Raw genomic sequence first — 72,089 nt, forward strand, 5'->3', positions numbered from 1 at the left:
TGATTAAAAACATCATTTTTCTTCTGCAGAGCTGTATTAAGTCAATGTTCAGTTGTAAACTTTTGAACGAATGTCCATAATGCTTTGTTCAGAGTTACGAACATTTCAGCGTTACGAACAACCTCCATTCCCGAGGTGTTCATAACTCTGAGGCTCTACTGTAAATAATGTTCAGGTGTCAAGTATCTTGGATATCATGTATTTAGCATTCCTACTATGGCTCCTCACAGCCATGCTGGAATATCACACTTCCAACAGGGCAGCAGGTATTCCAGTTTCTCTTCCTTGCTGCTAGGAGATGTGGTGGCAGAAGCAAGCTTCTGCTCTTTACTCTCAAAGCTGAATCCAAGCCAGCATGGCACAATGAAGAGGAGGAGGTAGATGGCTGCTGCAAGCTGCTGCCAGTGCTCTGCTGGTAAGGCAAGTAAGGGGACAGAAGGTGGACCCTACCAAATTTTCCAATATAGTGCTTGGATATTTTCCACAACTATTGTGTGGAAGATGCATAGGGTGACACTATTTTAAAATTCTTTACACCAGTTACTGATCCTTCTGTTAGTCTCCTCCTCTGAGCCACTAGCTTGGCCAGAACCACTACATCATATCCATCACTCCAAGGAAAGGTAGCCTCTAGAGAGCCTGGTGGGATTGAGTTACGGACCCAGGGACTAGCAGTAAATGCACTAAGAACACTTTATAATCACTGAAAACGTATAAAGTTTGGACCAGGAGGCCAGGTGGAGGAGACATGATGTGAGGGGAGATGTGGGTTAGGAAGGCAAAGGGAGAGAATAGAAAGACAAAAAGTGAAAAGACAGATGGAAATAGAAAAAGCCTTGTTTGGATTTCCAGCTTGCTGTGGTAGCTTGTACCTCTGCAGTTAGCTAGGAGGATAAGGCCTTTCTCTGCTGCTGCAGAGCTTGAAATCTTTCATAACAACAATAATATCTAGCCCTCCTACAGTGCTTTTCATCAGTAGCTCTCAAACCACTTTACAAAGGAAGTAAGCATCACTGTCTCCATTTTACGGGTGGGGAAGCTGAGGCATATAGGTGAAGTGACTTGTCCTAGGTTACCTAGCAGGTCAGTGGTCAAGTCTGGAACAGAACCAAGATTTCAAGCCCCATTCCAGTTTACCCACTAGACTGTGGTGATCTGCTGGTTTAGTGACTCATATCACTCCTCTGCCCTGAACTGCATTGGCCTCACATCTACATCAAGGTTATGGTTGAAAACTATTCATAGCAAATGACTTATCTGATGAATTTGGCCTTTATTTCCATTTGTGAATTATCTGCAGACAGATTCATTTTTATTGATGAGTTTGTCATTCAAAAACCTTATGCCAATATACTTGTGAGTTGCTCAGGAACTGTTTGCTTCATTGCCTTTGGCTATTCACTATTCGTGGTGTGTGATTGGCTACGCAAGTCACATGGTGATGGTTCCCCGCAATGACTGGATGACTGAAACTTGGGAAAGGGTCAGAGAGATTTCAAGATGGTGGCATGAACATTTTCAGCATGTTTATATTTGTGCCAGACTTCTCCTTTCCACAGAGATAAAAATCATGCATTATGAATGTTCACGGAAAAGAAATCTGAAAGGCATTTTCGGTGGAGGAGCTTTAGTTGTGGAAACTCACGGTCTTTGGCAGTCTGCCAGAGCCTATGTTTACTTGTGGTAAAAGGGATGTCTTTTTGGTCAAGCATTTATTTGGTTATGGATAGTGACTGAGGAGATGGGGGTTTCTTATGATGGATTGGACGGATAAAAAGAGGGAGCTGCTTATTCTAATATGGACAATCCCATTCAATGGCCGGACAGTTCAAATCAATGTTCTGCTTGTTTTTAATGTAAGTGGTGTACCCAGTCAGGCCAGCCCATAGGCATTCTGCTGCTACAGATGACTGGAATATCTGTGCCCTACTCTGCTCCATCTTCATTATCCAATCAGTTGGTGAATAAATATGTTGCCAAATATTGGATGGGTTGTTGGACATAAAACTAAAGGTTGCATGTCTCAACCAGTTCAAAAGGGCTGCTATCCAAGCTTCATGGACTGTCCTGTCCTGCTGTGATTATAAAATGGCACAGAGGAAAAAATAATTAAACACAATAATTATTTCTGATTTAAAAATAGTGTATTTCTACCTAAGTTAAAATTGTTCTATATCAAAAGCTTAAAAAATTTAAAACATGAAAAATGAAGTTTTATCTGTTGAAAATACACAACAGATATAGTGTGTTGCTTATCCTCCCCCTCCAGTCCCAATGTAGGAGTATTGTCCAGTAAGAAAGTGACATTCTCCCTTCCTCTGGTGCATTAAGGCCACTCTTGCATCTTTTGCTTAAGCCCTAGCCATCACCAATCATCTCTCTTTCCCATCTCCAGTTATAGGATTCAATTCCTTAATATAGTGCAGAAAAATTTAATCGGAATGATTTTGTTCCCCAGTCTCTATTATTCAGCTCTGCTACTGCTGGAACCATGAGGAACCAATACTGTTGGACCCCATAACTGGTCTAAGCCACCCAGAGACCCTATCAGCCATGGCTCATGCATCCAGAAGTACCCCACCTTAATCTGAGAATGGGAGGCAAAAACCTCCTGAATCATTTTGCTACAATTATAAAGGAAATTACCCCCTGATGTGAGAGGAAAGGGATGGAGATGGTAACAGGGCTGCCTATAATGGGGAGAAAAGACTTGGTGGATTACATTTTTGCCATCCTAGCCAGAGGCCTGCACTGTCTGTTTGGTGTGGCTGGCTCTGTGTCAAGATTCTAAAGCAATGGGTGCAGTCGCGCCCTCTCAGAAGTCCAGAGAGGCCCGCGCCACTTCCAGCTTTTGAGGCCCTAGCCATAATAAAAATAAAAAATGATGACACATGAAAACAAAATAAGGCACCAAAAAAGAGTGAGTTATAATTTGAATATTTTTTTATTTAACAAATGCTTTTCTAACCTTTTTCTGTGCAAATGCACTAATTATTGAGGAAAAATCTAGCTTTCGTGCAATGTCACAGTTGATATTAAGCATGGCGAGCCCATTCAAACACTCTTGTCCCATAGTTGAATGGTGATAGTTCTTTGCCTGCTTCAACACATTGAAGGTGCATTCACCTGAAGCCACTGATGCAGGCAAACTGACAAAAATACACAATGCAATTTTGATATGAGGAAACATACCATGGAGTCCAAGTTTGAGTATTTCTTGAATTCCTTTGGCTTGCAATCCAATTTAAAGTTCATGGAATATATACATTTGAGGAAGATGACCTCGTCACTGAGATCTTTTGAGATTTCTTTGTTGTACTGTTGCTGAAATTGTTCAGCTGCAGAAAGTAGATCTTCATTCCTCAATCTGTTGAATTGCCAAAGAAACCCAAAAAGGATACAAATTAGTTTCAGTGACTCAAATCAATGTGTAAGACCTAATTGAATAGAGTCAATGATGACAAGGAAGGCACTGTACCCTGAAATGCTGCTTGCATCGGATTCAGTAGATGAAATGCCAATATTCTGTGCTACTAATTTGGACTCAGTCAGGATCGCATCCCATTGTTCATGAATCTGTTGAATGTCATTGATAAGACTTTCAGTGTTATCCCTCTCAACATCAAGTGTAGCATTGCATGCTTCAATTACCAGATTAGTTTGGTGGATCATTGTAAGTAGCTTCATCCACAAAGATGACATCAGAATGCATTCAAATTTGGACATGTGCTTCTGAATAGACTGAAGTTCAGTTTGAGCCTGTGCAGTGAGATTGAGAGATTCAAGCTCGTTTAAAGCCTTTCTCGCTGAATTCAGATGCTGCGCAACTGGTTGAACACCATCAATCCATACAGACCATCTAGTTTTGGACATCTCATGCAGGGAAACAGGAAGATATTGCTTCAGAATTTCCCACCTTTGTGAACTGCAACTGAAGAGATTGTACATTTGCTGAACAGTTCCAAAGTAAGTAATTGCCTCCTTGCATGATTCAGCACAGTCAACACCTACAAGGTTTAGTGTGTGATTTCCACATCTGGAAAAAATACAGTTTGAATTATGCTCAAGCAGAACTGCTCGTACACCTTTGTATTTCCCAGCCATATTAGATCCACTGTCATAGGCTTGACCAATCGAGACCTGAAAATCTAACTTAAAACCTAGAATTGCTAGTACTCAAGCAGCAATTTCTTTCCCAGTTTTTCTCGTGAAATTATCAAACAAAATAAAACTTTCTTCAATTGAAAATTTTGAGCTGTCTACAATCTTAACATATTGAATAACCATAGCAGTCTGTTCCTGGTGAGAACAATCTGGACTGGCATCAACAATGATTGAAAAATAATTGGCATTCTGAATCTCATCAAGAATTGTTGTTTGTATGAATGACCCACATAGCTCAATAAACTCATTTTGTATGCATGTGGAGAGATAATGGACTTGCATGCACTTTTGACTCTCTTGCAATTCTCAAACATGTTTAACATGCTCTGATAAAAGTGGGTCATATTTGCTGAGGAGCTCTACTATGCCTAGAAACTTTTCATTTGCACGATCACCAATACGTTGACTGGAACCAAAGAAAGCCAATCCCCGCTCAGAAAGAAAAAGAATGACATTCAGGATGCGCTCAAGAAGTTTTTTCCAGTTATTAGTTTCTGTAGAGAGTTCAGTCGAGAGTAAATTCTCAACTGAACTTTCAGTTGATTCTGTCCTACTGGCTGATGCATGCATGCATGAAACCATGCAACACGGTTTTCTCTGTGTGATGTTGAACTCTCATGTGCTTCTCAGTCTTTCAATTTCCTCCAACCTCTGTTGATGCTCAATTGATGCTGATTGATCAGAGAGAACTGATGCATTTGCAGCACTTTTGATCAAAATGAAGCATGGTGCACAGTACGAAGATTGTTTCTCTGTACTCCAGCATAACCAGTCTCTTGTACAGGTCTCACCATTTGGAAGAGTTTTTATCAGCAGACGAGTAGGGAACGCATGATTATCAGCATCTCATGGAATGTTACTTGGAATCTCAAATCAACTAATTTGAAGAAAAGATTGCATTTAGGCAGAATTGCTCTTGTCAATGATTCCAATGTCAGTTGTAGTCAAACCTGTAGTACTCATGAATTGCTCTTGCTGTGTAAGATCTACATCTTCCTGTTGCTGTTGAGTTTCTTGATCACACACAGGATCTTCTGCTGCATCTGTTCTGTTGGCACATCTCCTTCTTGACTACTGTCCTCATGTTCAGGTATTGGCATTGAAATATCACCCTTTGCAGTTGCAGAGTTTTCATTATGTGTAGCATTGTTTTGTTGGGTAAGGTGTGTTTAAGAAATGAAGTTATTCATTTTGAGCTCTTAGCTGCTGCTTCGCTAACTTATTTTTGCTATCTCTTGCTTACACCACTTTCAAATCTCCTCTTCATAGTGATCATCTGATCTATTTACACCTGAAATGTTCTAACGTAAATATGTAGCCTATGCACACTTGAAATATTCTACTTTAAACATGTACACAAATGCTGAATGGTACAGAAATGCTGAAAAGACTTAAAACTTAGGAACACTAATTAAGGGACACAAAATGAAACAGTCAGACATGTTATTATCCTTACCATTGAATCAAAACTCAAGCACGCAAGGTATAATATAACAGACTGAGCTGAAGACAAAGGGATGACATATATATTGTAAACACAGACATGGATACAGACAGAGGGATAATGTCCAAACATTTCAAATGTGTGTCCTCACAAAACTCACTGTACAAGATTGTCCTCACAAATTTTCACCTTGAATCTGGGCCTATAGACTATGAAAGCCGATGGTGATGGCCAAGCTACCAAGCTAGGGCTCAACCAACCAACCAGTCACCCTTTTTAGCTACCATATGAAGATAATAATGAGGAATTCACATACATAAATAATTCCTTAGTCAACTAGATATAAAACTATAAAGACACTAAAATGTAACTATTCCCAATCTTTCAATACGCACTTGATCCAGCACCAGCCACTAGTAGTGGTTTGTTTATATAATCAGCTGATCTGAGAGGACACGTTCATCATGGTCTAAACTTGTACCATCAGAACTGATATATTTTTATTAATATTTATGAACATTTTAACTCTTTAATATGACAAAATCTTTATCAGTCAACAGAAAAGTTATGTCTTTTACCAAATCATATCTCTTATTTGCTTAAATTTGCAGCTCTAAGCTGAGAGAGTGTGTCACATTTTGGTCCGATAGGGATGCGCATAAAAACAAGTTGTGAAACTTATCAAATGCCAACAAGTGTCTAAATTTGAGGCTCCCTTTGAGCTTGAGGCCCAGGCCAAATGGCCCTCCTGCCCCCCCCCCCCCTTCTGATTGGCCCTGGGTGCAGTTAAAAGACCCAATCCTCAGAAGTAAATAAATAACCTTCTCCTTGGAAAAAAGAATCTAAGCAGGGGGCTTTCTGCAGCATGTGGCCAGCAGGTAACTCTCCTTCCCTCCCTCTGCACAAAAAGAAGCCAGAATGTTAAGTATATATGCCAAGTGTGCATGAAGAAACAAGCCACCATCATGCAAAGAAGTCTAAATCAAGCTTGTTCAGATTTTGAGTCGATATTGAGCCACATAACATTTTATATTAAAGCCCTATATATTCACCACCACAGCGGTCAAAATACAAGTGTATGTGTTATTGAACGCTGAGTTTTCCCAGTGTATCAGATACAAAAATACCTATTCTAAGTAGGATTATAGAGTTTTATTGCAAAAATCTGCAAATTTTTAATAATCCCCAAATATCTCTCTAGAACTAAGATTGCTGTATACAGAGTAGGTAGGTACAGTGGCACTAAAACAGTTTATGCTGTCTATCACATATTGCACTGAGGAGTACTTGCTTCTATGTTTAGAAAATAAAGGAAACAGGTTCTAAAGATACTCTTTCCTATAAACTTGTCTTAGTTCTTGTTTTCCATTCCTGTTAGCTATCTTTCAGAAACTGACTTCATGTGTCCTCATGCCTAGTTTTGCTTCCGAAAAATTAAATTTCATCTTCTAAAAACAGGAAACACCTAATGGCCTTAATTCAAACCTGTTGTAACTTGATTAAGTTTTGTTGAGATATATATCAGGGATGATTTGGATTAAAATGTTTAAAGCAGTTCAGATGGACTGGTTTTTTTAAAAAGGTTGCCATCGTGTGGCCAGTGTTGAGAACTGTATGATTATACTAAAATCTTAGAAATACAGACTAACACGGCTGCTACTCTGAAACCTAAAATCTTAGAGAAACTCAATTTTAAAAAGAAAATCAGATTTTAAAAAAGAGATTAATTTTGTATACTATAACATATCATGATGCTATTACATTATAAAAATACGGAGTTAGATTGTAGTGGAGTCATCTGTTAGAGAAATAGCCGAGGTAAAAAATGTATGCGACTAGTTTATATCTTGTGAAATTCAAATTCTTACCTGTTATAAATCACTTGTTTTTCTTTGTCTAACAATACACTATGTTAAAATAGGTTACGGTTTTGGATTATAACTGCAAACAGTAAGATACTTTTATTTTTAGCATTTGTAAGCACTGCAAGCAACAACTGTAGATTGATTAAGGAGGCAGGAAAATTTAGAGGACCATTAACCAGGCACATTGTTACCACTAAACCATCACAGTAGTTCTGTTTGTTTATCATCTGCCATTTGGCATGGTCATGGGAAAAGGGCAAAGGACAATTCTATGAACAATATATTTGGCTTATTGTGGCAGCAAGAGACCATCCAAAAAAGTTACACAGAAGACAACCCATTCAGTCAGTTGCAAACCAAGTGCTTATTTTTGTTTACTTTCTTTTTAAAGTTATCACTGCACCTACAAGGACTGGAATTAACTAATGTATATGACAGAGAAACTCACTGGGTACTGTAGACCAATATGAAATGTATAGATTTGTACACAAACATCAGTTGTTTTTCAGCTTTGCAGCACGCAAATGGATGATCAGTTTTTCTTAGTTTCATAATTTTTTGTCTTTATTTCTTGTTCTCCAGGAAGAAGAATTTGATAATTTATATTGGATGCAGGCAGTGGTTCAAAAGTCCTAGGCACTGGGTTTGAATCAGACAGACTCTAGGAATAGAGCTCGGAACCATGACAGGGTCAAATCAGCCCTTGCAGAGTTACTTGAAACTTATTTTGGTAAAACTTTAAAAACCAAGGTCTTGTCTGAATTGCATGGACATTAAAGATTCCTCGCCATTTTTATAAGAATAGAGATTTGTCTTAGTACCTTTGGCCAAAAATTCCCTTTCCTCCCCTTGTTGTGCACCAATAGCTTTTCTAAGTGCTGCTGCTCTTCCATCCCAGAGACAGCTGCATGATTCCTGTAGGCCTTGCAGTTGTGGAGAAAAGCTTGAATACGTGATTCCTAAAGGCTCGAAATCCAAAAGGCAAATGTAAAGAATTTTACAATTACTAGTAAACATTACTATTTTTTTTAAAAGTCATGATTTGTAAGCCAATTTTTTGAGGCCTGATTTATGATTTTTGAACACTTGGCAATGCTGTGCTAACCACAGGAAAGAGTGAGTTCAACTGACTTAAGGTTCCTCTGAGTTGGCCTTTAAGTGCCGAAGAGCATGCCGTTGGCTTTTAATGTTTTGGAAACTACCACATATCCATTATCCTTAAAAAGAAGACAGTGGGTTATTTTGAAAGAAATTGTTAAATAAGTTCTTAGGACTGTTAAGTTAAGGAAAATCCATGAGTGTTACTAATTTCTGACACATCTGTTACCATCAGTGAATGTCAAAATGGGAAAATCAAGCCTTGCTTGTATATAGATCACCAATTTTATTGACCAAATTCTGTCCTCAGTTACATTTAAGCAAAACCCCACTGACTTCAGTGAGGTTTCCCAGTGTAATTAATGGCAGATTTTCATAACTACTTATAAAATAAATGAATCTAGGGTTAAAAATGGAATGTGAATAGAGAAAGTGTGAAGTGCACTCAAAGCTCTAATTATCGTCATCAAAATTAAAATTTTCACTTTGTGAAAGCATAAATAAAATGAAACTCTTTGACCTTGGACTATTACATTCTATGTTCCTGCATAAAGTTCATTCTTCTCTCTCTCTCTCGTCTCCTCTGAGGGAGGCTTAGGTCTGTCAAACATAGTAATTCCATCATCACTGGGATTCGCAGTTACTATTAACCAGTAATTCTTATCTTCTTCAGCTTTATGGGAATCCAGATAGGTGTGACAGATGACTTCATATTCCTTTCCAAAGTATGACCTGTCAAGAGAAAATAGTAGCACGGCTAGACATAATGATTATACACTCCATTCTCTCTGTCTCCAAAGTTAACGGTGAGTCACTATAAACTGTAAATTACTCCTCTAACCAATTTGCAAATACCTTTTCTCATATCGTTTTTGGTTTATTAAGCCATATTATTCATGCATTTTAAAAAACTTTGTCAACTATAATTTTAGAAATCAAAAGCCAAGAGGAAAAGGTAGCACTGGTCCAGATTCATCCAGCTAAATCCCAAAGCACTCCAGGGAGTATTCATTCATTCTGAGGAAGAGCAGGTGTTGTTGCTGCCTGCCTTCCTTAAGAATTTCCACTGGTGAATGGCAGCTCTTTTCAGTTGGGGTGCTACAGGTGCCTGATTGATATAGGCTTGCACTGAAAACACCCAGTTCCCCAGCCAACTCTACCGAATTTGGGGGCTGTACTACAGGCTCCCTGGCTATCACCATTTCAACCTCACCGCAGCAAACTTTCTGCCTCAAAGGCCTCCATGAGGGTCTGATATAGATTCTGAGTTGAATTTTGTTTGGAATTAAATGAGAAACAATTGTTACACTCATGAACAATGCAGAGTCAAAATACTAATTCAATGCAGAAGTTACACTCACACCAATATATTAACTTGTTTTTTGTGACAGTTCTATGTATCCTACATGCAATTTCCTGCATTGTTTTAAAATATATTTTTCCTCAGACCCAACTTGCTCTCCAAATAAAGGACTACAATTGGTCAGCATATCCAAAGGAGGACCTGAACCATCCAAGAAAGAGAGAAGTCTGGAAATCTGAGGGGAAAATGTGAAAAAGGTTGAGCCGATTGATTGGAGACCCAGGGTAGAACTAAATTACAGCCTGACAATGAATTGAGAGTGAGTGAGAGTGTTCTGCACTCTTTTTGTTTTCTCACTAAATGTGTGACTTGTCTCATTGCTTATATTCTTACTATACTGAACTTGTACATCATTATATCATGATTAATGAAAAACATCCCTGATATTTTTATTGTCATAAATTACACTTACCTTAGCCAATAGTTCCTAGGAACTGCTAAACCCCGATTTGTATGACAATGAGTGATAAGGACTTTAGTGTTTGCCTAGAGAAAGAATAAACAAAAGAATCTTTTTCACAGACATTTTAAAGACTGCTGTTAAATAGTCTTTTTGCTGTGCAAGTGAAATGTTTTGAGTTAGTGAATATAACATGTTAAAAACACAAGCTCTGATTCTGGGCCGCTTTGTACCTCATTGATACTGGACTGTCTGGGCTGGTCCAGCCCCCAGTGTAAATAAACTGGTTTTACAACTTAACTGCAATGATCCCCAAGGGACCATCCAGCAGCCCACAGTAGCTGAATGTATAGCATTCTGGCTATTCCCACTCATAGAATCATAGAAGATTAGGGATGGAAGACACCTCAGGAGGTCACCTAGTCCAACCCTCTGCTCAAAGCTCTCTCCTCCACTACACTTCTTTCCTTCGTGGGCATGCTCCAGTGCTGTGTAAAGCCACGGAATGGTCCTATGCCACCAGAGGAATCCCAGTTTCACTGGGTGTTTCCTGGTGGAGAGATCCTTCTGGTTTCCACAATAAAATGTGCTGGAGCACAGTCTAGAATTGGGGCCTCTGCATTTTTAAAAATAGATTTTTACTGCATTGTTACATTTTTGCAAAGAGCACTTTTAATTTATTTTTAAAGTGCAACAGGATTGATCTCAAATTAACCTGTTTAAAAATATTTTTAAAACTGCCATGAAAAGAGAATATAGTCTTAAATCAATTACATAATTTTAACCAGGTTTTGAGAGTCAGAAACTTAATAGAAATATATTACAACAGAAGTAGTGGCTGGCAGTGGAGGAACAGTTATATTTATAATATAATATCATTACTTCACATTTCCCTTGAACTATAAAGGTCTTACCTGAGGGATCTCTAAGCATTTTAGAAGCATTAATTAAGCTTCCAGCACCTCTGTGAGGTAGGTATTACATCCAAGTTACAGATACATACTGAGGTTAGCAGCCACATTTTCAAAAGTGGCCACTGATTTTGGGTACCTCCATTTTTGGGAGCTCTGTGGGCCTTATTTTCAGAAGTACATAGCAGTCACAGCTCCTACTGTTAGAAGTGGAATTGCAGATATTCAGTGCTTCTGAAATTCAGAAGGGGGGGGGAGGGGGTTACAAATTCAACTCCAGATTCTGAGGCACCCAAAATCAATGGCCACTTTTTAAAATTTTGGCCAAAATATTTATCCTAATTGCACAGCAAGTCAATCCCAAAGTTAGCATGGGAACCCAAGAGTGTTGAATCCTAGCCTCCTACTCTAACAATTAGCTATCATTGTCAGGCAGTTTCCCCTCGTAATAACAGTTAACATTTTATATATGGAAAAATTTGCTTTTCACCATGACTTTCAGAATACTGCAGACAATAAAATGGGTGCAACTTTCTTTTAAATGGTTTATTGATAGCATTAATTAAATACTCTTAATATTTACTATTGTTTTACTTTCTATATAATTGCTTACAGGAACTGGAAATCCTTCATATTCAAGACGCAGCTGTGGATCCAAAAAGGTAGCTTGCCAGCAAGTCAGATAGGAGAGCTCATCTGTTAAAAACACTTGCTGAAGGTATGATTTTTTAGCAAATCTCACAAATGATTTATGGTCACTTGCAAGATATAACTGTAAATGGAAACATACATGAATGGCAATGTAAGTTTAAATGATTAAACTACTAAGTTACTACAGAAAAAAGAACAATTGTTTGCATTTAGCAATGTCACAAATTTATATAAAATAATTTTAAAACACTCAACTAGTTTTTAACAATTGTTTACAAAAATGATTCTTTTTGAGCACAGAGTCTGTTTTATTCCAGAAACAAACAAACAAAAATTGGTGAAGAAGAGTTGTATATCTGTGCAAGCAAAGAAGTGTAAGACCAACATGAAAGAGTATACAAAAAATACCTGTAAAAACATGGGGTTACCTTTTTACTTCAGAAGTAGTATTGTATTTCTGTTGTTGAAATATGTGCTTCTACTGTTAGGGCTGATCCAATGCTCACTGATTTAAATGAGCATTGGATTGGACCCAAAATATATAGCAGTTATAAAAAACAACTGTTTTTTCAACACTAGGAGCAGATTCTTTGTGAAAAGTCAGTCAGTCAATTCTCATGAATTCAAAACTCTTAACTATAACAGACACTACATGACTGATGAGCTTATGAATAGTGTGCCGCATTCAAATTGAACAAGTGACTTCAAAAAGAGCGAGATTATGGAAGTTAAGCACTGATATATAAATGAGATCTGCATTCCAAAAGGTCACTGTGATTACAAAGATACAGGCAAGGTTGCTGGGCCAAAAAAAATCTATCAGTGGTACTTATTGTGGCTTTGTACGTTGTCCTCTGATTCTGCACTCTTCCTGTCTTCTGAACAGACACAATATGAACATTTACTAGAATCCTGCTGCCTGACTCAGACTGAGACACTAACATTTTACTTACTTTAAAAAATACAGACTTTCATTCACAGGTTCCAGATTTGCCAAGTCTCTTCCATTTGCAGGAGAGAGTCTCTTGTTCTCAATTCATTTAAAGGCAGAGTTTAAAACATCAGCCTTCCTGCATTTTGTGGTGTGTTTCATGAGATATTTAAAATGTCCCTCACTCAAATCACCTGAGTTTGATAGTCCTGGACTGCATTCCTGATCCCTAGAAATTTGGTAAAGATCTCTGAGTAGGTGTTGCATTTGAGACAAGCCATGATAAGGAAATGCAAGTAAATATTTGTTTTTAGGGGGATTTTTTTCTGAAAGCCCCAAATAGTTTATTCATACAGGATGGTGATTTGGCTATAGGGTACCTTCTATGCAAATGTGTACTGTAGATTTTAATATATTGATAGCTAAACATATATGCTATGAATATGACCAAATGACAGTCACACTATTACTGGCCAGGAGACAGGGGACCAGAGTCTTATCTCAATTACACTGGTGTAGGTGCAGATTAACTCAATTGACAGTCAGTGCAGTTGCTCCCACTGGCCGCAGTTCTCCACTCCAGGCCAATGGGGGCTGTGGGAAGTGACGCGGGCTGAGGGATGTGCTGGCCGCTCTTCCTGGAGCCCCCATTGGCCTAGAGAAGCGAACTGTGGCCAGTGGGAGCAGCGATCGGCCGAACCTGCGGACATGGCAGGTAAACAAACTGGCCCAGCCCGCCAGGGGCTTTCCCTGAACAAGCGGCGCCCATAGTTTGAGAACCACTGCTCTACAGTATATAGCTAATCCCCTCTCCTCACATGAAGTGCTCCAGATTCATTCTTTGCTTAGTAATAACTATTGCATATTTTATTGCATAAAAATAGCATGCAAAATATGTACAGTAACCTAATTTATAGTATCAATATGTACTACAATTTCAGTTTACACCTGTGTTGACTTACCATTTGATCGGTAAAACCGCCTGTTGCCCCAAGACCAAAATTCTGCCCAAATCTAATGGGTTCACCCATAGAATTTCCTTCAACACTGTTAACATAGGAAAAGAACCATATAAATTGAAATATGCCATATGCATTGATTTGTGTGTGTGTGTGTATATATATATATATATATATATATATTTATGTGTGTGTGTTCAGAATTATTTATTATAGAAGAGGCTGGTGTCACTGCTTATTATTAAGGTTGCTATTAGAAAATACATTATAGAAAGCGTTGGAATTTAAATAATTTACTACATAAATATGTAATCCTCAGAGTGGAAAATTAGGCTATCAATGCTATTTTTCAGCTGCATACATTAAACACATAGGCTGGGATTTTCAAAGGAGATTGGTGCACAAATATTGTTGAAATTCAGAGGGAGTTCAGCACTTAATTCCCTTAGGCTCCATTGAAAATCCCAATCTATATGTTTAATTCATGTATCTGAAAAAGCCCTGCCAAAAAGCAAAAGGAATGTTTCCCTGTAATTTATCATGTTGTTTAGTTTTCATATCGATTTATCATCCATTTCAATGCAAAAATAAAAATAAACTCTGCTAATGAAATGTCAAAGTTGAGAATTTATATTCAAAAGTCAAGTTGCCACAGTAACGTTAACTCATTTCCTTTGATCATAAGTATTATTCCGCAACACTGATGTATTTTGTTAAAGGGGCACTGCTAGGCAGTGGTACAACCTCATAAAAAGATAGGAAACTGAAAATGCTTTAGTCCTGTAGTTACATTTATCAGGGCAACAACATGTCCCCATCATCCACTTCAGTGGTTATGACTAGGCCATCAGATTAAAATTACATCATCTTCTCCCTTATCTATATTACCAATTCTGAAATAATTTTAAAAATAAATTTAACTTTACAAAATTTATGCTGTTTATTTACTTTTTTAGATTTTGGTGAGTTTACAGATCCAGGTTTTTTGTTTCCAGTCAATGTCAGCATCTAGTTCCCTTCCATTAGCACAATGATACAACATTTGGCTTTTAAACCCACAGCAGAGAATGTTTAAATAAATAAAAAAATATTTTTGGAATTTCTTTTTAGTTCATGAAAACATTCCTATCTACACAGAAGTGGTAGGCTTTATGTACACATATAATAGAAAGACAGCCTCTACCCCAAACAGTTTACAATTTTAGTATGCCATCTTTTCTAACATTCTGAAGAACTATCCAGAGATACTGCTCAACTTTTAGCATGTCAGGGCAGAGAGCCACTCTTTGCTCTTTTATGTTCTTGCACAGAAGAAGGAAGTATGTAAGATTTAACTAATTCTCATAACATCCATGCAAGGTAACTAGTTATGTTTGTAAATGCTTTGTTAACTAAAAATATTGCTGTATGTCAAAAATAAGCTATAGAATTTATTCAACTTTAAAATATTTGTTAGTTTATGAAAAATAAATACAGTGAGACTGATTCTGCTTTTGCACCAGATTTATATTGATGTAATTTCTTTGATTTCATTGGAATTACTGGATGCACACTGGCATGAGAACAGAATCGGGCCTAATGTGTAATAAAAATTAAGCCATTAGTCTGAAATCAATAAAATGTTCTGTGACACATTGATTTTCATTTTTAAGGAAGTTCATTGTCTATTTCACAAAATAAGATCAAACCGTAAAACAAGGGTTTAACTACTACTGAATCTACTGAATGCAAGACTCCACACCTTAGGATATGAAATGCATTTCGACCAACAGGGTTCACACTTTTCACTGCACTCACTCCACAGGGGACTTGCAATGACTCAGACGTATGTACTGTTATATCATCTGGATTAACAGCCAAAGTTAGATTGCCACACGCTGCAGAGTAATTCTCCGTAGGTGATTTCTTGTTTTCAGGGCTCAAAAGCATCACAGTGTCTCCAAAGTGAATAAATCCATCTTTCGAAACTGATAGTTGCATCTAAGTTAAAATATACATAGATTTGTATAGACTGTTTCAATTTGTTTTAAAATTATTGAAATTATTGTACTGTATCATACAGAATGCTAAAACATCGTATTCTCACTACACAGATGCTAACGATTCACTGCAACAACATTTTATAAGCGGTGAAGCGGAATGGATGAAAGGCTAAGAACTCATTACCTGCTTTAAAAGATTATTTTTAAGTCTCCTTGATTTCTGTATTAGAAGTTCACCTTTTTCTCTTTTATACAAAAAATCTTTCAAGAGGTCCTGTTCAAAAACAAAAGTGAGAAATTAAACATAGTATCCAGCCTTTTTAAAATCATCTCGGCTTTAAATGCAATTTAAATATTTTTTTAAAAGGGCCCCATTTAGGTGGAAATCAATGTATAGGTGCATCTGTGGCAGGTGGCTCACAAATATTCCAGGAACCTGAGTCTGATCTCACACTAGTTTTACACTGAGGGTAAACCCATTAACTTCAATGGAGTTACTTCCCTTTACACCAAGGCCTGGTCTACTCTACAGTGTAAGGTGGACTTAAGGCAGCTTACGTCAACCTATCTATGGGCTTGACTCCACTTACCGGGGTATTGACGTGCGGCGATCGATCCACTGGGGGTCAATTTAGCGGGTCTAGTGAAGACCCACTAAATCAACCACCAATCGTTCTCCTGTCAACTCCGGTACTTCACCGGAAGAAGAAGCATAAGGTAAGTTGACACCTCCATAAGTCTACCTAAGGTACATTCATGTAGCTGGAGTTGCATAACTTAGGTCGACTTAAGCCCGTAGTATAGACCTGCCCTATGTAAGTGTCTTCACAAAAATTTCGTTCACCCTGCCATAACTGCCCAGCTACGCAGACTTAATAACTCCACCTCCATGAGAAGCACAGAGTCAATGTTGATGTAGTTAGGTCAACACGGTGTTAGTGTAGACCAGTGGTTCTCAACCTGCAGCCCGCTTGCAGACCAAATAGCACACAACTGTGGCCCATATGACATCCTTCGGGCCATTACAGGTAGTATATATATATTGCGTTGATGAGGCCCATATAACACATAGAGAGGTGCACCAGCCCATAATGGTAAATAGGTTGAAAACCACTGGTGTAGATACTGCATTGCTTACATAAGACAGTTACCTTTTCCGTAACTGGTGTTCTTCAAGATGTGTTGCTCATGTCCATTCCATATTAGGTGTGTGTGCTCGCCACATGCACCAGTGCCAGAAGTTTTTCCCTCAGCAGTATCCGTAAGGGACTGGCTCTGATGCCCCTTGGAGTGGCACTCGCATGGTGCGGTATAAGGGGCGCTGCCGGCTCCCCCCACCCTCAGTTCCTTCTTGCCAGAAACTCTGACAGTGGGGAAGGAGGGTGGGTCATGGAATGGACATGAGCAACACACCTCGAAGAACACCAGTTATGAAACAGGTAACTGTCTTTCCTTCTTCAAGTGCTTGCTCATGTCCATTCCATATTAGGTGACTCCAAAGCAGTAGCTCTGGAGGTGGGTAGGAGTTCACCGATGTGTAGATTGCAACACAGCTCTGCTGAACCCAGCGTAGTCCCTGGTCCGCTGAGTGATGGCATAATGAGTGGTAAACATGTGGGCAGAGGACCATGCTGCAGCTCTACAGATGTCCTGGATAGGGATGTGCGCCAGGAAGGTCGCCGAAGACGCCTGAGCTCTTGTCAAGTGGGCTCTGACAATCGGCGGTGGCAGAACCCCCGCCAGGTCGTAACAGGGTGGTCAAATTGGAAATCCTCTGCCAGGACACTGGATGACCCTTCATCCTATCCGCTGTAGCGATGAAGAGTTGAGTCAATTTACGGAAAGGCTTGGAACTTTATAAATAAAAACCAAGGCCCTCCAGATGTTCAGGGCGTGAAGACGCCTCTCTTCACTGGTCTTGTGCGGTTTGGGACAGAACACCGGGAGGAAGATATCCTGATTCATATGGAGGGTGGAGACCACCTTTGGCAGGAAAGCCGGGTGGGGCCACAACCAAACCTTATCTTTGTAGAAGACCATGTACAGCAGTTCTGAGGTCAAGGCTTTAATTTTTGAGACCTGCCTTGCCGATGCCACCGCCACCAGAAACGCGACCTTCTATGACAGATGGGAAAGGGAGCAGGAACCCAGAGGTTCAAAGGGCGGGACAGTCAGCCTAGAGAAGACCAAGTTAAGATCCCACCGTGGGACAGGAGCCCATACCTGCGGGAAGAGTCTCTCCAGCCCTCTCAAGAATCTGACTGTCATGTCATGGGAGAACACCATCTGTTCTTGGATTGGCGGATGAAAAGCAGAGATGACTGCAAGATGCACTCTAATGGAAGTGTGTGCTAGGCCCTGGTTCCTCAAATGGAGCAGGTAGTCCAGGACAGCCTATATGGAGGAACGCAAGGGAGAGATGAACCGTTCAGATGCCCAGAGGGAAAACCTCGTCTACTTGGCCAGGTAAATCAGTCTAGTTGAGGGCTTCCTACTTTCCAGGAGGACCTGTTGGACTCCTTCCAAACAGGTCCATTCCTCCAGGTTCAGCCACACAGCATCCATGCAAAGAGGAGGAGGGACCCAAGGTTGGGGTGTAAGAGGTGACCATGGTCCTGTGATAACAGATCTGGTCGGTTGGGCAGGGGCCACGGAAGGGCTGCTGAAAGGCTCATGAGCGTGCCGAACCAATGCTGGTGAGGCCATGCCGGGGCGATCATGATAATCTGCGCCTGGTCTCTCTTGATCTTTGCCAGGGCCCTGCTGATGAGTGGAATCAGAGGGAACGTGTACATCAGGCTCCCTGACCACATCAGGAGGAAGGCATTGGAGAGGGAATCCTTGCTCAGACCCTCTCGAGAACAAAATTGGTGGCATTTCCTGTTCTGTCTGGTAGTGAACAGGTCCACCTGGGGAGCTCCCCGCCTTTCGAAGATCATGCAGGCTACCTCTGGATGGAGTGACCACTTGTGGTGCGAGGAGAAGTCCTTTCGGACTTGAGACCTGGAGCTGCCCTTGACGAGCCAGTCATCGAGGTACAGGTAGATTTGGATACCCCGGCACCTGAGGTAAGCCGCTACTACCAACATGCATTTTGGTGAACACCTTCAGTGCTGTCACCAGGCCAAATGGGAGGACTATAAACTGGTAATGGTGGGGCTCCACCGCAAACCGGAGGAAGTGTCTGTGTCCTTGAAAGATCGCTATGTGGAAGTATGCGTCCTTCAAGTCGAGGGCGGCATAGCAGTCTCCAAGATCCAGGGAGGGGAAAATAGAAGCCAGAGAGACCATGAGGAACTTTAGCTTCTGTAGGTATTTGTTGAGGTCTCACAGGTCTGGAATGGGCCATAGACCGTCCTTGGCCTTTGGGATTAAAAAGTACCAGGAATAGAACCCCTTGTTCCTGTACTTCAGAGGAACTTCTTCCACTGCATCCAGCTGTAGTAACCTCTTTACCTTCTGTGCAAGGAGACTCTCATGAGAGGGGTCCCTGAAGAGGGACAGGAAAGGCGGGTGAGAAGGGAGGGTAGAAAGGAACTGGAGGGTATAACCCCATTCCACTGTGTAGAGGACCCAGTGGTCCGAAGTTATAGCAGTTCACACCGGGAGAAAAGTGGACAGGCGGTCGGACAACACTGGGAAAGATGGATCCGGGGAATAGGCTGGTAGGTTGCCCTTGGGCGCATCGTCAAAACGACCATTTGGACCCCTGCTTATTGTAGGGTTGAGCCTGACGAATGGAGGCGAGTGGCTCATGCGGCACTTGTAACCTTTGGCTCGTTTATGGGGCTGGTCCTGCTGAGGCTGGCTCCCCTGGCCCTGAGGCTGGTGCTGTTTGAACCGCTTATGCGCCGGGGCTGAGACGTAGAGACCCAGGGTTTTCAGGGTGGTGCGGGAGTACTTCAGGCCACGCAACTTGCTGTCTGTTTGCTCTGCAAATAGGGCCCCGCCATTAAGGGGCAGGTCCTGCACTGACTGCTGGGCCTTGGTGGACAACCCAGAGAGGAGCAGCCAAAAGACCTGCCGCATGGAGATAGCGGAAGCAATAGTGCGGGCAGCAGCAGCAGCAGCATCGGATGCCACTTGGAGGGCTGCCCTGGCCACAGTCGTGCCTGCATTGAGGATTGCTCGGAACTCCTTCTTGGAAGCCTCGGGGAGTGACCCTTCGACTTGGCCATGGCTTGCCACATATTAAATTCATATTGGCCAAGGAGGGCTTGGTGGTTGGCCACTCTCAGCTGAAGGCTGGAAGATGAATAAACCTTACGTCCAAAGAGATCCAGCCTCCTCAACCACAAGGGAATTAAGGGCTGGGTGGGAGTATAAGTACTCATGCCCTTTGGTTGGCACACAGTACTTGTGTTCAGCCCTTTTAGAGATGGGGGCAGGGAAGAGGGGTCTGCTACAGGGCATTTTGGATTTTGGAAACCCCTTCATGAAGGGGTAGAGCCACCCTCGCAGGAGCCGAGGACATCAAACAGAGAGTCCGAGGGCTCTTCCAATTCCTCTGCCTGAAACCCCAGGTTAGAAGTGACCCTCTTCAAAAATTCCTGGTGCGCTTTGGCATCATCCTGAGGAACTGGGTGAGGGGACCCTGTGATAGCTTCATCCGGTGAGAACGAGGATGATGCCAGTGCTGCGGGAACCTCCACGTCCATTGGTGGTCCAGCAGCTTGCTCCCCTGGGTCCTCCTGGACCTGCGGGGTCTTACCCCCTGAAGCCTCGTGCACCGGAGAGGGATGGGATACCGAGGCTGCTGGCCTCTCTGAGGCTCCCAACACTGATCGGGCAGCCTGGGAAAACCCTCAAGGGTTCCACGAATACCATGGTGCCGGCCACTGCGCTTGGGGCCATGGGACAGGTTTCTGTGCTAATAATGTAGTCAGAACTGCCAGTACCAGGGCTTGTCCCACAGTCAAGGAACCTTGTTCCAAGCCGGAGCTACCAGCAGAGTGGTCACTACTGGGCGACCAGGATTGGGCTGAGCAGTGGCTCTTGTCCAACCGGTGCTGGTTGCTGCGTCCCAAAGCCGACCTGCCCAAGTGAGACTGTCTTGATCGGGCTCTTGGGGACCTACAGCGTTCGGCGGATCTGCGCCAGATACCTGGTGAGTCATGCCTCACGCTACTCGACCGGTACCAGGACGTTGAATGGGACTGAGAGCTACGATGGGCCAGTTGCTGGGAGGATCATTCTGAATAGGGTAACCACCATCTTGGAGACAGGTGATGATGGCCCGGTGATTGGCGGTCTCTCGTGTCCAATCAGTCCCGGGATCAGTCCCTGGCCCTTGGAGATGGTCGGGGCCGGTCCCGGAGTTCTTGCCGGGTGGCACATGCCTCAGAGGGTCTGCACCAATCTACCAGCGAGGTATGCCTCAAGTCCCTCGATCAATGCCCCTGGTGTAGGGACTGAAGAGGGCTCCGCTGAGCCTGCCTCTCCAGTCCTGAGGCATGACGGCTTTGGGCGGGCAAATGCTTCCTTCTCGATGGGGATCGGTACCGCTAAGGTAGGGAGTTACACATAAGTCCCAACGTGGGTTTTCCCCGAGACCGGATAACATGGGAGCCGGTGTGGGTAGCACTGGGAGCATCTGGATCTCTTGAGCTGCTCGAAGAGCTTTGAGCATTGACGGCACCTGAAGCTGCCTAGGGCCTGCACCGTTACCTGGGGTTGCAGGCAAAGCATGGGATGGGCTGCACCGCTCAACTTCAACTGGGGCCCGCCTTCCCAAAGGGGGTGTTGAGCTGCCCAGCACAGGTCATGGCTCACCCCCAGCCCTCTCCTTTCCCTTACAGGAGGTAGGAGATCTTCCCCTCCCAGTCTTTTTCGTCTTCTTCCCCAGAGCCATGGAAGGGGACCAGTGCTAGTTTATGGACGGCGCTGGCGGAGCACTATGCATGGAGGCCGCAGTACTTGGTGTGGAATCGGATCGCTGCTTCTGTGCCGGAGTGAGTGCCTACTCCATTAGGAGCGCTTTCAGCGCTCTTGGTCTTAGGTTTAAAGAACTTGCAGATACGGCACTTGTCACTTATGTGCCCTTCGCCTAAGCACCTTAGGCAGCTGGTGGATCGCTGACAGGCATAGGCCTTTTGCAGCTATCGCAGGGCTTAAAGCCTGGAGACCAGGGCATGCCAGGTCCCCTGGTTCAGTCCCGTTTGGGACTAACGAAAAGTTGAGAACTACTACTAAAGGTAACTAAGAAACTACTAACTACATACAACTCTACTACAGGTTTTCAAAGTTCACAAGAACAGAAAACGAAACAACGCCAGCCGAAGCAGCAGATGTTCTAGCACCGTCACTGGCGGCAAGAACGAAATGAGGGTGGAGGGAGCCGGTGGTGCTCCTTATACCACACCATGAGGGCGCCACTCCAGGGGGCGCCAGAGCCGGCACCCTACGGATACTGCTGAGGGAAAAACTTCCGGCACGGAACAACTGGCTTTCAAAAGCCGTCCCACAGTGCCCCACACGGAGTACGGGCGGTACAAGCTCCTGGTGAGCACGCGCACCGCCGACCCAAGGAGCCAAGAGTCGACGCGCCCAAGCGATGTAATCACTGGCTGTATGCGGAGGTAAATGAGGTCGATTTAATATTGTAGTGTGTGTAGCCAGGCCCCAAGCCGCAATGAGATGGGAGTGAGTCTCCGGGGTTCAGGGGAGAAGGTTCCCCCCTGAACTGGCAGCAGCGCCTGCATGGGACCCGCTGGCCCCTTCCCAGAGCCGGAGTCACAGACCGGGCTGACCCCGCTGGTCCCAGCCGCCATGGGCACCCAGCGCCCTGCCGCTCTAGGGATTAAGGAGCTGGGCACCTGCTGCCCGGTCTCCTTCCCACCCCGGATTAACAACCGGGATGCCCCCTCCGCCCAGGACGCCACCCGGCTTTAGGGTTGCTGCTGCCTAACCCAAGGGGCTGGGGGGGGGGGGGGAGGAAGCGGTAGAGGGTGCTGCCCAAAATGCGGCGGGGCGGGGAATGGGGACGGAAGAAAGGTGGGGCCGCCCCCAGCCCGCCGGAGGGGGTGGGGGGGGGAGCATCCTAGGGACTGGCAGCGGCTCCGGTACCTCCTCTAAGTACGTGTCCTCGTTCCAATTGGCGATGCGCACCCCCGCGCTGTAGGGCTTGCCGCTCAAGCTAGCCCGGCCGTTCATGTTGGGGGGGCTCCGTTTTGGGGGGTCAATAGTGGAGTCGGCTCCGGGCAGGCTTCTCCCTGCACGCGAGCCCGCTAGGCCGCGGAGAGTTTACTGGTTGCCAAGGGAACGGTCTTAGCTGGGGATTGGATGTTCTCGAGGGACGAGTCCGCCAATGAGGGGTGAGGGGCGGGGGTTTCCTCTGTTTTCCCAGCGCTCCAACAGCTTCCCAGTGCCGCTGGAGAGAAAGTGGGCTGGTGCTGGGGTAGAGCCTCCCTGCCCTCCCTCCCTGAGGCCGGGAAAGGGGTGGCTGGCCCCCCACTGCAGCCCCCATCTCAGACCAGGGGCGGTGGGGGCTCACTGCAGCGCTATCACGCCTGCTCCCCATGGATCTGGCTGGAGGCATATCCCAGGCAGGCTTGTTTAGCTGGTGTGGCCAAAAGAAAAGGAGTTGTCGCCAAAAGTGCCCAGGCACAGAACTCTGGTGAGCTGCCCCTGGCCTGTACCTGCCCCCCCAGCGTCTGCAAAACACCCCCACGCTGCAGCGTGTGCTGCCCCCTGCATTGCTCCAAGACACTGGCCTGCAAAACACCTCCACGCTGCAGCCGGAGCAGCCCCTTCACTGCACCAAGGTACTGTTGAGCTGCGTTGCTCACCCTGTATTTTCACTCATTTCTGAGGGCTGTTACTGGAGTTGGTTGGAGCATTTTTTCTTGCAAAATATTGTGTCCGTCCCCCCCCCCCCAAATGGTAAAAACAGGTTCAGAGAGACTTTAATGAAAGTGTTGGCTTTTCAATCAGCTACAGGTATTATGTACTCTTGACAGCCATCGGCTTGTGGCAATCAAGTTCTCCTTACTACTGAAAAGACTATAGATGCTAGTGATGAGCTTGTTGGATATACTTTAGCTAGATTGCTCTATCCTTTCTTCCACTGATCACATTGTCTTTCCATCTCTATCCTCAGTGTTCTTTAAAGTTTTTCTTCTTCATCTGTCTATGTTTATATTAAGTTAGGGAAAATGTTCATGTAACTTTCAGAATCCCTTATAAACCCAGATAAATGTGAACGTTCAGAATTAGGACTGCATCTTCCTCTTTTACTCAAGTGTGCCAAGGAATTGCTGCACATATAGAGAGCATGGATTGATTTGTGGGGGACTTTGTGTCAAATTTTGCTGACGGATTTCACAGCTTTATATCTGACATTTTTCTGTACTGTTCTCAGTTGATACTCCCATTATAATGACCCTTAGTAAAATAGTTTTAAAGTAAAGCTTTAAGGTAAATTCTGTATGATGTAATCTATTTATTGATTAAGGGGAAATGTTAATATGTAAAACAATTATAGAACACTAATACTATATAAGGAGATCTAAGAGTTCAGAAGTTTTAGGTGACTGACTTTCTTTTAAAAAATGTTTAGGTTTGTGATGACCTGAGATTTGAAACAAAATGATGCAGAGGAAAGAATAGGAAAAGTGATATAAATCTGGGTATTTGTAGTCTAAACTATTATCAGACAGCTGTGAAATTGATTTTATAGTGAAAGAATGTAAACAGATTTTAAGCTGGAAAAATTTTAAAGAAAAGAATAGGAGTACTTGTGGCACCTTAGAGACTAACCAGTTTATTTGAGCATGAGCTTTCGTGAGCTACAGCTCACTTCATCGGATGCATAGCATATCGTGGAAACTGCAGAAGACATTATATACACACAGAGACCATGAAACAAAACTTCCTCCCACCTCACTCCCCCGCTGGCAACAGCTTATCTAAAGTGATCCTCAAGTAGAGCCATTTCCAGCACAAATCCAGGTTTTCTCACCCTTTTCCCCCCCCCACACACACATACAAATTCACTCTCCTGCTGGCAACAGCCCATCCCCCTTTGAAACCCCTCTTTATAATGCGCATGATAATCAAGGTGGGTCACCTCCAGCACTAATCCAGGTTTTCTCACCCCCCCCACACCCCCCCCTTTTTCCAAAAACCACACACACAAACTCATTCTCCTGCTGGCAACAGCTCATCTTACAATGTGCACAGCAATAATCCAAGTTTAACCAGAACGTCTTGGGGGGGGTTTTGCAGGAAAAAAAACAAGGGGAGACAGGCTACCTTGCATAATGGCTTAGCCACTCCCAGTCTCTATTCAAGCCCAAATTAATAGTATCCAATATATCTATATCTAATAGTATATAAACAGTCTCTAAGGTGCCACAAGTACTCCTTTTCTTTTTACGAATACAGACTAACACGGCTGTTACTCTGAAAAAAGAAAAGAATATTTCTCTTCATGAAGGTCAGCGGTCCATATGTTAATGTCAGCTATAGGATTGATAATAGTTTTATAGGAAAAGTGGATTTCTTTTTTTATTTTTTTTATTTATTTTGCTGCCTCTATGCCAAAACTAACTTCCTTCCTTATTGCTTGCTTTCTTATTTAGCATAATCCAAGGCCTAACAAGACAAAGTAAAATCCATTCTTGTAGAAATAGCTCCCCTCTGTGGCCATTTCTGATCAATGAAATTTTCATACGTAACTGCTGTGTTGTAATGACCCTGAAGTTAGAACACTGTCCTTTTTTCTATTGTTTAGTTTAAATAGGCAGGAAAATGTCATTCATTTTGGCTCAGGACCAATGACCAACATGGATTTTAGAAGCATCACATGTGGTGTGCAGCCTAAAGTATTTGGATTCATACAGCTTTGATTGAACTCCTGCTTCACTAATAATTTGTTGTAAGCACTTAATGCAACATGTATTTTGCTGAGCTGTTTTCACAGAACCAAAGGTTTAATTAGGTTTGTTTATCATAGTTTTACTTCCGTGCTTATGTAGGTATATATAGCATTTTAGTTATAAGCATGTAACATAGTAGCATTTAGACTTAATTTTTCTTATCTCTTTAATGTGCAGTGCTATGAAATTTGAAATCTTTTGTTTTGTCTTTTTTTTCTTCTCAGAATTAACTCTGTATTTAATTAATATGCATTATTGACTATTATAAAACCATACAATGTTTTTGCCAGACGTGGAAGAATATATTGGGAATTCAGCAAGCTGTCATCGTTTTAATACATGTCAGTTTTGGAATGTTATGTGGTTTCTCATGGATTATGTTTCTCTTATACAGATGTTATAATTTGCATACATATATGTATGTGTAAATTACACACAAAAAACAAAGTAAATGTATTGCTGTACAGAGCAAAATTACTTTCTAACCAATATGAGTCTTGTCTTGCCACTTGGAAATTTTTCACTTCTAATTTCATAATATCTTCTGAAAAATAAATAAAAAGAGCTTATTGAAAATTAAGTTCATAAAATGAATCTTTCTTACAAGCATGGCTAAGGGCATGTAATGCAAATTACTTTGATTTTTCTTGTTATATGTTAAACAAAATGCATCTAATGAAAAATAGTTTATGAATTATTAAATACTTTTTGTGAAATCTTGCCCCCTCCTGTTGAAGTCAGTGGCAGAACTCCCATTGGCTTTTATAGAGCCAGGGTTCCACCCTGTATTTGCAGAAGGATTTGCCAGATTGATTAATTTATCAATATAATCAATCAGACTTGAGGAGGTGTGTTGATTTAAGGGAGCATGACTGTTTCTCATTCTTAGTTTTACAGGTAATAATCTTTCTTTAGTAAAAAGTACTCACTATTTAAAATGTGCTAGAGAAGAAAGAGCAAATTGCATTATCATAAGAGGGATGCCACTCCAGCTTTTCCCTGCTGTCACAAAGTCAGTCCTTTTCCTCATCCTCATCTTTTTGTTAGTGAAGAAAAAACTTAAATGAGAGCTAGATGGTTATGGGGATTTGGTATGACCTATAGAGCTTTCTATCGTATCTGTAGGCCGTTAGTACAACTACAGCCCAGCTTCAATAGGCATGAAGAAGGCCCACATATTTAAAGCTATTTAGGCATTGCTACAGTCAGCACTGCAACAGCTAACTAATTTAGGACCCCAAATCTTATTTTCAACAGGGGTTTTGACACTTAGGAGTCTAAACTCCATCAAGAATTGGACTAGCCCACCTGCATAATTACCCAGGATTCCAGCGGGACTTGTAGGGCCCATGCTGAGGCCCTGCTGCCACAGCATCATTGCTGTGGTACTTGAACTAACTAGATTAAAGCTAGTTCAGATATTTCTAGCTGCTTTGATTGCATTGTTGACACACCCCAAGTCTGGTGAGCATCTCTGTGTTAGGACAGGTTTCAGAGTAGCAGCCCTGTTAGTCTGTATTTACATCAGTAGATTTACAGCAATGCAAACTCCTAACACAGAAAAAGTAAAGGAGTACTTGTGGCACCTTAGAGACTAACAAATTTATTTGAGCATAAGCCGATGAAGTGAGCTGTAGCTCACGAAAGCTTATGCTCAAATAAATTTGTTAGTCTCTGAGGTGCCACAAGTACTCCTTTTTCTTTTTCTGTGTTAGGAGTTTGCATTGCTATAAGTCTACTGATGTAAATATAAGTGTGGGAATTTCCTTAGTGTAGATTTGGACTAAACATGCATCGCTGCGCTGGTTACCCAGCTGGTGTTTTTAAGTCTTTCTTTGGAATCGAAAGAACCTACTTAGAGAAAAAGAGGGCAATTTGAACATTCTAGTGGTATGCTGTACTGCCACCTATGCTCCAATTCTAGAGCTCCAGGTGGGTCAGGTTACCCAGTCCTCATTTATAATTTCATTCTAGCTAATCTCTCATTTAAACCTCCTCAGAACATGTCTATCTGAGACAGTGGGTGTGACTTTGCACTCCATAATATTTTATGGAAATATGCTTATAAGTGTAAAAATATGATGTAACTGGGATACGCTTTATGCAAAAGGTCTCTTGTAAGGTATCATTACAAAGCTTATAATCTACCGAGTGTGTTCATCATATTTGTATGTATGTATCATTCTTGGATCTAAAACTGAAAATATGAGGTATAACTCTGAGGTCCTACTGTAATTATGCAAAGTGTGGGCCATTAATGGTGGTTTAGAATCTTGATGGTTCCCATTGACTAGGACAAATGGTTGTAAATGGTTCTGTTTACTTGTAAGCCTTCCTGTATACGTGTGTGCCAGCCAGTGGGTAATGAAGTCTTACAGTGACATGTGATCATGTCACCTGAACTGGAATCCATCTTAAACCTGGTGCTTTTCCATTTAGAAGGAGGGGTGGGAACCCAGAGAGACAAAAGATTCCTGCCTTGTGCCAAAGATATAAAAGGGGGTGGAACAGAAAAAAGGGGGGTCCCAGTCATGAGAAAACCCCTAGTTTCCACGTAAGATGTCTGCTGGAACTAACAAGAATTGTACCAGGGGAAAGGATTGGGCCCAGACTAGGAAGGAGTCAAGTCTGAGAAAGAAGCGTATTGGAACATCTCTGAGGGTGAGATTTGTCTGTAATCAGTTTCTTAATGTATTAGGCTTAGACTTGCGTGTTTTGTTTTATTTTGCTTGGTGACTTACTTTGTTCTGTCTGTTATTACTTGGAACCACTTAAATCCTACTTTTTATACTTAATAAAATCACTTTTGTTTATGATAAACTCAAAGTAAGTGATTAATACCTTGGGAGCAAATAGCTGTGCATATCTCTCTGTCAGTGTTATAGAGGGCAGACAGTTTATAAGTTTACTTTGTATAAGCTTTATACAGAGTAAAATGGATTTATTTGGGGTTACTTATTGGGAACTGGATGTCTGGGTGCTGGAGATAGGTGACCTACTGAGCAGTTTTTGGTTAATGTCTGCAGCTTTGGGGGCATAGACCAGACCCTGAGTCTGGGTTGCAGCAGGCTAGCGTGTCTGGCTCAACAAGGAAGGGTTCTTGAGTCCCAAGCTGGCAGGGAAAATGGGCTCAGAGGTCATCTTAGCATATCAGGTGGCAGTCCCAAGGGGGTCTCTGTGACTGAACCCATCACAGTGGGTATATCCACATTGCAGTCAAGTAAGTGGTTACAGCTTGGGTAAGCATACCTGCACACTAGCTTCAATTGAGCTATCATGGCTAAAACTAACAGCATGGGTTTAAGTGCAGGCTGTACAAGCCTTCCCAGAATCCTGGGAATGTATTAATGTTTTAGCCCATGCTGAGGATCCATGCTGTCATGTCTTCAGTGCTACATTTAGCTGAGCTTGCTAAATTAAAGATAGTGCAGGTGTGCCTAGCCAAACTGCAATCACACCTTCTATGCAGTGTAGACATACTCAGTGTTTAAAATGGGAATACTTGCTATTCAGTATTTGAAATTCAAGTTGTGTTGCTTAGTTGTGATGGGTCAATTTCTGCTACTTGACTGGATGAACATAACTCAGGAGAACTTAAAGAAGAGCCCATGGTGTTAAATCTCTCAGGGAAAGTTGGTAGATTAGGAGGGGGTAGCATATAAACAGGATTAGGGCATTTTAGACAATTTAAAACCTTTTTATTTCTGGGGCCTACCGGGCTTGTCCAAGGCATCCTTCCTAAAAATACTAAGCTGGCCATTTTACTGGTTAAGTGGGGAGTTTACATTTAATTTTCATTTGTAATTGCAAAGGGTGTGATTAGAAATGTCTTATTGAAATGACTCTTTGCCAGGTCTCTATCAAAGGAATTTTTAGGTAGTGTTCCACCCCATTTAAAATTTACCAAGTGTGTTGCATTTGAACTACACATTTCTGTCATAACCATGTGTGAGTATGGGGTGTGGCCCTATTTATGAAGAGTGGAAGTCAGGTCATTGTCTGTATTGTTTACTGATATGTTTAAACTTTGATTTCCATAAATACTTATGCTCGGGAGTTAGACATTCACTTTGGTTACCATAAACACTTGTGCATGAGAGTTTGAAATATGCTTTTCGCTAGCAGTTGTGCACGTAAAAAGCAATCATTTGAATGTTTGCAGAAAGCAAGCACTAAACTATGATTTCAACTATTCTTGCTTTAACTTTTGGGGTTTGTTCAAAAGTGAAATTCTCGGAATCTGAACTGCATCTCTTGAAACCGAAGAATGATATTTTTGCATGGCGCCGTGTGAACCAAAACTACTGAGTTTCTTCCCATTTCAGTGCTTAACAACAGAAGCACTTAGGGTTACCTTTGCTTGTCCTTTTCAGAATCACATCTTTACTTGCTATTGTAAATTGGCTCTGAGCCTGAGTCTCAGCATGGCAATGATGCCTGCCCATTTTCAGCTATCATGTGCCTCCAATGACAGGACTTATAAACTTCACTCCAAAGACAAAATTCACTTGTTCCCTTCGGGGAACATACACCTGACTGTTTTGAAGCAGAGTAATGGTGGTTTTAAATAACAGTAGAGGTGCATGTTAGTGCATCCTCAAACCTTTACAAAGTTCACTCATGTAGAATCTATGTATTGAAGAGGGCCTGTATCAGAGGTTTACTTGTGGTGATCTGGCTTTTGGGCTAAGGAAATGTTCTGAAGCCAAATACTTTAACTACTTTACCTATTCTACATAAATGGAACAATTTAAAAACTATCATAAAGGAACAGAAACCGAGCTGTGTATTTATGCTATAGAACATGAATCAGTTACATCTTTTTAGTATAAGAAAAAGGAATAGCATCAGACTCTTTGTCCTAAGGGGAAAAGAGCATGTGTACTGTAATTGTTTTTCACATCTTCTGTCACCATTGTACTATTGATGATTTAGATTTGGATGACCTTTCTCTGGCAGTCTATCTATATCAGACATAACGGGCTACAGAAAGTATTTTATATGTCTGAAAATTCTGGCAACAGTTCTAACTTGAGACTCTGAACATTTCAATATTTCCCTGTCCCTATTGGTTAGTAAACAAACTCTTCTCAATTGATAGTTTCTGTTTGACTTGTGAGAGGAAGATGGTATTTCAGTATAATGTGGGGAATCCAGGAATAGTCTGGAGATAAATATAGCGATAAATGATCTCTATACAAAAGCCCCAAATGGTCATAGTACAGTATACTTGGAAGGAAGAAACCAGAGATCTCCATGCAGTGTGAGTACAAAGTGTTGTGCAGAAGCAGTGCTCTTCTGTAGAACACTATCAGTTTTTACAGAATCTTAGATTTAATTAAAGAAAAATTCTTTACTCTTAGGCTTATGAAGAAAGCCATTAGAATGTTAAACCACTGCAGTGTTATCAGAGAGAACACCTGAAAGAACAACTCTAGCTGGTGTGACTTGCCCCAGTTCATCTCATTTGGACAATAACTCTGAAACCTAATGATGACAATTTAAAGATTAACATTTTTAGCTCATTGCTTTTCATTTTAGCAAAACATCTAGTTATTCTAGGATTGTGAAAATTGGTAGAGTATTCTGACTGTTGGGGGGGAAAAAATCAAGGCCTTAATTAATTAATTTAATTTTTTAAATAAGTTTCTGTAGAGAAGAAAGAGGATCAGCGTGGGGGAAGGTGATTGAGGTTGTACAGTGTGCATTGCTCTTCAGTGCTCCTGAGTCATTGAAAGCATGTGTAAGCAGGGTCTGAATGAACTCTCCCCTGACAGCTAGTTGGGGAGCGGGAGAGACTTCAGGAGCAAACTGTATTTACATGCACACAACTACTCTGCATAGGTATCTAGCAGGCAGGAGCTGTGTAGTAGCTCCAAGTGATCAGCTTTGGCTGGTGTTGGGTTACAAATCACTTTAGTACTGAATGCAGGAGTAATGAAATGTTATCTTCATTGTTTGATTAAAGGGGAGCAGAACTGTGCTGAGCTTGCCCTGATTGAAGGGGTCACCCTCAGCTGAAAGGAACTCGCTAAGTCTGGGGCTCGAATGCCAGACCCCTGTGAAAGTAAGAGGAGTGGGGAGTTGGGGACAGTTGTCCCAGCCAAGAGGTCCCCAGTCTGGTTTAACCTGTCCCACCTCACTGTTCAAAGATAGAGCTAAATAGGCTTCATTAGGAGCCTTTTGTTGTTTTTAAGTACTCAATAAGAGCTGAAATCAGTTGTGGTGGGGCAGTGTTTCTGCCCAGCCTGCTGAGAGCTAAAAGACTGACCTCCAGAAGTCGCAGGAGAGACGTAGGTGGCAGCAGAATGTAAGTGATGGGCGGCTGGCAGGAGTGGCTGGCAAAAGTAGCAAAGCGGCAGCTGGTGGGGTGGCCAGGCCAAACAAGTGCTCAGATGGCAGAACAAGCAAAGTGCCTTCTTCCCTGGGTTGGAAATGAACTCACACAGATGCACCTCTGAACCCTGTGTCCTCACTGACCAAGGACAACCACTGTGAGTGGGGTATGGTGAGGAATCAGAGGGGGACACTGATACCAGTCAGCTCTGTGTTTTTGGGGAACCAGGACGCAGTATCTAGCCTGTCCGACTCATGAAAGACACCCCCCACCACCACCAGTCTCTCCTTGAACCAAAACCGATCAGAGAAAAGGCTTGCAGAGAGCAGTGAAAGGCATTGGAAAACACACCTAAACCCCCCCTGTCAAGGGTGACAAGATTAAGACCTCTCCATTAGCATACAAAATGAAGAACAGAGACAACTCCGCTAGCCTCATCTGCATGAAAGATGGAACAGGGAGACATCTCCATTTGCATACAGAATGGAGAACAGAGAACCGCACTGAACTCTGGGACCAGAAAAGGAGGGAAGCACTGCATCGTGGGGGATCTCTGCTCCAGATGTTAATGAACCTATGCCTGCACACATCCAGCTCAGCAGTTATCAGACCAATTCTAGTAATGAATCCTTGGCTGATATCCAAAATACTGAAGCAGCCTAGTTGCATTGTGAGCTCCCTGGAGGAAAACACCATCCAGAGCCAAGAGTGATCAGCTCCTATTGTCTTGCCTAAAGAAAACCCTTGAGTCATCAGTTTACCCATAAACAAATCTAGTGTTCTCCCTTGAACCATTGTTGTTTCTCTACAAAACCCCCTACCTATGTTCAAGTAAGTGTTCTGATGCACTGACTGAAACTCTGTATCAGTTCTATTGGAACTCCATCTCCTCACTGATCGTGCTGGGGGCTCTGCCTGTCCCTAGCACTCAGGACCCTGAGCTACCACCATCACCTGGGAACCCTGACCAGTTCAAGCTCCATGGAGTGGGTGAGATCTCTCTCTCTCTCTCTCTCTCTCTCTCTCTCTGTGTGTGTGTTGTTTACCTCAGGTATTTAATCTTTAATAATGTATCTTGTATGTTTGTTTAGCCCTCTTTGTGTAGTTATAACTTTTATGGTTAAGCTGGTTGTCTCTCTCTCTCTGAACTTTACTCTTTTGTGTTTTTAGCTTCCCCCATTTACTCTGCAGCAATGCTTCTTTCACTTAAGCTAAAGATCCCTGTAGCGCCCAAAAATACCGTGGGATTTGCTCATCAAGTGGGTTACTACCAGTACAATTGTGACATGAAAGTGGGGATAGGGACGTGTTAAACCTGTGGCACATAAGGGTGGCAGCTGAAAGTGCTGCTTGGCCCAGCCCATTGAGTACAGGGACATATAAGGGGGTCAGCTTGAGAGTGCTGATTGACACGGTCCGCTCAGACTTGCTCTGTTAGAGTGTGTGTGTGTGTGTGTGTGTGTGTGTGTGTGTGTGTGTGTGTTCATCTGGTTCTAGGGCTGGAGGAACCCAATCCTGGGGAACCTAGGTCCTGCAATATAGCTCCATTGGGAGGGGACTTGCAGAAGGAAGGAGTAGAGCTCCATATGAACACACAAGTGACATAAGCAGTACATTAATAGAATTACAGAACCCCACCACCACCCCCCAGAAGAGTAACCCTAGTAAATGAGCATACCCCAAAGTAATGGGCACATCTGGTAACAGCACAGTAAAAGAACTTTTGGTTGTAGAACTCCCGAACATGAGGCAGAAGACTCTGCCCCATGCACTCTGGCGTGGGTGTCTGGCTCACAGTTTTATGTTTATGAATCCTGCTTCTGGCCTTTCCCCTAATTAATGGTGGGTGACTTCCCTCCTTTCATTAAAAATTTCTTCTCTACATTCAGACTCTGCTGCAAGTGGGGAATTATTGCCTGGCAAAGGTGCCAAGGGGTGGTGTGTAATTTTCCCAGGTTACTGGGTGGGGTCTTGACCTGGTTCTGTATTGTATTGTTGAAAACGAACCCCTAGATATTGGACCCGGCCCTAGTTGCTGCCTGCCCCACCTGGCAGAAGGGTTACACATGTATGAGTTGGAGATCTTATTTTCTTAGCTATGAATTATGGCTGACACAAAGAGTGTATTAAGAAAGATATTTAAATTACCTGTCCGTAATAAAAAGAATAAAAGTCTTATAACAGCCCACTGGAACCAGCTAAACTCCTGCAGTTACTGCACTGAGGAATGGAAAAATAATCTCTTTGGACTAGGGATGAGAAAATCCACTTTCTGGCATTTATTCCTTTGAATGTCTGTTTTGGGGAAAATATCATTCTTGATAAAATAGCCTTTAAAATATATTGGTCACATGTCCTCTGGTTTGCTCTTTCCAGTGGAAGTCTGAAACTGTTTTCTCTCTGCCCCATAACTGGAGGACGGAGTCTAACTGTAGAATGGCTGAGTTATGGGGTTTGGTTTCAGAGTAACAGCCGTGTTAGTCTGTATTCGCAAAAAGAAAAGGAGTACTTGTGGCACCTTAGAGACTAACCAATTTATTTGAGCATAAGCTTTTGTGAGCTACAGCTCGCTTCCTCCGATGAAGTGAGCTGTAGCTCACGAAAGCTTATGCTCAAATAAATTGGTTAGTCTCTAAGGTGCCACAAGTACTCCTTTTCTTTTTGGGGTTTGGTTTGTTAGATGTCAGGATACCATTCTGCAGGATGAGCATTTCATAGTCCTAAGACAAACAAGTGCTGGTATGTGGGTTTGTGTGCATACTGTTCTCATGTAAAATGGGCAGCTTCCACAAGAGGGTGTCTGTACACCCTTGTGAACAGGAACAAACACTGAAAGTCTGAAAGGAGCAGCATAGGGTATTTGATTTCTGTTGCATAACTGCACAGCGAACTTTGGACTTATAAGTTTCATTTAGGAATAAAGTGCATGAAAACAAAATAAAAACAATTGGTGTTGCTTAAGTGTAACAGAATACAGCTTCTCCTCCACCACCACCAATGACTCTGACAGTAGTAAGTGTTGTCAATAAAGTAGACAGATTTGACTTAGAAGACGCTGATACAAGTATAGTCTCGCGCTGTGCTGTGTCCACTGTCATTGTTTAGGAGAAAGCAGATGAACAAGAGGTGAAATTCAGTGCAGGACCTATGCTTGGACACAGTCCATAAGAAAGTGTATCTGATATTGGTTGAATTAGGAGATTTACTAAGAAATATGGTAATTTCAAGACTGTGACTGAATATGAGTCGCTTTCTAGCTAATACTTTATCCAAGGATAGTGAAAGCCTAATTACTATTCAAAAGAACCTTAAACAAAGGAAGGTCTAGGTGGTAAGAAATACCAACACCTCTTGTGTTCTTCAAGTGCCAAGGAAAAAATCCAAAATGATTGCAACACAGCATGTGTGAGATCCTAAATACACAGAGAGAAATAAAAAATGCAAAATCGAGACCCGTGAAAATATATGTTACAAGTACTTCTAGATGTAATAAAACTTTTCATGCAAGCCAATTGGTGTGATTAGGAACCTCATTCTGTAAAATCATGAGGTAGAATAGGATGATTCTGCAATCAGCAAGATGAAAATAGCCAGGAAGGATGGCCCCATTTGAGATCTCAGAAACTTTTGCAAAAATGTTGCATTTCATGCTTATAAAATGCCTGTAGGATGCCATTTTATATCAAAATGCCAATGGACATCTGTACTGTTTTAATAACTTCTGCTACTACTGTACATTATGCCAGTCTAGCATGGTTTATTCACTACCAAGAGTCCACGTTGTCATTATTACACACATCTTGTAGCTTAGACGGCATAAAGACAAGGGCAACAAGGGTTGGGGAGTAGAAAGTGATGGTGTACAGAACCTGGAAGGTGAAGACAGGGAGTTTGAACATGCTGCCAGAGACAAGGGGAAACTAGTGGATGGGCTTAAAGAGGGAGTGACATGTATTAAGTGTCATGCAAGGAAGCTGATATTCACAGCAGCATTTTGGATGCACTGAAGAAAAGGATGAGAAGCAGGGACACCGGGAAGAAAGAGGAGGAGGGGAGAGAGGAGAGAATAAATGCTCATTGTGGTGCGAGGGATAAGCCATTGTGAAAGCTTATCCTTCAGGTGATCTTTATAAAATTTGCCAAAACATCCTTTAGCTTGGGAATCAATTTATATAGCTGGTCACACTAATTATTCCTAGAGATTTGTTGAAGTATGAGTGGAAAATATTTACTCGTGATGGCCGGTACTGCAAACTAGTGTTTTAGTACTGAAGTGTAATTCATGCCAAATGTGTCATCATGCTTTAGTCATTGGAAGGAATTTATAACGGATGTCTACAGACCATTCTCAGTGAGCAAAATAACACATCACCCTAGTTAGACACATTTTAACTGAGCACTGTGGTTAAACTATATCAATAATACTTCCATCCTCAATAGTGTGACAAAAAGAATAGAACAGTTGTGTAAAAGTTCTACACAAAAGAGGAAGCAACTATCTCCAGTGGTTTGCATTTTTGTTGGGTAATATCCAAGGACAAAACAAGTTGACTCCGCTAGCAAGCAACAAAGATATTCAACACATCGTTGTCTTCAATGGGCCTGTGTTAGTTTGCTTGGTGGTGATTGTTTGCAAAAATTGCCCACCATTGTTAACATTAATGTAGCTCCACCAGTAGTAGTAAACAGTGAGAGCTCTAGCGTAGACAAAGCTCCTGTGGCTGCCAGTATTTTTAGCACTGTCATTTAGACCTGCACTGAGCTGGGAAAGAATCTGCAACTGTGCAATCCTGCATCTGTCCAAACTGCTCTGATGGAGGTTGACGTAGCAATGGATGCCACTGTGACTGGCATGTTCCTGAGAAGCTTTGAAAAGCTGTTTATGAAATAGACCTAATATGTGCTGTTTTTTCTATTTAACATCTCTAATCAAAGCTATTATGTGGCAGACACTGCATATAGTGTAAATAAAGTGGGACCAGAATAATGTATTAATCCAGTGTGTCTATTTCTCTCCCAAACAGGAAATAGCGCTTTCCTCGAGTCCAAAGTTTCCTGACTGCTTGGAAGTTCTGACAGTATGTAAGTCTGTATGTTCCTGAATAGGTGTATTGCTTGAAAAAATATTTATTTATTTTATTTATTTATTTATATTGCAATAGCACCTAGACACCTCAATTTGAGATTAGAGCTCTGTTGTGGAATAGATAGTGTAGACACACAAAACAAAAAGACAATCCATATCATCAAAGAATTTACTTGTTTATAGAGAACATGCTGATTTTCATCATAAAACAACAGAACAGAGCTAATTTATAAACTTTTGATATATATGTATATCTCTCTTTATTTCTTCTATTTAGCTATTTATTTATTGACATTACATTTGTGCCGATCACTATAGTAATGACAAGTCTTGAGTCTTTTCATATTTTGATCGTTTGCTGTATCAACAAAGGATTTTGTGAGAAAGTATCAGGGCTATGAGTTCAGGAAATTGAAAAACAGAGTCTTTCAATTGTATTAAACCCTTCTTTTAACCTTCACTTGAAACATGAAAGCCACATATTCCCAGTACTGAGGGAAAATTGTAAAAGTCTCTAATCCATTCCATCAGTTTTTCTAAGGTTAAAATTTATCAGCTGCTGGTTTCGGTGATTACTCCTTTAAGATTCCTGGGCGGGGAATTAATTACTGGTTTTGAGAATTAATTAACTAGTGTTGTTTTTTTTTACAAGTCTATCATATATTGCCTAGTTTGCCCTGGAGTGATTTACAGGTAACAGGTCCTTCGGTGGTGCAATGCACGTCACTGAAAGACTGGTTGGCATCTTATAAACTGTGGTTAATTATAGTAGACTGTGTTTAGTGCCAGTAATTTTTGTGAAACGTTTCTGGAATACTGCTTATTGCTTTTTTCCTTATTGTCTGGCTATTTAGATACAGTTCACCCACTAGCTGTATAATATGTTTCTACCACTTGCAGCCCCACTTATCCCCCCTATATTTTTTTTTTATCCTGCTTTATTATGGAATAAAAACCCCTCAGGCGACTGAATGATTTATGGGATTGACAATGGGGCCATTATCTATTGGTCCCCTGTGTTTTCAATTCTTGACTGTCAGGCCAGAGCAGATGTAAGGGCGATGAAAGGGAAGGCAAGTTGCACTAGTCAGCCATATCATCTGATAGTGCTGAAAACTGCCTGATTTATGGGATTGACAACGGACTACACGCTCCAAATATCAATCCCATGTGTCGTTTAGTCCCCTGTGATATTTTTACAGAGTTTTCACATCTCGGTCACTGTTCAGATTTGGGCCAAGTCCAATGACAAAAGACATGAATATCTGATGTTGTTCTTTGGCCTTTGTAAAATGGGCACTGTCCAGCTCCCATAGGACAGATTTTCTCCATCGCAACAAACATCATCAAAATTAGCACTCTTACTAGCAGTCTCAGTAGAAAGGCGAGCATTAACTGAGACGCAAAGGTGCTGGTGTGGGAGAAGTGTACACAACCACTGCCTTGCTGCATATGTTAAAGGAGAACTTGGGCCCTAATGCTATATTGCCAACATCTTTCATCAGCACTTAATTCACTCAGAAACATTAAACTCCAGACACTGAGCAGCCCAATTTAAAGAAACCTCTGTTTACCCTCCATCTCTGATCACATCATGAATCTACAGGTTTGTTTACCTCAAGCTGCACAGCAAGTCAGGTTTTTTATTTTTTTTTTTAATTATTATTTTGGGCTATAGCTTAGACTGAGAAAATCCAAACATCCAATTTACTGTGTGATCCAATGTAAACAAACCAGGGTACACACGTTATGAAAGCAGATGATGCGCATCCACTGATTTATTTATATTGGATCGGGCAGTAATATGAGTGTCCTTTCCGAAGCACTATTTTTAGCTACTGAAAAGATTATTTTTTTAAATAATTGTAGTTGTAAAATGAACACCTTCTGGGTAGATCTGTTTTTTATATTTTTAATTTTTACATTGTCTCTTTATGTTATAGATGGACCTTTGCACAGTTTAACTAGGGAACAGGGTACTGTCATGTGGCTTTTGTGCTTGAAGAAAGCAAAATAGGAATTCTATGATCCATGTTTTTGTATTCATTGTAGTGCCACATTAAGGTGCATTAGTGAGATAAGCACTGAAAGTGGTGGAGAGTAGGAAAGAAAAGACAGGCGTTAATTCAGGGAGCACAGCTATTCTCCTTCTAATACAAAGTAAAATCATGATAGTGTGGGAAGTTTGGATTTAAACATTGACCTTGAACCTCTTCTTTATGATTCTCCTTTATGGGCAAGCAGCAAGCCCACAATTTTCAAGATTAGGGGAGAAACTTCTGGCCCCCATTGAAGTCAATCAGAGTTTTGCCATTGACAAAATATTACAGGGGACTGTCAGTGGGACCAGGATTTTACCCTGCGTGCATAATGTTGGGTACATAAATAACTGGTCTGATTTTTCAAACATGCTGAGCACCCACAGCTATATCTGTCTAGTGTGTATGTAGTATTTGAACAGATGGACATTTGAAAACTGTCATGTTCACAAACAGGCAATTAGTCGATTCTGTTTTTGAATCCTTCTTCAAATAATTACTAAAAGTCAGTTTTGTTGTCTCCTGATAGAAGAGCAACAGCTACATCTGTCTTTGCAAACCCATTTTGGCTCTGAATTTCCTCTTTAGCAGGAAGTCCCCTGTAAGGGGAGTCTCCCACCCAGTCATAAAGTCGGGAAGGGACACACCCGACCTATCCAAAACCCCTGGACTCAAGTATGTTGAAAGTTCACAATTTGGAAAGATAAACATCACAAAGACACAATGGAACTGTCTCATCCTCCAAAATTCCCATATTCATCATTCATTGCCATTCTCATCATTCCGCCTCTCCTCCCTGTTTTATGGTGCAAAGGTTATTCTTTTAAATAGGAAGAAGAGAGCAAAATTTCACTAATGCAGGAATCAATCAATCTGTGCAGAAGCTATTTTTAAAACTGTGTTTAGAATAGCACACACTTTTTTTCCTGAAACTTGTTCAAGATCATCATTCCCATGGCACAACATTGTGTTTGTGCATGTGTAACTCCTTTAGTGTGCTTTAGAGTTCAGAGGGAATATTAGTTCCATATGATCTACCAGTTGCTAAAATGATCATCGTGTGGTAATTCTAAACCATAAAATGAAACATCACAAATTAGTGCTTACCAATTAACACCAAAGGCACAAACTTATAAATGGAAATGATGTGCAAAGCTGGAGAAAAGCAATTTTCAGATAAAGTTTCTGAATGTGGGGGAAGGAAGTTAATATTTATAGGAGCCCATATGTATGACATAAATAATATTGAAAATATCTGGGGGCATCTCCTCACCTGGTGTAAATCATCAGAGCTCCACTGAAGTCAGTGCAACTGTGATGATTGGCACTGACTGAGAATCTGTCCACTAATGTTGAAAAAAAGTATAGACTTTATTTTTATAATGTAATGTAAATATAATGTAAATACTATTATAAGGATTCATTTGTATGCCATTTGCATTTACATGATCATTAAGGCAATCTTCATTTTATGTCCAAATGATCAGTACACGCAGAGTACAAACACAGGACTTCCCAAATCAGATGTATGTATTGCAGCAAAATCTCTGTTTTACGAGACTGAATGAATTATACTAAGGTAGGTCAGCCAGGTTACAATTGGCTCCTTACCTGTATGTATTGGCAGTCAGCAAGGGATGTCATTCTTTCTGGCTTCTAAGAACTGAAAAGAAATTAAATAAATTACTTCTAATCTGGTCTTTGCACCCCAGAAAACCCAGTGATCAGTGTAAATGAGGGCAAACACATTGGCATGAAAAGGAACTCTTACTGGAAAATAATTTTTGATCGATAGTCCCAAATTATCCCTACAAGTGGCGATCAATAACACTGAACTTCTCGACTCTGTTAATTAAAAATGTCTAAAATGTGCCATGTCTTTTCATATAAAATCTCTATCTGACCTCTCATTACAATTCTCTCCCAATTTGCCCTCAAATCTGCAGATCACAAGCCCGCTTTAGAGGCTCTACATGGTTTTTCATTTACACCGCCTCTCGTCTACCATTGCAAAAGTTATTAACTGACTGAACCCTTTTTGCTGGTAGCATGCTGAGGAAGTGGCATCCTGATAGTAGAAGACAACACAGAAAAGAGGGGATGTCTAAATGCTAGCACCTCAGTGGGGATGTTCCTGCACAAAATGATACTTAGGTATGCATGAAACAACCATTTGTGTACTTATCTGCTGATCCAGATGCAGGACAGAGTCCTACTTAGATGCCCTGTTTGAAAACTGGGCTCTTGCAGACATTTTTGTAAAAAGGCTTATGGTAGTGCTCATTACTATTAACAACCAAAAATCTCCATGACTAGCTAAGCTTTTTCTGCGTTTGCCATCTTCACATTTTTGTAATGTTTCATATTTGTAAAAAAAAAAAAATTCATATTTATAACAGGAAAACTCCATTTTAACTTGGACCTTTGGATCTTTTATGTTTTGTTACACCGTGGCATGGTTTGGTGTTCATTTATATTTTCAGCATTTGCTTTTTGGTTTGAAGACTGTTCCATAATGGCACTGTGCTTAGTGCTTGAACAGATATATAACTTGTATTTTCCTTTATGTTGACCAGGTCTGCCCCCCGTTCCACCCCAACAGTATAATTTCTGAGAAATTACCCTAGCAGCAAATATTTAACATGAATTAGTAATCCATTTTTCAAGCCAGTATTGAGTTTTGTGCAGGGACACCTGTTGGAGCCTGGTATTGTGTATACATGGCTAAAAAAACTGACTGTTGCCCTCTAGTGGTTGATATAAGGTTCCATGATGAAACAGTTCAACAAGACAGACCTCCGTGTTAGTGAGTCATATTGGGCATACGGTCACTAGGGACATGGCATTAGATAGAAATTCAACAACCATCTATTTATCCTGTCATTATTAGGTGGACTTGCAGCCTTGAGGGAAGGGGTATAGACAGGAAGGTAGAGAACAAGTGACGAGAACGAGGCAACTTCAAGCACGGGGGTCGGGGGCACACGCTTCTCTTTTAAAATATTACCAAGGAAAGAATAAGTATGGATTCATATATTTCTAAAAATAGATGTCAGCCTGGTCTCTGTTGCTTTTTTCCCTTCTTCTTTCTGAGCTTTAAAAGACCCTTGGCTGTACTTTGTTGCACAACCAACTAAGCGAACATGAAAGTTACCAAACAGTCCCTCCCCCACCTCCCAGGTATGTTTACACATGCAGGAAAAAATCACCTGGTAAAATTTATACCATAGTATTACAATTTATTTATACTCTCAAGGCAGGGTGTAATTCAGCAAGGCTGTAGACTGTTTTCAAAAGGCCTATACAAGGCTGAGTAAAGGCTGCTTGCCCGAGGAAGAGGGGCAGGTCAGACCCAGGCTTTGCATTGTTTAATTAAAGCATCAGTATTTTAAAAGAAAATAATTGTTTGCAAGATTTTTTATCTTTTATTTCGCTATCCTCCCACACCCAGCATTCACCAGATTGGGCCATTTATATTGGTCTTGTGCTGATCTGTTCTGGCTTCTGACTGTCTTGTTGATGGATTTGGCTTCTTTCTCTATTATTCTACATCATACTTCTCCAGTTGCCCTCTTTTTCTGTTTCCAGGCGCTGTCCATATTATCACTTGTAATGGAAGTCATATTGGAGGCATCTTTAAAGCATATCCTAAGTATGTCCATAATCGTCGTCCTACCATATTTGATGCTTTAGATTGGTTTGTTCTACTTAGAATTTCTGATGTTGCAAGAAATTTTTCCAATGAACTCTGAAGATCTCTCACAGGCATTTACTTTGAAATGAGTTGATCTTCGTATCAATTTCTGTTGAAGATTTCCATGATTCGACCCTGCGTTGCATAAGAGAAACTGAAGATTTCCTGGACGGATGTCAGGATAAGCTTCTGCAGGCACAAGGTTCTGAAGATTCAGAGCAGGCTGCACACTGGGGACAGAAGGATGGTGAAGAAATTTGGCATCATGTGACCTCCAGAAGAAAAATGGGGAACATCCATGTACCAGCAGGGCAGATACAGGTAAGTAACCGTTTTCATGTTCTCTCCACAGGTACTAATGCGGAGAGTGGACCAGATGATACGTCTGAGGGAAGGGAGCAGAAAGAGACTCCGCTGATTGGAAGGCATGAGATGCACTGTTCTAGGGTTGAGGGTTCCACGACCAGCGCTCCCAAGAGAAGGAGGCGGATGGTGGTGGTCGGGGACTCTCTCCTCAGGGGGACTGAGTCATCTATCTGCTGCCCCGACCGGGAAAACCGAGAAGTCTGCTGCTTGCCAGGAGCTAAGATTCGCGATGTGACGGAGAGACTGCCGAGACTCATCAAGCCCTCAGATCGCTACCCCTTCCTGCTTCTTCACGTGGGCACCAATGATACTGCCAAGAATGACCTTGAGCGGATCACTGCGGACTGCGTGGCTCTGGGAAGAAGGATTTAGTGTTTGAGGTGCAAGTGGTGTTCTCGTCCATCCTCCCCGTGGAAGGAAAAGGCCTGGGTAGAGACCGTCGAATTGTGGAAGTCAACGAATGGCTACGCAGGTGGTGTCAGAGAGAAGGCTTTGGATTCTTTGACCATGGGATGGTGTTCCAAGAAGGAGTGCTAGGCAGAGACAGGCTCCACCTAACGAAGAGGGGGAAGAGCATCTTCGCAAGCAGGCTGGCTAACCTAGTGAGGAGGGCTTTAAACTAGGTTCACCAGGGGAAGGAGACCAAAGCCCTGAGGTAAGTGGGAAAATGGGATACCGGGAGGAGGCACGAGCAGGAGCGCGTGAGAGGGGAGGGCTCCTGCCTCATACTGAGAAAGAGGGGCGATCAGCAGGTTACCTCAAGTGCCTATATACAAATGCACGAAGCCTGGGAAACAAGCAGGGAGAACTGGAAGTCCTGGCACAGTCAAGGAATTTTGATGTGATTGGAATAACAGAGACTTGGTGGGATAACTCACATGACTGGAGTACTGTCGTGGATGGATATAAGCTGTTCAGGAAGGGCAGAAAAGGTGGGGGAGTTGCACTGTATGTAAGGGAGCAGTATGACTGCTCAGAGCTCAAGTATGAAACTGCAGAAAAACCTGAGAGTCTCTGGATTAAGTTTAGAAGTGTGAGCAACAAGGGTGATGTTGTGGTGGGAGTCTGCTATAGACCACCAGACCAGGGGGATGAGGTGGACGAGGCTTTCTTCCAGCAACTCGCAGAAGTTACTAGATCGCAGGCCCTGGTTCTCATGGGAGACTTCAATCACCCTGATATATGCTGGGAGAGCAATACAGTCGTGCACAGGCAATCCAGGAAGTTTTTGGAAAATGTAGGGGACAGTTTCCTGGTGCGAGTGCTGGAGGAACCAACTAGGGGCAGAGCTCTTCTTGACCCGCTGCTCACAAACCAGGAAGAATTAGTAGGGGAAGCAAAAGTGGATGGGAACCTGGGAGGCAGTGACCATGAGATGGTCGAGTTCAGGATCCTAACACAAGGAAGAAAGGAGAGCAGCAGAATACAGACCCTGGACTTCAGAAAAGCAGACTTTGACTCCCTCAGGGAACTGATGGGCAGGATCCCCTGGGAGAATCACATGAGGGGGAAAGGAGTCCAGGAGAGCTGGCTGTATTTTAAAGAATCCTTATTGAGGTTACAGGGACAAACCATCCCGATGTGTAGAAAGAATAGTAAATATGGCAGGCGACCAGCTTGGCTTAACAGTAAAATCCTTGCATAATGACAGGTTTCAGAGTAACAGCCGTGTTAGTCTGTATTCGTAAACTGGTTAGTCTCTAAGGTGCCACAAGTACTCCTTTTCTTTTTAGTAAAATCCTTGCTGCTCTTAAATACAAAAAAGAAGCTTACAAGAAGTGGAAGATTGGACAAATGACCAGGGATGAGTATAAAAATATTGGTTGGGCTTGCAGGAGTGAAACCAGGAAGGCCAAATCACACCTGGAGTTGCAGCTAGCAAGAGATGTTAAGAGTAAGAAGAAGGGTTTCTTCAGGTATGTTAGCAATAAGAAGAAAGTCAAGGAAAGTGTGGGCCCCTTACTGAATTTTACATTGTCCGTAAAATTTCTTGGTTGCTTCTGCAGTTACTTTCTTCATGACATAGTCAGTAATGAATGCAAACAATAGTGGGGACAGAACACGCTCTTGCCTTACTCCAGTTGTCACTGCAAACAATTGGCTGATGTTGTCACAATCTTTGACTGAACATTCAGCATTATCCTATAGATTAATGTTTCCCAAACTTACAACAGTTGTGTACCCCTTTTGAGACATTTGTCTTACCGGCGTACCCCTTCTCCGGTTAAGATAATTCGGGGGGTGGGGGTGGTAGCCACATTTTTATAACACACTCCTAATTCATTTCATTCTGGATTAAACGTTTATTAGAAATAAATACAAAATTATATTACATATAGTTGAAACAAAAATTTTAATAGAAATAAGTTTTTATATATATGTAGTTTTTATTTTTATATATATATATATATATATATAATATATATAGTACTAGAAATAATTAAAATAATAGAAGCGAATCAACAGTCTGGCAGAACTGTGTATGTATGTATGTGTGTGTGTGTGTGTATGTGTATGTATATGTATATATATATATATATGAATTCGTATCATTCTGAAATTTAAAATACGCTGGTTTGGTTAGGTTAGTGAAGAAAGCACTAGTTTTATACTTACTATTTCGGTATTGAAAAATTTTCAGTACAAACCAAACTATTCAGTGTGAGGGATGGAACTGCTTTTGACCAGACACTATCGCAGGGACATCTGGCTCGATGTTTGTGATCTTAAGACGAAGATGGGGCTCCACGTCAATAAGACTATTTGGTTTTTTTGTTTTGATGCCAACCAGTGCAGAGAATCCAATCTTGCACAAATAGGAGGTGGGAAAAGGCAGAAGGTACTTGACAGCTTTGTCCGATAGAGCTGGATATTTGGAGCTAACCCCCAACCAAAATGACGTCAGTGTATTTTGCTCAAATTTTGTTTTCAGAAAGCTATCTGAAGCCAGCTCCAAGAGCTGTTCTTCTTCTGAAGCAGAGAGGTTATTTGGCAATGTTTGAACATTGGTGATAAAAGGGTTCCTTATCCATTCAAAGGTGCCGTCCGGTTCAGAGAAATACTTACCAAGATCTTTCTGCAAGCTTTCCAAATGCTGCTTCATGGTTTGCAACACATCACTATCAAGTTCGTTAGTCAAGTTTATTACTAAGTCATGAAGAGACGGAAAGTAATCCAGTTCACGACGACTAAGACGTTTATGCCACAGTTTCAATTTTGCCACCATGGAGCTCACTCTGTCTTGAACATGGAATATGGATATGAGTTTCCCTTGCAAGGATAGATTGAGGTTGTTTAAATGAGCAAAGATATCTACAATATATGCTAGTTTGCATAGCCATTTCTGGTCGTCTATACGGTCTTGCAGGTTAAAGGTTTCATCTAAAAAAACTTTCAGTTCTTCTCGCAGCTCAAACAGGCGATTCAGAACTTTTCCACTTGAAAGCCAATGCACTTCAGTGAGAAATAGGAGTTGTATGTAATCGCTGCCCATCTAATCACAGAGCTGAGAAAACAGCCAGGCATTCAGAGGGCGGCCTTTCACAAAATTGATTATTTTCACAGCTTCATCCAGTACTTGCTTTAGATCTGCCTGCATGTTCTGGGTGGCGAGTGCTTCCCTGTGAATGCAACAATGAGTCAATTTTGCTTCTGGCGCAACAGCTTGAATACGTGCAACAACTCCTTTCTTCGAACCAATCATGACCCTGGCGCCATCCGTGCTTATTCCAACACAATGACTTCAATCCAAGTCACTGTTTTTGATAAAGTCATCAATAACTTTAAAAATAGCACAATCTATAGCTTTGCTAGCCTTGTCTCCAATCATCACTTGCACCATTACTTTGGCTGCAGGTTTTACTAATGTGTCACCAATCACTTCAGCAGCTCCAGACTGTGCAATTAAGTACACCGCACTATATGAAGCTTCCAAAGCTTTCATATTTTCACCTCCCATCACATTACAAATTGTTTTCTGGGACTTTTGGAGATCTTTGGCCTATTTTTGAAGAAGTCTACAGGTTTTCCCTCATATTCTTTGTTTGCTATTGAGATGGCGTTTTAGGCTGGATGGTTTCATACTTTCATTTGTGAGAGTCTTGTAACAAATCACACATAGTGGAACAGGCTCCACCTCATCGCCAGTCCACGAAAATCCAACTTTAAGATATTCTTCAACATAGTTGCAGGCTTTTTTCGTTTTCTTTGCAGCTGATACGTTCAATAAACTTACAGATGGTTCACACGGTTCACTAATTTTGTTGTCACAATTGTCTGATGTAGCCATATCACTGCATTTTTTGGCATAATTATCACTAACATTCGTATTTCCTTCATAATTTTCTTTTGTACGTTTCAAGCTTCCCGTTTTTAGCCAGCGATCCATTGTAAATGGGTTTAACAAAAAGAGAAATTTTGTATAAATTTTGTATGTACTTGCTACAATCTTTAGATTACCACAAGTAGTTTATTCATTTTTATCTGTCAGTATGACTTCTGCGCATGCCACAAAGGCAAGTGTATTGCCCGAGTGGCGGTAACGTGCACACGTGGTTTGCGTCAGCTCTGCTGTGCTATTAGATGTTACTGAACGCGTCATCATATTAGTTTACAATGTAAACTTGTGTGTATTTCTACTGTACAAGTGCACACCATTCTTATATATTAAATTTTAGTGAATTATTTTCTGCTGCTAAAAAAAAAACTATGATAAAGTAAAATAAAAAATTCTGCCGCGTACTCCTTGAAACCCTTTCACGTACCACCAGGGGTACGCGTACCACATTTTGGGTAATACTGCTATAGATTCTTGATTATTCTTATTATTTTTGCTGGCATTCTGTAGTATGCCATAATTTTCCAAACACTGTCTAAGTATGCTGTGAAAGGCCTTCTGGAAATCTATAGAATTTATTGCAAGAGGTGTTTTCCACTCCACACTTTGTTCTAATATGTCTGAGAGCTACATTATGGTCTGGACATGGTCTCGGTTGTCTGAACCCTGCTTGTTTCTGTCTAACCTGAATGTCTACCTAGCTTTAAAAACAAACCAACAAAAAAAATGGGGAACATATGTTGTGTATATATAGAGAAGAAGAAATGAACAACTTAATCAAGGCAGGAAAATATTTTTAATTCATATTTTAAATTAGACTATGAAAGTAGAAACAATTTATTTTAAAAACTGCTGTTTCAGTTCTTGGCATTCTTAGGTCATTCAGTATTCTTGTGACAGACATTTTAACCCAATCACTGACAGTGACTCACATTTGTTTTGTACTTGTGTGGACAAAGGCTCAAAACATTTGGGGGTATGGAAGGAATGATTCTTGCTGCATTGCTGTAGTCTGCTTCTAATATTAGAACAGAGTGAGCAGTTCACTTCCTGGAGACATCAACTAGCTTTGTGTTCTCCAGCGTTTTTCATTGGTATCAGACATGTGGAATAAATTATTATAAGTTGCTTGTTAATGTTGAGTACCACCAGGATTTGTAATACTTAATCCTTTTATTCCAGTGGTCTGTGAAGTCTGAATAAAGCAAAATACTGTTACATCACTGGTTTTCATTAAAATTAATACTCTTATGTGAAAGTATTATTTAGTAAAAAGAAAAGGAGTACTTGTGGCACCTTAGACTAACAAATTTATTTGAGCATAAGCTTTCGTGAGCTACAGCACTTCAGCTGTAGCTCACGAAAGCTTATGCTCAAATAAATTTGTTAGTCTCTAAGGTGCCACAAGTACTCCTTTTCTTTTTGCGAATACAGACTAACACGGCTGCTACTCTGAAACCTATTATTTAGTGTAATTATGGAATGTAACTTTATATGTTATAAGCTTTAGGAACATGGCAGTTATTTTTGTGTACTAGGATAGTGCACTGTGTAATTCTGTATAATTCATGGGCACCAAAAGTGATATTAGAAAAGTTTAAGGTTATAATAAAGGTTTCATTGTATAGTAAAGCTCTTTTAGTAACTCTGTTGACTTATTCTGTATTTTCATGGTGTGATGGGGTGTACCTGGACTTTGCTACTACCTGCAGGAGGCCCTACAGTCTTACTACACCCTGCCCCAGAAAAGGAGCAGCAAAGGTGGGTCTTCCAGGCCTGCCTGGAGAGGACTCCCAGGGCCCAGGTAAAAGGAACTGCAGGGCCTTAGCAGGTCAGTTCCTGGCTGGGACCATGGGATGGGGTAGGGTGCAGTGTGGTGCAATGCTACTCTTTGGCCAAAGAAGCTTGAATTTAGTTCCGGCTGCATCTGCGTAAGCTGGGGCAGACCGGAGCTGAGAGCTTTAACCCTGAGGTAAGGGGTGAAGATAAAGGGGCCAAGTGAGAAAAGGCCCAGGTACGAAGCAGCAACAAATTGAAGTGAGCACTATGTGGTTTCTGTTTATAGGATCCCTGGTTTGGAACCCAGAGGAGTGGGTGGGCGGGCTGACTTTACCCGCTAGCCACTGGTGAAGTGATGTAAACCCTGAAAAGGGGACCAGACTCACTTGAATGCCTGAGCAAAAGGCTGAATTTAAAGGGCCCAAAGCTGGGGCTGAAGACCCTGGTGAGGGCAGATAGTTTTTTGGGGGGGGGCTTGTATTATCCCAGAAGGGGTTCATTTGGACTTTGTGACTTGGGCTGAGGGTTAAATCATTGAAGACCCCACCAAGATTAGCTGACAACCACAGGGGGCACCAGGAGCAGGAAAAGGACTGCAGAACTGCACTCAGCTGCAAAGAGGTGCTCAAAAGGTGAGTGCCCCCGTTACACAGGGGGATACCTGAAAGCAGAATTTGCTCCCTCAGTTCTCTGTTTTATGGGTAATTTTACTTCTATTTCCATATTTATGCTCCTTGTTTACATAGTTTAAGGTACATTTACAAACATTATTTTTTGGATAGTTGGCCAAGCAACCAAAGGCCTTACTTGATGACGTTTCTATTTATCTGTATGCAGCATGATGGCTTTTGAATGCTGCATCTGATCAATTCAAAAATGTTAGGGATTTCATCTAAAAAAAAAAGAATTGGAAAAAGTACAGAGAAAGGCAACAAAAATGATTAGGGCTATGGAACAGCTTCCATATGAGGAGAGATTAAAAAGACTGGGCCTGTTCACCTTAGAAAAGAGAGGACTAGGAGGGGATATGATCGAGGTCTATATAATCATGGAGAAAGTGAATAGGGAAATGTTATTTACCCCTTCATGTAACACAAGAACCAGGGGTCACCTGTTGAAATTAATAGGCAGCGGGTTTAAAACAAACAATAGGAAGTATTTCTTCACACAACACACAGTCAACTGTGGAACTTTTTTCCATGGGATGTTGTGAAGGCCAAAAGTATAAGTGGGTTCAAAAAAGAATTAGATGAATTCATGGAGAAGAGGTCCATCTATGGCTATTAGCCAAGATGGTCAGGGATGCAACCACATGCTCTGGGTATCCCTAAGCCTCCAACTGCCAGAAACGTCTGTGTCTGACAGTGACCAGTCCCAAAAGACTATATGGACCATTGGTCTGTCCAGTGCAGCCATTCTTATGGAATGTTTTGGGCATCAGGTTCCTGGCATGTGGCAGGAGAGAATGAGGTTGCGGGGGACACAGAATCCCTGGCATCAGGGAGAAGGTGGAGTGGTGTGTAGGGACTCTCTGAAATAGAGAGAACTGGGAGGTGGCACACCAGGAGATTGTAGGGGGAATGGCAAGAGGCCTTCGTGTGTGCAATGAGTTCGGTCTATAGTAGCCACGAAGAGTATGTCTGCATTGCAGCTGGGAGCATCCTTCATAGCCCAGGTAGATGCGGATGTTGCAGCATGCATGGCTGCTTGGGTTAGCTGCTCATGTCTTATCCCCTGGGTGTGAGCTCAGGGTGGCTAGCCCAAATCACTGCCCATGCCACAATGTCCACATTGCTATTTTTAGCATGCTAATTCAAGTAGAACTAGTATGAGTCTGTCTGCCTGGGCTGGAGGCGACACTTCCAGCTGCAATGTAGACACTCCCAACATATGCAACCCTCTAATAAAGTAAAGATCCCTAGCCATGGGTGTGTTGAAGACAGTGAACATCAACAAAGGAATCTTCTAAAATCAGCAAAACTCACTTTTCCAGAAGTCTTTTCTTTCTCGCTTCATTTAAATTTAACACAGCTGGCATGTTCCATTTATCTCAACATTATCCGCTCCCCCGCACGGGAGAACTGATGCAGATTGTAGCGCCCGTAAACCCAGGGAAATATAATGCTGCTTAAAGCAGCATTAACTTTTGCACTACAGCTCCCTTTCCTGTCCACCACAGCCTCATTGTTGGACGTAACCACAGCAGGAATCTTAAAGCAGATGGGTGGAATAAGGGGGCCCAGGACAACATGCAGAGGGATAGGTATGCAGAGTCCTTCACAGATCTTGGGGTTCTGAACTGTTACAAGGCCGTGACTCCTTCCCTTCCTTGCCACCTTTAATCCTCCTTCCTGAGTGAGAAAATGTGTCATATTTGCTGCTGCATTGAACATGCTGATATTTTGTTGAAACTTTTTCCTTTTGGAGCATTTTTCTGTAGAAGGGAATGATGTGACTTGTGTGCTCAGCATACAGTATAAAGAGTTACTTAGTGTAAAGAGCCATTGGCATCTCAAGCACCGTGTCATGTTAGAAAGTGGGAAATTGATTCCTTTAATGCTTAATTTTTGAAAAATGCGGGAGGTTTAGATCGTACTCCCATTAAGTCCCTGGAGATCAAATGCAAATGTGACCAAAAGCCATTGCCACATTTTAGATCAGTGGTTCCCAAACTTTTCCTCTCACCCCCACCCCTTCCAGTAATATAATGGGTCCACACTCCACCCCTCCCCCAAGCCGGGAGTGGAGCCAGGACCAGGAGCAGAGCCACAGCTGGGAGTGTGGGCCGGGAGCCGAGAGTGGTGGCTGGCAGCTGAGCCATGGCTGGGAGCAGGGACGCAGCTAGGCCTGGGGGCTAAGCTGGGGACGCAGCCAGGGGCTGGGCTGGAGTGGAGCTGGGGGGCCGAGCGGGGCTGGGTGGTGCTATCTTCCCACCCTTTCTTGGGGGCTGACCTGGCCCACCTGGGTGTTCCTCCGCACCCCAATTAGGGAAGCGTGCCCCACAGTTTGGGGACCACTGTTTTCGATCTACATTGGCAAAGGCAAAAACATTCAGAGTTAGAGCTGCCACTACAGCCTTAAGTCATTCCACTCTTGTTAGGTATGAGAGCACATGTGACACATAGAATCATACAGTGATCTCCAACTTCTGCAATTCCTGCAGCCATAATGGGGTGCAATGGTAGCCCTAGTTCGGAGTGCCCTTGTTGAATGTGGGGTTATAAGAATATTTCACATCAGGAAAAGAATTACTGCTCTAATATGGTGTGACCCTCAGCTCTTATTTGTGTAGATGGTGCAGCTCACTGACCATCCTTACAAATATTTCCGGCACAGGATTTAACATCGCCTGGTCTATTCTTGCTGTTGGTCCAAGGATTGAACCTTTCTGTGATTATCTTCAGAGTCCACATTTGAGGAACTTAAGGTACTGAATAAAACTTTGGGTTAATTTTAATAAGGGAAGAGGGAAGGCTTATTAACAAGCCAGTACATGCTTTTATGTTCTGCTCCTTTTCAGCTGATTGGACAAACCACCAAGGGACCTAGATAAGGGGCACCGTTATACATATCTAAATAAGAAGAGTGATTTTTTTATCAGTTATTTTATTTTACGCTATTACATTGAATTGTGATTTTGCCTGAAATAATGTTTTGTTATTCATCTGACTGTAGTCAGGACTGCGTTTTGCTAATATTAATATACCTCATACATTATTTAGCTGTTAATTGTGAACAGGAATTATCAAACAAAGGCTGAGACAATTTACTCAATTGCTGTCTGTGCTCACTCACATTAATGATCAAAATACAATACACAGAATGCTGCATATATAAATGAGTACAACAGGAAGGATTAACTGTATAATTAATTAACAATGGTGAATTATCCTTGACCAAGAATGTTACTAAAATGTACGTGTAAGAGCAGGTAAACACTGAAGATGAACAGCATCCTGATTCTTTAATCTACGCCTGCTATGCAACAGAGAAGCAGGGGTTTTACTTTTACTTTTTTTGAATGCCTCAAGATCTGAGCATGCTCTGTTGGAGCAGGATACAGAGCAGACTGCAGCTCTGTTCTGTGTCTGTTAAGGAAGTGAGCCCCACCTCAGCTAAAATGGGCAAAACATCTTTGGTAAACAGACCATTGGGCAGAGCTTTTCACAATTAGCAATTACTCCATAAAACCGAGCTGGCCAAAGCCCAACTTGAACTGAATCTTTATCCTCCCACACCATTTTGTTTAGAAACTATTTTTATTTTTAAACAATAATACTCAGTAGCAACACCCATCCTGAAGGACATGGCCTGTTCTTACAGTAATCCCAACTCTTGCATAAATTAGCAATTACCATACCATCCCTTCTAACTGAAGTGAAACAGGCCTGTAAATGATGAAAGTCAGAGACTAATATGTAATAACCCGTACATTTTAATTAATGAAAGGGGAACAAATTGCTCTACAATGCCGTATTGTTAAGGTCTGCCCCACACAAAGGGTTCCTTCCAGTTGTTGTGACAATACATTCTTCATGATGCTGTTCTAGAAAGCGAATGAGTTGGAAATCCATCAATCAGGGGACAGGCTGAAACCTCCAGAAATCATTTCCATTCCCACACTGGACTCAAACTGAGTCCCAGAGACAAAAGGCGAGTGTTTTAGTGTGTTCAGTTTCTGAGAGCGGGATTGTGCCGTAATTTAGTTCTAGCAGCTGAACTCTTTTGTCATCTGACTTCAAACTAAGCCTTGAATCCTGCTTCAATAAATGCTTAGAGCAGGTGACAAGGGTGGGGTGTGGGAGATTTGCTAAAAGCTCTTTTCAGCATTATGAGCCTGGGTTTACTTCCACACTGGCTTAGGCCCTGGTATAATTTAGAACTTGAGCGGGGCTAATCTAAATTCTACCAGTTGCCTTTGGCCCCCAGGGGCCAGTATGTTAACTGCCACATGACCTACACCGGGGAGAGTATAGCCAGTTCCATACCACTCAGGAACTCCTCCTCACTAGGACAATCATTAACCGCCTATTTACACCATGTTTCTAGTCTCTTTGTGTTGCGGTAGTGGGGCCAAGGATCTGAGATATGTCCTATTAAAATGGAAAGCAGAATACGTATCAATAACACAAAACATTCTGAGCAATATCAAACAAATTTAAGGGTAAGGCTGTGTGAGTCAGGACTGCATGCATGAGGAAGACTGCTCACATAGGATTGAGCCCTAGCAAGGAACAAGGCTTTAAGAAGCAGAGAGCAATACGAAACTATAAAAAGTATGAGCCAATTTTTTTCTGTAAGTGTTTGATAGTTATGTCTTTCGCACTCATTTTGGTTTTGTCATCAGATTATTAAATCACATCTTGGAGTTTATCTGACACCAAAGGAACTAGTAGCAGAGCTTTGTGAGTGTGTGTGTGTGTGTAAAGCACGTGATCCCTACAAAGTTTTCTAAAAGTTTGCACTTTCAAGATGAAAATGATCAGTCATTCATTCTGAGCAGTTGAATGTGCAAATAGATTTAAATAGTATCAAATTTTTCCTTGGGGAGAGAATAACAAAACAATTATGAAAAGAATATTTCACAAGACAGACTAGATCCAAAACTCACAGCAAAGTGCTGGAGGAAATAGTGTGGGGAGCCATCTTTAGTTCTTGTGTAAATGTCCCAGAATGAAAAACTTCTGGTCTGATGTTAGAAAAATAATCCAAGAGTTATTTTAGGAATATAGCCTCCAAATTCCTACTTTTAAGGTGTAAATCAAGCAACTGTCTGGATTTACTGAAATAAAACAATACCAGTAGAAAACTGTTCAGAATTATTGTGACTGTGGCCAACAAATGTATTTCATCACTATGGTTGCAAAAACAAACACCAACCAAAGAACTGTAGTTGATGAGAATAAAATAATTAAGGGAAATGGAACAATTTTACTGCCTGGGTTAGATTAACAACTGAATTATCTGAGGAAAGATGAACAAAGTGGGGTGAACTGGATACAAATACATCATTTGATCCCTAACCTCTCCAGTTACACTATCATGTAGTTTAAGGATTTAGTTAAAAACTCGGACCTCACTTGGATCCTCCAGCCTGAAACCACCTCAGCCCCATATATGAGTGGTGGATGGGAGAGAGTTGGCTCCAAATCTCTGGCTCTGAGCTCAGCTCTACAGTTTGGGGTGTAAATTAGATCCAAAATTGGAAGGGACTTATTTTCTGTCTGGTTCGGACGCAGCCCAAGATGACAAAAATTCTTGAACACCTGAGCGCCTGAACCTTCTGCCATTCAAGTTTAATTACACCCCTAATTAACAAGTACTAAAATACTGTACTGGTAAGAAAAAGTGTAATTTTTCTATAAAACATAAATAAAAAGATTTCTTTTAATTATTGCAAACAGGGCTTTTAAAGAAAATAGATAAAGGTTAGAAATGAAAACAAAATGGGAATAAAGAAAAGGGCAGAGAAGAAGTCAGATGAGGATGAGAAAACAAAAATCCCCCATAAATACCAATCTCAGTCCCCTGTCTTCTCTATTTGTATTTGTCTGTTTGGGGCCCAACTCAGCAAACCTTTGCTTGTGCAAGTTCTTGCTAACATGAGTAATTCCACTGAGACAAAATCTCTACATGTCTATTCCAATCTCCTTCTCTTCAACCTTGACTGTGCAAAATGCTTCTGGTAAGATCATCTTCCTGGTTCATCACTCTAACCGCTTCAACAACTCTCTCCATTACTTCACCAGCTACCCACTCTCCACTGCATCAAATACAACCTTCCTTCCTTCTACCTTTCTGGCCGTTCATGACTTAGGGCCATTAGGGTGGATGGGACTATTAATCTGTCCTGAAGTAGACTGCCGCCTTTGCTCCATCAACCTTCCCAGGTTTTACCACTCACCAATCAGTTTCTCCTTTCATTGCCTTCTCCCAGGTCATACCTGTATGCATAAAGGAATTCCCCCCCACTCCAAATATCCATAAAGTCACTACCTTACCCTCACTCCTAACCCTCTTTAAACGTTGCTTCTGCCACAATGCCTAGGAAACTTGACATCTGATCATAAATGCACTGTGACTACTGCTTTGCTGTGCAGTAAGCATTTTGCTGACACCTTGTCCTCCTGTCTCCACCCCATCTGTTTTGCCACCTGTTCCGTTTTGTTGTAAACCAAAATTTTAAGCTCCTTAGGGCGGCGACTGTCTTTGTGCTTCATGGCTGTATGGTGCCTAGCACAAGGGTGGGAGGGGTCTCCTTCCTTATTAGAGCCTCAAGGCACTACTACTGCTGTAATACAAATAAATTATACTGGTACACTCATATTTGCATAGGTACTGAAATATGAGGGTGATGGGTGCAGTATAAAACCTAAGCAAACAGAATAGGATAAGGACCAGTTATGTGAGTAATCATTTTCAGGATTGCCTCCTGAGATTGTAAGATCTTTGTGGCAGGGATCTGTCTTCTCACATGTTTGAAAACTCCATGCACGTGTATGGAACTATATAAATTACAAATGCTAGCTATTGTTAATATCATGATACCCTCTTTGACTCTTATGCTTGGCAGAAATAATCAAATAGAAGCACTTCACATTTTCAAAGCAGGGTACAAACAATTATTCCTTTGGCAGGTAAATACGTATCTGTATCCCCGTGGTACAGTCTGGGAAACTGAGACAGGCAGGTTAAATGATTTGCATAAAAGCAGCAGAGGAGGAAATAGAACTGAGAAGTTCCTGGCTTCCACTACCATGCTTATTGTTCTAGACTGCGCTCCTGCTAAAGAAAAACATGATCTTTACTCTCTAGACTTACACTGAAACTAAGTAATATAGCCGTATTTTAAAAGAGACTGTGGATTTAAGTAATACATTGATGCACTTCCAAATATTTTTGGCACCACTCTATTTAAAAGTAAAAGATAAAGTTCCATATTTATATTACAGTTTATGGATAGCCATAAACTTTACTGCAAATGTTTCCTCACTGGAAAAGAACTTAAGTTTTAATCAGAGTTGCATAAAATCTAACCCACCTCATCCAAATTATTTTGTACCGTGAATGGTGCTGAAATATACCGAAACTAACAACTTTCAAATAGTTTCTCTACTTAGACTATATATTTTATACGTTTTTAGAAAAGTAAATCATATAAAAGTATTTTCCCCCTAGTCAGCAATAAGAATGACATCATAGAGAGAGAATGTACACAGTGCAGAAAGTGTCCTGCTGGTTTGTATTAGCTTCCCTGGTCAGACACATCCTATGTAGCACTGGGTAAGATTTACCAGTTTGAAAATAGACAGGCAGAGAGTTCATTGTGGCAAGAAATTTCTTTGCAGCAATCTTAGGAACATCCTTGGAAGATGACTACGTGGTCATTCTTAGTCAGATTAGAACTGTGGTCAAATCTGTCTAACTATGATATACCCCATTAAAAGAAAACATGGTAGCTGATAATGCCAGGCACTATTATGAATGGTCTTTTACAACACAGACAGAGAGGTGAGAGCCTTCCTAAGACAGATGGGAAATTCACCTAGCTGTGGTGGAAAAGACAGGCCCTTTGACAAAAGGGGGAAACTATTTTATTGTATACCGGGAACCAGCCTACAAATGATATGCTATTTTCAGTCCTCTGTCACTGGAATGCTCTTCACAAGGTTTATTTCTATGGGACTCTGTTGTTCATTCTCTGGGACTACTGTTTCTTGTGTTAGTGATATAACATATCACACTAGAAGGTAAATCACACACATTTCTTTCCTTTGCTGAAACAGAAATGGATTATTCATAAGGGTGAACTGAAAATCTCTGCATAGAGAAGGGTCTGCACATATATGCACATAACTTCCAATAGCATCAATAAGCTGTGTATGGGAATATTGAGTGTCTGTAGGGAGTATGAAAGGCAACTTCAGTATTCCTTCCCCCCTTGCTCTCCCTTCCTGAATACAGTACCTGTGCAATCCCTTCTGAAATATATGCAGAGTATATTAAATAAGTTTTATTTTCATTTTGTGGACAGCCTAAAGCTGTTGGTTGACTGACTGGACACAGCCAAAAGAGGTCTCTGTTGGTATCCCTGTTGCTAAGATCTCTGTCCTTAAGCCCTACATTTCCTGCATAAATGATTGCGGCAAAGAGTCCTGTGGCACCTTATAGAATAACAGACGTATTGGAGCATAAGCTTTCGTGGGTGAATACCCACTTCTTCAGATGCATGTAGTGGAAATTTCCAGAGGCAGGTATAAATATGCAAGAAAAAAATCAGACTAGGGATAACGAGGTTAGTTCAATCAGGGAGGATGAGGCCCCCTTCTAGCAGTTGAGGTGTGAACACCAAGGGAGGAGAAACTGCTTTTGTGGTTGGCGAGCCATTTACAGGCTTTGTTTGTTTAATCCTGAGCTGATGGTGTCAAATTTGCAAATGAACTGAAGCTTAGCAGTTTCTCTTTGAAGTCTGGTCCTGAAGTTTTTTTTGCTGCAGGATGGCAACCTTTAAATCTGCTATTGTGTGTCCAGGGAGGTTGAAGTGTTCTCCTAAAGATTTTTGTATATTGCCATTCCTAATATCTGATTTGTGTCCATTTATCCTTTTATGTAGGGACTGTCCAGTTTGGCTGATGTACATAGCAGAGAGGCATTGCTGGCACATGATGGCATATGTTACATTGGTGGACGTGCAGGTGAATGAACCGGTGATGGTGTGGCTGATCTGGTTAGGTCCTGTGGTGGTGTCGCTGGTGTAGATATGTGGGCAGAGTTGGCATCAAGGTTTGTTGCATGGATTGGTTCCTGAGTTAGTTACTATGGTGCAGTGTGTTGTTGCTGGTGAGAATATGCATAAATGATTGTAGCCCTGGAAGGATAATCTTGTCCTGCATTTCTAACCACATTAGTAAAAGTTTAAACAACAGAGCATTTGTATGCTGGTGGGTGGTAGACAAAGCCTGCTCATACACTTACATTGTTCAGACTTTTTAGAGCTCTATGACAACGTCTAGCCAATGGCAACTGTGCAGATGTCTAAATAATGATGGCAGTAAGATCCCACTAGTACTGATATAATTAAGGAGATGGGTTGAAAAGAGACGGAGGAGATAAAGGAGAGCAATGAGTAGAAAAAGCTTCTTATGACTGAACTGTGAATTTTCTAAAAGATCCCAACTCACTAGCATGAGGCATGCTGTGCTGATGGACTGGCAGTGATACACATACAACTGTTTTTGTCTGGCATACAGGTGTTTAACTTGGCATCTGCTAGCTAATCATCAAGCAACCAAACATTTGGAGGGGCTCACCATGTTTAACAGAAAGTGGTCCTTGTCCTTCTCCATAACAAGCTCGGTACATGTGCTGGAGCTACTGTTTCACTTCCTCCCTACTCACCTCCTTGACTTCCACTCACTGTCCAAAAACCCGACCCTACTTGGTAACTAAGCAGCATACTGTTAGTGAAGGATTTAGATAGAGAAGGAGTTTATAATCGCTTGAGATCTTTATTTTTGGGTCTGGGCTTTTACCAGTTCATTCAGTAGAAGTGGAGAGGGAGCAATGATAAGCTCTTGATGGTACCTAATATTCTGATTGTTCGTTGTTTTTTTCAGGAGCCGGTATTAGCATTTTGTTGTTCTTCAGAAAGTTCCTTTTGTTTTGAATACTCTGCCTGATTGGCAGAATGATGAGCAACAACTGAGGGAGTGTGTGCGTATGCCCCTCTGATTTGTTTGAGAAATCCAGAGAACAACCAGAACCTGTAAGATCGGGATAAAAGGTAGCCACTTATTTCTGTAGAAAGTGTTCATCTGTATGGTGTTAAAACTTTCACCAGAAGCTAGTAAGAGTGTTTTCCTTAGTATACGATTAATCAATGACAACTTATTTTGATGATCCTATACATGTAACTTGTAACCTATGGAGGTGCTTGGAGTTTGGAACTAATATTCATCAAAAGGAACTAATATTCATCCCTCCTTGCTTGCTCATGCAGTTTAAACCATGAGCCAGAAGTACATTTCTTAATAAAACTCAATCCTGTTTCTAATTCTCCCCTGGACTTTTAAATATTACTACTGTGAATGTAGCAGCCCATTTCCTCTTCAGTGATTTTCTTATGTAGTCTGCACGCTCTTTGGGGGAGACAATTTGCCTTGTCTATGAGTCTGATCTTGCATTCTCTGAGCATCCCAAACTCCCACTGATTTGGAAAGGACACGATGGGTCTGATTCTTGGCTGGGTTAGATCTGCTTGTGCTCCAGAGATACAAAACAGCCTGAGAGCTAGCACAGCCAGCCTCTGGAAGACCCCTCAGCATAGAGGAGACGGAAGGTGAGACTTCCCCAACAGGTAGACTATATAAGAAAAAATGTGTGTTGCTAGTTTGATGCTGAGATGTAGCTTGATCGTATGTGTGTTGTGATGCAGTAAAGTGAAATCTTTATGCTTTTTGTCCGGGCACTAGACTGTGGAAATGTCAATACTTAGACAAGAACAAAAAACAGTTCTTGATTGTGTTTTAGGATGTGTACTGACCTTGTGGAGTAGAGGCACTCTCATTCTGAGGAGATGGGTGTCGTATTCCAACCTAGATCACTAATGTCAGGTATAAATAATGAGTGAAATGCAAAATCTCTGTCTACCCAGAACAGAAGGTTGAACTGAGACCTGGTGTAAAAAGATGCGACTCCCGTAACTATTTATACCAGGCCTGAATCCAGCCTGGAGTGATTAGACAGTAGTTTACAATTCCCTTTTGCTTTATCTGAGTTTACAAATGCCAAAGAAGCTCATCCAGACCATAATTTTGTCATTAACAGACTTCTTCCTGTGCCAATTTTGGTGGATAATCCAAACGTTCTGACTTGACCCATCAAGGGCAATTAAATATTGCAAAAGAAATCAAATACCTTCCATGTATTGAGACAGATGAGTACAAGACATCCAAAACTTTTTCACTTAAATTCAGCTCATCTGTCAGTAGCACAAATAATTTTAGATGTAAAATTCTGGATACATCTTTGGCATGTAGCAGCATGAATTGCCATTGCAATAGGATGAAGGCTATTTTTAAAATTGTTTTAGATCAGTACCCGAAATGTGTTTATATAATTGCTTTTACTTAACAACATGCTTTATTCATTTTTTTTGGTCTTGTTATTATAGACTTTTTTTCCACTGCCTTCTAGTACAGAAAACACAATGCTGTCGAGTACAGTATGATAAGGCAATAGGCATAGCTTATATGATCAGATTTCTAAGGAGTGCTCCAAGAAATGCTATTATCATCAATGTTCTCTCAATACTCTTCTAGGTAAACTAAATACTCGTGCACACAATCACAGAATAACTATTTTTAAACAAAGCTGTCTAGCAACTCAAATATTACAGTGATAGGGGACTAATAAGTGCTTAGTTGTCCTACAGTATTATCTATTTATTTAAATTTTATGTGCTCTTTTTCCTTACATAATAAGAAACTGTAATAGTAAAACTTTTCTGTGTGCTTAATCCACAGGAGTGGTTTGGAAAGTATCTTGGGTCTATACAGTTCAGAAGAGCCATTACCCATAATGAAGTGCTGGTTGCAGGCACCCGTGTTCTGTAATAATCCCTCAACCAACAATAGGGGTTTAATCCTAAGCAATCAGTGTGGAGACTCTGAGTTTACCAACTTCTGCTTTATTCAGGCTTTTCATCAGCATGGGGTTTATATCAGCAAGTGTCCAACCTCTATTTAGCCCCTTATTTTAAAAACAATTATACAGAATTGTACAATAAAGGTGCCAAACTCTACAATTTACAGTAGTGTTACTGGATTGTTGTAAACGTTACTCTGGGATAGGGTAGTTTTGTGTGTATTGTTTCTTTTAAATGGTATCTTCAGAAGGGAAGAGTGGCAGATAACAGCAGGGAATTGAATGTGTTTACATTTAGGATGGGCAAATTCATTTTGCCATTGCTTGAACATTGTGGCTTTGCATTCTCCTTAGGAGAGACTGTGAAAGTGGGCAGTAGGGAGAAAAGAGGAAAAAATCAATGAAAAAGGGTGGAAAATGGAGCCAAGAAAGTGCAGAGTGGAAAACAAATCCAGTGAGGTCTGTATAAAGGAGAAAAGAGGGAGAATGAAAAACTTTAATGCAAAAAAATACATGCGTCAGCCTAGATTTTAGGGGGTGGCCTGTGCCCTTAATTGACATCGCAGTTAATAGAAAAAATGTATTTCTAAAAAAAACCTAATCATTTTTTAAAAGAAATATGGATTTAAATTACGGAATAACCAGATTCTGAAGCTTCACTATTTTTATGAACTCAGAATGTAGTTTGAGACATTTGCAAAACTTTGACATATAATTTTAACAATTTTGTATATCTTTGTTTCTATTGCAGTTATACCAACAGCTCCTGAAACACCTCGAAATCCCATAACCCTCAACCAAAGAATGTGCAATTTAATGGATAAAGCCATCTGCTTTAAGGTTAGAATGCTGGTAGGTTTGTGTTTTTATTGCAATGTCTCTGCATACCTGGTTTTTTCCATGTGATTTGGATGACTACATATTTACCATTTAATCTGTCAAGAAATATGATGACCTCTTTTGACCTATTAAGTAAACAGAACTGTAGCTTTAGCCTACTCAAATATGATGCATCTGACTAAAGCATTTCAACATCTTCATTTCCAATGTTGTGCTTTTAAAAAAGGAAGTATGTTCTTTTATGACATTTTGGACACAAACAGGGGCTTGCATGAGTAAGTAAATGTGTTTTGTTTGATCTCTGTAGTTACATGACACATTTAATTAGAGCAACACTGTGACTGGCAGATGTGATGCTGCTATGTAATAATCTAAGAATACTGCTATAATAATTATATTAATACTGCATGTGACTTGGTCAGTGAGATTGTTACTGTTTAACTATATGGGTTTATTAGACATTCTTATATGAACATATTGATTTAGTGTAACAGTGGACCATTGGAAAAACAAATAGGAAAGCAACACAGTGGATCTAAATAAGTAACCTCGGAACAAACACTTGGAAGCAATTACAAGACAATGGCCCATAAACTCCAGCCTGAAGTTGCACAGCTGTTTTGTGAGCTAACAGATCAGCGAACAATCAGCAGTCAAAAAGTGACAGTTTCTGGGAAAAGGGATGTGACGAAAAAGACATAGTGGCCTATTTCGGAGTATGCAGACACTCTTGCCATTTTTAAAGGAAACTTTCCCTGAAGCAGAGAGAGAACCGGTTTGTGAAACCAACAGGGTTAACTAGAAATTGAATAGGGTTCTATAGAAATTACCTTGTATTACATTGCAAGGTTTTTAGAGTACCCTTTCTGTAGTCTCTTCTAACCCTTTATATAGAAAGGGTATAATTTTCATTGTTTTCTTAATTCTTCAGGGTGGTTCAAAAAAGCAAGAGAATATAATCTCCTAATAAATTCTCTCAGACTTTTCCATAGGAGTTCAATGTCACTTCTGGGCCATTATTAACAAAGCACTTGCTTCCATTACCACTACCCATAACTCTCTCTGTTCTTTGTTCCTATCCGCACTCGCCATGTATATCATGTTTTTGCCCAAATTAGTGCATACATGGGTACATTTTCTGTAGCTCTTTCAAAGTTTGGCCCCTGGTTGTGCAATATTCATATTTCTCCAATTGTCAAAACAGAGGAACATGATAAAATATTTACTTTACTCCGACACTTGCCAAAGATGCCAAGCTATAATAATTTTTGTTTTGTTATGATACATTCCATCAGAGGACCTTAACAGGCTTTACAAACACTAATGATTTACTAATCATAATGCACCTGTGAGCTAGTTAAGTATTATTATCCCCACTTTACAGATGAAAAATGGAGGTACCAAGAGATTTAAAACCCACATCTTCAAAAATGAACATTAATTAACAAAGTTAGAGGCCACTTTTTTAAAGTTTGGGTGCAACTGACTTTGCCATTGTCACGCAGGAAGTCCAGTAAAGTTGGCAACTCAAGATAGTGATATTATTTACAGAAAGCTCCTTCGTGTGATGTTGTTGCCAGTACATAGATGTCACTCGAATACACTGTATTATAAATCAGAGTGAAAGGCTAAGAAAAATATAGAAAGTACCCACCTTTAAAATTTCAACAATAACAAGCTGGGTGTGGCCACTCTAAAACTAACAGATGCTTAGGAGAAGGGAAGGGTGGGAAGGCTTTCTGCTTACCAGTTCCACAGTCTAGTTAGTAAAAAAACATCTGACACCAGTGCAGCCTGAAAGACCCTGAGACTGGGTGGGGCTACAGCGATTACAATGAATAAAATGAATAAACTGTGTTGGTAGGGTTTGGAATATAGTTCTTGAACCAAACATTTTTTTTTATTCGTATAATTAACTTAATATTTGAGTAATTGTGAATGAAAACTTAAGAATTGTTGCCTGCATTTTAAAAAAGTTTACGATCTTTAAACTCTTTTTTTTTTTTTTCCCCTCCCCCAAGGAGCCTGTGAGGCTGTTCCCTTAAAGCTGATCCTGAAAGCTGCTGCTTCATGCTTAATGTGCTGCGCTTCAATTGGACATTGTGACAGTTTTGGTGTTTATGAACAAGACTGCTATTTACAGAAAATGTTGCCTCCCATTTGACAGCAGTTAGATATTGAGAGAAACTCACTGGAAAGTGGGTAGGTCAGAGATGGAAAAAGCAGATTTTGCACATGAAAAACTCCCTGGAAAAGAGTTTACAAAATGGTAATGACCTGAAATTTCTTTGAAGAGGGATTTTAAGGATCTAAACCATATGGCTTGACCTGAAATCAACTTGGTGGAAGTGAGAGACATCCTAATTCTGGAAAAATATAAAAAACATCTCACATATAGATCCACCCACTCTTCCAGTAACCCACAAACCTTGAACTGTCTCTCCAACATATGAGGTCACCTGGAACAGGCACTTAGTTTGTTGAATTCTCCTTTTATTTGGGTTTGTTCATTTAGTTCTGATTCAAGATGAATTAGAGCATAAGGAAAAATTTTAGAACTACATAAAATTATGGCCAATGTTCTTTACTGTTCTAGAAGGTTCTGTTTAAAAGACTTCTTCTTCAATCTTATCTAGATTAGGAATTTGATTCTGAGAAAAGGGAGTATTTTCTGTGTGGAGTGTTTGTAGACTCACCGTTTAAAATATACATTGCTTTACATCAACTTTGAAGCTAGGAATTTATTTTAGTTAACCTGCCATGGAACAGAACAGCCACTTCTCAAAAACCCTACAAGCTGGTTGCAGCAAGCCCAATACCTAAGTGGGTTTTGTCTGAGGATGTTCAGCACATCCCATTTATTCAAAAGCTAACTCCATAAACGTACTGTTTCATTTTATTTTTCCTAACACGTTGTGGGGGGCTGGAGGGGTGTGATATCCTACCTCAGTGTAATCTCAAATCTTCATCCTATTGCAAGTTGGGCATTTAGGGGGTCTGATCCAAAGCCCATTGAAGCTTATTGAAAAATTCCCATTGGCTTCACTGGGCTTTGGAACAGTTTTGAACAATGCTCAGCTGGCGCTTCAGATATAAGGAAAAGATAAGGTTATAAAAGAGGAAGTTAATAACCACAGAGGTGACTATGAGTCTCACTTTGCAACAGTAAGTACATCTGGAATAGAAGGCATTGTTAATACAAGGCTGCTACTGCTGTTGTAACTTGTGTATCTGGATTGGTACTACCAAGTAAATACCCTCCTACAAATAATATAGTCAGTGCTGGTTGTCAGCCTGGGAAAATTAGGGATATTGCTGAACGGTACAAGTAGGTCCACTCCCCCATCCGTCTTCTCCGTTAATCAAACCAGGAAGAGATCACGCCCTTTTGCAGAGAGAGCTAGAACTAACCACTTACAGAGAAATTAAACCTTGCAACCCTTTGTTCCTGTAGCTCCTGATCAAGAGAAAAAATATCCTCAGCCTGCTGTGGAGAAATGTAGCAAGTCTGATTGTTGGTAGGAGACTGAGAGAGTTGATCGTATCTAACTGATTTCTACATTAGGATGCAGGGATGAAAGTAACTTAAAGGATTTACCAGTACGCTGGAGTCCTGAGCGGGGGGCGGGGCCTTGACCGGAAGGGGCGGGGCCTCAATCAGGAGAGGTGGGGCCTTCAGAGCCCCAGGCCCTTTAAATCTAAATTTAAAGGGCCTGGGGCTTTGGCTGCGGTGGTGGCAGCTGGGAGCACTGGACCCTTTAAATCACCAACAGAGCTACCAGCTGCGATGGCGGCTGGGAACTCCGGGTCTCAGGGGCCATTTAGAGGGCCCGGGGCTCTGGCCTCCGCTACTGCAGTGGAGCCCCAGGCCCTTTAAATCACCCACAGAGCTCTGGGGGCTCCTAGCTGCTGCCACTACCTCGGGACTCAGACGGTGATTTAAAGGGCCCAGGCTCTGCTGCGGTAGCGGCGGCCGGGAGCCCCAGGCCCTTTTAAATCACTGCCAGAGCCCCGCTGCTGCTACCCCAGGGCTCTGGCAGTGGGGCTCGGGTGGCGATTTTTAAAGGGCCCGGGTCTCCAGCTGCTGCTGGGAGCCCCAGACCCTTTAAATTGCCACCTGGGGAAGCCGGTCCGGTCTGGCTTACCAGCTCTTGCCGATACACTGGACTGGCCTGGCTTACTTTCACCTCTGATGGTGTGCATCCAAGTAATGGAAAAGCACTTTTGGGGGGAGGAGGGGACAAAATGTAACAAAGACCCCGGGAGGCAAGGAGAAGAAACAGGCACAAGAAGAGGCAATGCCAATCAACTGAACTTTGTCCACACTTGCCCCCTTGCTTGGTTACACTTTTGAAAGTGAGGAAAAAGTTATCCAGGCAGTTGAACAAATAAGTTGCAACTAATAATTTACTAGACAAATTTAGCTTCTTATTCTTTCCTGGAATAACTAATAAATTCAGGGAATTGTGATCTTTCAACTAACCAATACATACCTTTTCAAATTTGACTCTTTGGAATTTGAGCTGTGATTGGTCAGATGAGTCACATAGAATTATATGTTATCTTATTAGACAAGTGAAGAAGGTTTCTGTAAATGTTTATGTATATGGAGTACTATGTCCAATTTTCGGCCCCACACTACAAGAAGGATGTGGAAAAATTGGAAAGAGTCCAGCAGAGGGCAACAAAAATTATTAGGGGGCTGGAGCACGTTACTTATGAGGAGAGGCTGAGGGAACTCAGATTGTTTAGTCTGCGGAAGAGAAGAATGAGGGGGGATTTGATAGCTGCTTTCAACTACCTGAAGAGTGGGTTCCAAAGAGGATGGATCTAGACTGTTTTCAGTGGTACCAGATGACAGAACAAGGAATAATGGTCTCAAGTTGCAGTGTGGGAGGTTTAGGTTGGATGTTAGGAAAAACTTTTTCACTAGGAGGGTGGTGAAGCACTGGACTGGGTTACCTAGGGAGGTGGTGGAATCTCCTTCCTTAGAGGTTTTCAAGGTCAGGCTTGACAAAGCCCTGGCTGGGATGATTTAGTTGGGGATTGGTCCTGCTTTGAGCAGGGGGTTGGACTAGATGACCTCCTGAGGTCCCTTCCAACCCTGGTATTCTATGATTCTGTTATATGACTTTGAAATTAATTTGCCCCAGATGTTTGTGCCAGTAAAATTTGATCACTTGAATGCTCTCAGAAAAATAATACAAATGGAGCAAGAGAATGGGTGAAATACATTAATTAAAATTCAAACTTATTAGTGGACAAGGAGTTGGAGCTGATTCAGAGAATATTACATCATTGTTAAGGCACTGAACTGGGACTTAGGAAATTTGGCCTTAATTCTCTGTTCTGCCACAGACTTTCTGTGTGACCTTAGACAAGTCACCTAGCCTCTCTGTGCCTCAATTTCTTACATCTAAAATAGCAATAATAATTTCTTTCTCTAGCGCTTTGTCTTGTTTGTTTAGAGCTTAAGCTCTAAAGAGTGACTGTCTCTTATTATATGTTTATACAGTGCCTAGAACAATGTGACCCAACCTCTGATGGGGCCTCTCAGTGCTATCATAATGTAAATACCATAATATAGATTATAAATAATGATTGTCCAGTCCTACTTTCCTTTGGTTTCCAGGCAAAGTACATAATATGTGTGTTTCAGGAAAACCCAATGCTTTTTGGCCCATTCTCCCACCCCCAGTAATATAAAAATGCAGATCATGTAATGCCCATTTGGAGTCAGATGAGTTTGCAAAATACCCTTTCACTGTCTTGCTGGAATTTTAAACACCAGTTTAGGCCTACTTGAGATAGAAAAAGAACTTCCCAAAGTGAGTTTCCTCAAACAACTGGGATTTGGAAGTAATTTCTCAAAATAATTCTAGGTCTAAGGGGAAAAAAACCATCAAAGATGTAGAAAATGCTGTTCTAGGCTCCGTTTGGGTGTTTAGCTGCACCTTTTTTGCTAGCTTGTGCCTTTCTAGGATTGAATTTGCATTTGAAAAAAGAGAAAGAGGGGAGAAAAAACTACCTTGCTATTACAAGAATATTAGTGCTGTGTGATTTTGTGCACATGCAAGTCAAAGTGAAAGCAATAGACGCTCCTAAATGTCTAAGCATGGGGGGCAGTTCCTGTCAAATTCTTACAGTATGACTGGATATATGATTAAACTAAGACCTTTGTTTAGTAAATATTAAATATTCCCTGGTCCTTTATATCCTGTCGTCATTTCCTCTGCACAGCTTACAGCTGTAGCTTCAAGCTAACGTGCAGAAGTCTTCTATTAAGCATGGTTTCATAATGAGTATATTTAACCATTTTAGCAAAGATCTTTTCTGAGGGTATTTCTCTCTGCAAAGTTCTTGGCTTTCTGTAGACATCCTGAGTGTATAAAATGTGCTTGTATTAATTTCTTAGCCTTGAGTAAAAGGTATAATCAATCATTTCATTCATTATGCATCGAAGAAGCCTGTATGTATTTTAGTGTAGAAAAAAAAAATTTAGCCAAAGAACCTGGCTGATGTCTTGTCATATTTTGTGGTTTTGAAAAACCACAGACTCTAGGGTGGGGATATTCATTGTATTAAATTAACTATTTTCTCACATTTTAAGAGGCAGCAGCTTGAAACGCTGTGATCCAGAAAACTATTTACACAACTACAAAGCAGTTACTCCATTTGTTTCACCGGGGCTTTGCCAAGGATATTATCCAGCGTACAAGGGGTAGTATTTGAATATGTGCTGGAGGGAGCTTGATAGAAAGAAGTGCACTGATTGTATTGCATTTCATTCTTGTAATTTTTGAATAGGGGCAGGGCGTGTGGGTGGCCGCTTTGTATTTATGCTTTCATTCATTGAAAATGAAATAACTTTGTGTGTTGTTTCCCACTCTGTAGAAAACATACAGATGAATAATACTGACCTAGTGTTAATCACAGGTATTTGTTGAAGTGAACAGTAAACAACCCTCTGTGTGAGAGAGGAGTTCAGTTGCCCCATCCATTCAGTTCTCCTCAGCGAGTATCAGTTGGGAAAGAGAGCTTTTGTGAAGCTGATGCCTGTCGACATTGAAACCACCAAACCCGTTCACATAAGCCACCGAACGGTTCTCAAACAGTCCCAACTTTTAGTCACGCACAGACCAGTGACCTAAAGCTGAAAGAACTCACGCTATTTTTGTTGACTTGGCCTGCTTTCCATAGTGTGTATCATAAGTGTATTCCCCAATCTGAGATGCAAACAGCCCCAAATTAAGAGAATATTCAAAATCCAAACCCACCTCAAGGCTTCTCTGTAACTTGTGCCAGCTGCCAAAGGCTCCAAAATGTCATTACAGCAGCCAGGGACCACTGGGGTTCAGTCGAGTCCCCCTTCTTTTCAGCCACACTCCTTAAAACAAGCATAAGCATTACAAAGGCTCTATGCTGCCTGAGGCTCTCCTTACCTTGGCTGATCCTCCTGGGATTGGTTACACTGGTTTTAGGACTGCTGTGTGCTGCTGCATCCTAGCCATAGAAAATCAGGGCGTCAGGCTGTAAAATGCTAAAATTGTTCTTTTACTAGTGTGGTAAGGGAAGGATGTTAAGAAAAACTAACACTAAGAGAGAAGTGATGTGCTGTGGCAGGGTATCAAACCAAAGATTATCTGAGTCCGTTTCCAATTAACCTTATAAGTGTAAAACCTCTTTTGAAAAATTACTTTAAACCTGAGATTAACTCCTGGGAGAAGGTTGGAATTTGACCCCTTTTAATAACTTTGATTTTTTTTTTCTTTTCTACTTCAGTGAACAACGAGGTTGCCAATAAATACAATAATCTGCGTTTTCTGCCAAAATACTCCATAAAGTGTTATCCATCTTCAGTTCTCTATTTAAAAATGAAGTGAACTGAAATTAAGACGGTCTAGGACATTTATTTCATAGATAGGCTATCTCTGAGGATACATTTGGAATTAAAAACTTCTTCATTGTTGCTTTTTTTATTTTTCCCTGTGAAAAATTGTTCTCATTGATTCATTTATACAGCTAATTATTCCAAAAAAAAAAAAAGAAAAGAAAGAAAACTTCTAAAGGTAATGGCCCAGATCCTGGACAACAGAATGTAGTCCAAGAACTTTACTACTCTAGGGAGTTGTAGTACAAAATTCCCACCAGGGCTACCCCTGGTTCAGCTGCACTAATAGGCACCCTAGAGTAGGTAGGATGGTAGCAGTGTTAGCATTGTGTCAATAAATCCTTTGCAAAGAAGGCAGTGTGCTGGGGTTCCATCCAGGAAGGGGGAGCCCAAGCCATGGAGCTGCCTGGAGATCCATTCCAATACTTTGGGGCTGCAGTAGTTCCTGGTGCTCTGCTAGAGGCAGTGATCGGAGAATACAGCATTCCTGTTTCCATTCCTTCCCCCGGCCTGCCAGTACCCCAGACACTTCCTGTATGAGAGTGCACAGGAAGTCCTTTGGAATTGGACAACATGGCATGCAGCGATGTATAACCCCAGCATGGACTCCATAAATTCTTCCTGCCTGCGGCAGAATTGCACTGGTCTCACTACATTTGAGCCACTGAACAGAGGGGAGGGGGATTTGTCCCCAAATTAATGAAGGTCATATTGTAATATAAAGGCTTAAAAAATGTAGTAAAAATGTTGCACTTAGTGTTAGGATTTGAAAATCAACATTAATACAGATTTATCATTGGATTTGAGTCACTGCTGCCACTGTCATTAAGTGTAATTACCTACTTAATAAGAAGAAGACCACTGCTTATGGGCATTCCCTTCCATTAATTGCCTAGACTCTTTCAGCTGGACTACTAGCCCAAAGCAGGCTTAGCCTTACAAAAGAATAGCAAAACCTTGTGCAAAGTAGTGTAACTCCACCATTAAATTCCATTAACTGTTGTGACCTGTTGAGCGTATTTCTTGGAGAAAAGTAATTATGTCGTGTGCTAAACAAATATTCCTGTTTGTAAGGAGAATGGTAGAACTAGAGTTGGGCCAAAATCTGAATCTGAGCTGGGATCTGGATTTTGAACTTCCCCCAAATTTGGGCATGTTTGGTATGAAGAGTTCGGAGGTTTCAAATCCTTCTACAGAAAGAAGTCTGAGCTGAAAGTTCAAGTCTGGGCTCAGATACGGAGTTTAAATAACTCCCCAAAGTTTGGGGCGGAGTTCAGACTCAGGATTCCAAAGCCCACTTGACTGAGCCAGTCACATTCCCCCAGATTTATAAATGTCATTTGGGTCTGTCCACATTAAGGGCCAACTCCTGTGGTTCTTACTCAGGGGGAAATCCCACCTCACCATTGCCATGTCAGGCCTGAACAGCA

General features: G+C 41.4%; 1 protein-coding gene across 2 annotated transcripts; it reads right to left on the bottom strand.

The window, feature by feature from the left end:
* Positions 1 to 8,837: 8,837 nt before the first annotated feature.
* CFAP161 (cilia and flagella associated protein 161) lies at positions 8,838 to 23,009 on the bottom strand. Of its 2 annotated transcripts, XM_037911555.2 has the most exons (7): positions 22,834 to 23,009; positions 15,953 to 16,042; positions 15,528 to 15,766; positions 13,790 to 13,874; positions 11,859 to 12,017; positions 10,347 to 10,420; positions 8,838 to 9,303 (listed from the first exon to the last, which is right to left on the bottom strand). In XM_037911555.2, exons 1-7 carry the CDS (start codon positions 22,918 to 22,920, stop codon positions 9,108 to 9,110), a joined length of 930 nt encoding a protein of 309 aa, XP_037767483.1. In that variant the 5' UTR covers positions 22,921 to 23,009; the 3' UTR covers positions 8,838 to 9,107. The 2 variants fall into 2 exon arrangements, with proteins under 2 accessions (XP_037767483.1, XP_037767484.1); XM_037911556.2 differs by lacking the exon at positions 11,859 to 12,017 and having other exon boundaries at positions 22,834 to 23,008.
* Between the last annotated feature and the right edge of the window lie 49,080 nt (positions 23,010 to 72,089).

Source organism: Chelonia mydas, chromosome 10, assembly GCF_015237465.2.
Source record: "Chelonia mydas isolate rCheMyd1 chromosome 10, rCheMyd1.pri.v2, whole genome shotgun sequence".
NCBI classification, from domain to species: Eukaryota; Metazoa; Chordata; order Testudines; family Cheloniidae; genus Chelonia; species Chelonia mydas.

Coding starts and splice junctions, on each gene's coding strand:
- CFAP161 (XM_037911555.2), bottom strand. CDS start 22,920: ATGAACGGCCGGGCTAGCTTGAGCGGCAAGCCCTACAGCGCGGGGGTG. Junction 15,767..15,952: donor AAAATAATCTTTTAAAGCAG/GTAATGAGTTCT, acceptor ATTTTAACTTAG/ATGCAACTATCAGTTTCGAA. Junction 13,875..15,527: donor AATGCATTTCATATCCTAAG/GTGTGGAGTCTT, acceptor CTATGTTAACAG/TGTTGAAGGAAATTCTATGG.